The 53231-nt window shown below is 34.2% G+C and overlaps 1 protein-coding gene across 1 annotated transcript; it reads left to right on the forward strand.

The window, feature by feature from the left end:
* The first annotated feature begins 17041 nt into the window (after positions 1–17041).
* LOC143251581 (uncharacterized) lies at positions 17042–52442 on the forward strand. The gene is made up of 6 exons (XM_076502853.1): positions 17042–17359; positions 18278–18412; positions 20375–20457; positions 32878–32950; positions 36688–36763; positions 51653–52442. The coding sequence occupies exons 2-6, from the start codon at positions 18283–18285 to the stop codon at positions 52440–52442; spliced, it is 1152 nt and encodes a 383-aa protein (XP_076358968.1). The 5' UTR covers positions 17042–17359; positions 18278–18282.
* The last annotated feature ends 789 nt before the right edge of the window (positions 52443–53231 follow it).

The raw sequence follows: 53231 nt of genomic DNA on the forward strand, positions 1-53231 counted from the left end.
TATTATGTCTTAATTAATAAATAATTTTATTGTTAATTTTCAACTAATATTACCAAGCTTTCAAAATGTTTCAAATTTGCTCTACTGTCATTTTTTCCGGCCTCAGCATGGCTAGGTGGTTGACGCACTCGACTTCTAATCTGAGCAATAATTTGTACATACTATTATATTACATTACAGATCAAGACACTAATAAACTAAACAATTTTACATATCCCACAATTGTTACTGCAGGGAAAAGATTTCTTGAAAAATTAATAGAATGTAATTTGTACAAAATTTCTTGTTAAAATAGGTTCCATTAATATTAAGTACAAGAGAAATATAAATAGTAATAAAAATATATAGAAATTTCTTTGTAATAAAAGCTTTTAATAATAGAAAATAATCAAGTATGTATATTTTGTATATTGAGTAGCTCTATCTGTCTAATTTAATTTTTCAAGTAAGTTAACTCCGCAAAAAAACTTTGAATGTGTATATGTATTTTTAGCATCATTTAAGTACATATAATATTCCTTACACTTTTTAGGTCAGATACAATACATTTACAATGAAATTCATATTTTAAGCATCTAAAAAAACTGCAATTTGCACCAAAATCTTATTCCATTTGACTGGAATTCCATAACTTTTTCTCAGACATATTTAAATTCATATTTTATAAAAGTGTCTAATAAACCTGACAAGGCCTATAAATTATTGAATACTTTCTTAAGTTAGCAGAATAACTGTAGTTGTAAAGAATTTCCTAAGAGCTGAGCTAATGAGATTTGATTTAGTTACAAAAAAAAAAAGTTTACCTAGCTGGACATTACATGGATTATTTTGCTTAACATTTAAAACATTCATTATTCCTTACTTGAATGTCATTGCATGAACAAAAACATTACTGTAGATACAATAAACTTATAATTTGTCAACTAAATAGGAAATACTAAAATAAACTTCGATCTCTAGACACTCAGTGGTGATGATTTGGTTTAACAGTACATGATGTTAAAATGCCTCTGTAATCATAAGTAAAATGTCACAAAAACATTCTGTAAATTACATAACTCATTGAAAATATGACACTTAATTACAAAAACATTCTGTAAATTAAATAGCTCATTGAAAATATAAATGTTTATGATACTTAATTAGTACATTGAACTTGGTCAATCTTCAAATCATAGAATGATTTATTGTCAATAATAATACAAAGATTTCTGGTAACTCAACCTAACAGATTAATACTGTCTGAGGATTATCAGTTGGGCTTCTTTAGCCAGTTACTCTTTTTCACTTGATATCATAATTGCTGGATGCACTCTAAAATATTAACATGATTCCATATTTCCAAAAATATTTTTAATAAACTGAAATTTTTGTAAGAAGAGAAAAACTCTACAAACATTATTGAATGTAGTGATAAATTCAAAGCATATGGTCACTTGCTATTGATAATTATAAAAGCACATGCTATGTTCTGGACATTTATGTATCTTGTCTATCCACTAAAAGCAGAAAAAAAGCCCTCATACAAACTTTGTCAAAACAAACTGTAAATTTAACTGCACACAATCAGTTTGACTTGCCCTATAATCATGATTTGGAACTTCCAAATTGGCTTCTAAACCATTAATGGTTATAAATCATTCATTACACTCAAACCGTAAACCTATCCCACTAAATATGTTTATCCTATCAGCCATGGGGGCATTTTATGTTACAGTCAATCCCACTATTTATTGGTATAAGAGTAGTCCAAGAGCTGATGGTGGGTGGTGATGACTAGCTGTTTTCCCTCTATAGTCTTTCACTACTAAATCAAGGATGTCTAGAGCAGATAGCCCTCATGTAGCTTTGTGCAAAATTCAAAACAAACCAAATTAACTGTAAATTTCATTCTGAGCATAAAATTACAAGTTGTAGATATTTACATAAATAATTACCTTCTTATCAAACTATTAACTTACACTAGTTTCTGATTAAGATTACCTATAATAATAATACATTCGTATGGACTTCATAATTTAAACGTTTTTCATCGATATTATTTAAAAGCTATGAAAAAGCTCCAAGGCAGTTTGCTCACTTTTCATGTACACATTAAAAGCATGTTGTATTAGATGTCTCTTCTGTCACCTTCACTAATACACATTTATAAACATTCTCAGCAAATACTTTTTAAACTTAAAATTAATACAACGACTATCAAATCTAAAAGAAATCTTAGAATGTAATTTTTACAACACAAATTGAATATCTACATGAAGTAAAATAATTGTGAATGAGCTTTGCAACAAGAAATTATAATATTACAGTTCATACTAAATTTAGAAGGTCCTATTCAGCATGTCAAAATAATGAGTTTCATTTCCAGCACGCAATTACAGCAATTAATTTAAAATGCCCCTTTTATATCTAACTCATCCTGGAATTCTAGTTTGAAAGTAACAAACACTGACTTTAATATTTAATCAATTTTAGTTGTTTGTTTACTTAATATTACAAAAAATTCTCATTTTATAAAGTTTATAATTTTTTAATTTACAGACATTAATAAAAATTTAATACGGATATTCATGCAAAGCTACACAAATGTTATATGAACTATCTACACATAACTTTGAACTGATAGACTAGAGATAAAGCAGCTTGTTAACAGCACCTACTTGACTACAGTAATCAGTCATCATAGTATCAAAGTGTTGATTCATTATCTGGTATGCCCAACCCTGAATACTTGGTGAAAGCAAAAATAATTCTAATAGAATCTGAGCATAGAGGTAGTCACTGAAAGTTCTGATTTTAGACTTATTGTGGCATTTTTTCATGAAAGTGTTTATAAATTTAGTTATTTCTTAGTAGAAAAAACTATACAATAACTCTATACAACTCTATATTCTATATATAACTCTATATTCTAATAGAATCTGAGCATAGAGGTAGTCACTGAAAGTTCTGATTTTAGACTTATTGTGACATTTTTTCATGAAAGTGTTTATAAATTTAGTTATTTCTTAGTAGAAAAAACTATACAATAACTCTATACAGAAAATTTCTTCTTGTCTGCTATGTTTGATAACAGAGAAAAAACAAAGGTTACTCATAGATATTGGGGTCACACATTTAACAGGTATGATCAACCCTTACCTAAGGTAAAACCAATGGGCAGCAGCTTTGTTAGACAGTGTCGTGAAATGTACAATAACAGTGACATTTGCTCAAGTTATTAAATCAATGCACTCTGATGATTTGTTTTGTGGAGTGGAAAAAGCCAAGGCCCTACTACATTACTATTGCCTCTTGTAAATACTTATGATAATAAACAAACAGAACCACAATTTGGTGTTGAATGATAAGATCCTTAGGTCTGAAGATGTGACAAATGACACTAGGAAAGAACCTCATACTGACACAAGAATGAGGATTACCTGTTGAGAGAGTTTGATCAATCCTAGCTAAATATCACTAAAATTTCAGAAATGAGGTAGACAGGAAGACACCCATTTTTACACTGAAAAATGTCCACATTGTATATTATTCTCAACAAGATCAAAACAGAATGAATGGAATGGCAATAATATTATCAAAATCAAACCAAACAACATAGATTGTTAGTATAAAACACAGTCAATGACTGGATCATACTAATACACATACAAGTACAACCACAATTATAAAAGTATATGCATTCACAACAAGTGCAGATGACAATACTGTTGATGCTCTCCTTGATAGTTACAATAAAGGGCCAAGATATTGCAATTGTGATGAGTGATTTTAATGCAAAAGTTGGAATCAGAAGTATTAAACAGTAATTGTTTCGGATGGTCTTGGTTCACAAAACTAAGCTGATGAATGGCCTACTGATTTCTCTGTGGCTACTTGGACTTCACTTTAAAGAGAACTTATTACAACAGACTTTGAAAGATGGAGAACAAATGTTAGATTAACCACATCTTACCCAAACAAGAGCTATTAGTAACAACTAGTAACAATATCCAACTTAAGCTTGATATTACTAAATATCATATAGAAACAACCTATAATAAATGAAAAGCCAAAATACTTAACAAATGTCTCTCCAATAATGTTAGAAGATAGACTAGAGGGAAGCTCAAACAGACAGGAGTTAATTTTGTTGAAGAAAGAGTAAGAGAAGAAGTAAAATAATCTAAAAATAAACCAGACAAGAAGAAAGAGTAAGAGAAGAGGTAAAATAATCTAAAAATAAACCAGACAAGAAGAAAGAGTAAGAGAAGAAGTAAAATAATCTAAAAATAAACCAGACAAGAAGTAAGAGTAAGAGAAGAAGTAAAATAATCTAAAAATAAACCAGACAAGAAGAAAGAGTAAGAAGAAAAGTAGTAAAATAATCTAAAAATAAACCAGACAAGAATCTAAAATAAAAACAAGAAGAAAAGAGAAGAAGTAAAATAATCTAAAAATAAACCAGACTTTTACTAATGAAAAATACATTAAGTCCAAAGAAAATAGTGTGAACAAGAAGTTTAATGATTTATTTAGAGTTGTAAAAGATCTTATTGAAAAGGTTTCACCAAGGTGAAAATGTAATTAAAACTGGAACACTCTGAATGGAAGAAGAATACATTTAAATAGAATATTTTACAAATTTATATACAATGAATAACATGAGACGAAAAGAGCTACAGTTGAAAGAGTACCAAAGATTTTTATATTTAAGCTTGTTGATACAGTTAAAAAATCGAAATCACTAGAAGTGAATTATATACCAGCTGAACTGATGAAAGTAACCAGAGAAGAAGGCACACAAACCCTATAATCATGCTTGGAAAAGCAATGAGTGGACTATTTACTGGAAGAGAACAGTATTTTGTTGCAATTTTGAAGAAGAGCAACAGAGAGGAATGCTGAACAACAGAACTGTTTCACTCATATCACTTGCAAATAAGGTTCTGTTATACATACTGATAAAGAGGATATAAAAAACAACAAGACATAGGCAAAGATATATCAAGAGAGTTGGCAGAATTTCAGAAAGGGAGAAAAATAAGAGACCAGATTACACACATAAGATGGACATATTATCAAGAAAGTGTAGAAAGTGAATCAAGATCTGTATGTTTCACCAGTTATTCAAAAGTATTTGAATGCAAACAGTGTGACAGATTATGGTCTAAATTTGATGTTAGAAAGCTTCCAGCACATAATAGAAAAAATTGCATTTTCACCCCTTATTTACTTAATATTTATGTTGAAAATTCTATATGAAGTACATTAGCAAATTTTGAAAGAGGTGTTAATATCAGTGCAATAAAGATAAATAGTACATGTTGTGCAGAGTATAAAATATTTTTAGAAATTAAAAGTCAGGAATTCCAAACTTAATTAAAAGACGAAACGTGCCAAGAGAGAAAACAGAGCTATACCTGATTGTAAAAAAAATTAAAAAATCACAGCAATTGGAAACAATAAAAAATCAAAGATTATGATAGTAATAATTCCATAATTGTTAGATATAAATATACAAAATCCAAGAAAGCTGAATTTTTTTTACTACATTTAAAGAATAATGTTTGGATCAGTTAGCACAACATGGAAAGATCATGACATTTTAAAATTGATGGAAAGTGAGCTTGAGGTCATGCTATAACTCTATGGTTTTATGGTATAAAGGCACTAAATGAGAAAATACTGGAGATAGGTAGGTAGGTATTCAATGTTTATTGGCACAAAGCTACAAGGCTATCTGTGCCAGACAAGATATGGTACAGTATAGGTATAGTGCAATTAAGGTAAAAAGTAAAATATGTAAAATTAGGAACTGCCAGAAAGACTGAAGCAAGAAGTACACCCTTACTGACAGTCACCTGAAGTTGGGCTTTCCAGTCCTGGGTTCAGTTCAAAATAAAAATAAAAACTAAAATGTGTAAAATTAAGACTTGCCAAACAGAATGAAGCAACAAGATCGAAATTGCGGTCAGTCACCTGAAGTTGGCCTTTCCAGTCCTGGGTTCAAGTCAAAATAAAAATTGAAATGTGTGAAAGAAATCGTGTTAAAACATTAAAATGTGTAAAAGACTAATGGCTCTTAAAAATGTAAAAAATGAGTGAGATAAGCAATATCACCTATAACATGGGCCAAAGTCAAGGGTAAACCTGCCTTACAAATATCTTTAAAATGGTGTTGTTGTTCTAGGTTGTAGTGATGGCATGATAATAAAATGTGGATGATTGTGATCTGAGTGCCACATAGACCACACATTGGTGCAGCATTCCCAGATAAAAGGAAGTGGTTGGTTGAAAAACTGTGACCAATGCATAGCCTTGCCTAAACAACCTCCTCTCTTTGATCCTTACAGAAGCAAGAGGGCCAAAGACCAAGAAAAGGTTTGATTTGAAAAAGCTTGTTATTGTGTTGCTCATTCCAGGTTGCCTGCCATCTGGTGTATAGTCTGGATTTGATAACTGGACCATAGTCCATGTATGGAATGGGTACTGGGATGATAGATTCAGAACAGACAGACTTTACTGCTCTGTCGGCCAGCTCATTCCCACAAATACCAACATGACCTGGTATCCAAAAGAATTGGACAGAGACAGATGAGAGAGAAAGATGGGCCAGTTTGTTTTCGATATTAATGAGAAGAGGGTGGTGACTAACATGGAATGATTCCAGAGCCAAAAGATAGCTGAAAATACTGGAGATATTGAATGACAAACACCACACGTATGAGAACTGGAGTAAAACTGTCAGATGAATCATCAGATTGCCACAGATTGATAGTGACCTGAACACAATGATAAATCAATTTAAAAATATATTAAACTTTTTTAACATTATTCAGCACTTGACACTAGCTATGGTATGTTTTCATAACTTCTGTATATATTACCACAAGTTAGTATCTTTGATGAAGTTTGAGCACAACCATTTTAAATAATTAGTGAAATAAATTAGCAAAATGTGACATAACTTTGAAACTAATTTTAATATATGTTTTTGAGATTGATTTAATCATTCACATTTAAAAGAATACTTCCTATTCCTAGTTATGTCACTGGATTCAAAATAGTTAAGTACTCCAGAAACAAAATTTAGATCACCGGAAGAACTGTCACCCCATATTCTCCACGTGAAGAATCATCACCTGAACCCACAGTTAATATAAGAAGCACGATAATTATAGTAACGTAAATGCAAAAAATCAAGTATTTTCATCAGTTTAAAAGAATTGTGCCTCACTACTATTTTCTATGCACCACTTATCACCTCAACAAACAGCAACTTCAAAAGGCTGGAGTAGAATATTCACAATTTGCTAATACTATATTATTTAGATTTTTTTACATTTTGCAGTCTTAATGTTCATAACTTATCCTCACCTTATTAATGTTTGATTGAATCTGGTGTGCACTTAATTACTTTACATAACTATTCTGTATTCTCAATTTCGTTTTTAATGTTTGAATTATGAAAGTAATCATTCATATTGTTGAAAAACTTTAATTGTTATTACTGCAATTTTATAAAATACAATTTAGCAAGGAAATATTTAAGATATTAAAGAATAAAACAAACACACACAATTCACTATGATTCAAGGAGAATGCTATAAAATATTCTTTTAAGATGTACATGGTACTTCATGTATAAAAACACATTCAGCAAATAATAATAAAACTGAATTTTTTAAATTTATAGTGACTTTTCTAGTGAAATTTGTTTCTTCATTTTTATCATGTACATCTATATTTCTGTGTTAAATTAAATTAAAAATAACTCATAAAGAATGACAGATACAGGTAGTTCAAAAATACTTTTAGATAAAACAGAGTCATTTGCATGTATGAAGAAAATTTATACTGGCCAAGTATCATTCCTAACTGTACAGTTGGTCAAAGAGAAGTAAATAAGCTACTCTATGATTTAGTGCAAAGGTGATTTTCCTTTGAGGAAATTTCCTCTTTTGTCAGATTTACTGCAATAAATACACTGTTGAAAAGGAAAAGAAACAGGAAACGGTATTTGAGGAAATACCAATATCAGATCAAAGCTAAACAAACGACACTTGATGCTGGTTTTTTATATGAATTCATAGGTATTTCATACTAATTGTTTCTGATTTGTTTATTAAATTTAACAACAGTAAACAAAGGTATTTCTCTAGATTATAATTTAATGATGAATATGTCATGATAATTGGTTTGAAGCTTGGATGTAATTACATTTCTACAAATGCCAAACTCTGAAGCCATTAATACAGTGATAAATGTCTTCTTCTTTTTTAATTAACCAAAGGCTACTTCAAAAATTATTCAGCAATAAAGTTAGGGAAATCTAACAATTATACTTTCACAAGTAAAAGAAAAATGAAAGTCATAGATTTTCCAGGCTTGTAAAACAACCAAATCATACACAATAAATATAAAAGCAAATTCTATTTATGATTTACATTTCTGTTAATTTGAAGAGAAAAAAAAACAACTTTTTTTAAATCTGTAGTGTGTCAGTCAAAAACACAGAGGAAACAATAAATAATGTACATTAAAAATTATTCACTAAACAAACAAGACTTGCTGACTAGTACAAAATATACAAAGAAATTAAGCCAGAAAGCTAGTGTATCCTGGCCAAATAAAACAAGTAAAGAAAAATCTTATATTTTAAAAATGTCAATACCCTTTCTTTTAGTTGAATCAATAACTAAAAAAGCAGAGAAAATTTGAAGATGACAACTTAACTATAGTATATAGTGTAGTCAATGATTAGTTCATCCGCTAGTCACAACTTATTGTACTTGTTTGCAATATCTTGAAATTAATAGGGTGAACAGTCTATCATTTGATTCACCGCTTATCAATGCTTTATGCAAGTTACAGGAAATTCTAACACCTTTCACAGTAACTCTGGACTCATTGGTAAGTGGTAAATCAAATGGTAGATTGAGATTTATGTTAATTTTTATTATCTCAACATCTTCTCTGTTGAATAATTCAGATGAATCAACTATACTATAAATGTTAGATACTCTTCAAATATTATACAAATATAGTTCACTGTGATGAGTAAACAATAATTAAAAACACCATATATACAATATCTTAAACTATTTTTCTGGCCAGTTCATGCTATTTATTTTCATTTGTTTAGCTCTTCTATCAATTCTATCCTCATTTTATCTTCTTAAACAGATGAATATCAAGATGATGTGAATTTAACAGTGATAATAACAGAAACATCAAACAATAATGTACAGCTAAAGTGAATTTTTTAACCTTTATTTTACACAAATAATTCCATTATTGTTTATAATTCTGCATCTTTAAGCTTTCTATGAACTATAATTACATCATTATAGCATTTAAATAGATTTTTACAGATTACAAACAGACTTCTGGTAAAGTATACATTGGTTTCACAGCATAGATAACAGCATTTGTTGCATTTTGATAAAAGAAACACTGGCAGATTAAAAGCAATGTAGATGGCACTGTTGCTCATGGACTCCATGACAAATGAGAGTCATAAACATTTTAAACTATGGTACAGCATGTAAAGAGTTTTGTCTAAAAAGGAAGAATTATTACAATGGAAATGTGTTTTTAAAAAGAATGTCTCCTCTGAATTGGGTGTGCTTTTTAAAATTTTATTATAGTTATAAATAAACAATTTTTTCAAACAGGATTTATATTTTTAAAATGTATATAAATACACAATTAATTAAATTAAAATATAAATACATATACATTTGTAAACCAAGCTGTAAATTTAACAATAAAGTTACAATTTGTCTTGTACAAGAAAAGTAATATGCATGAGGAGGGTCCTATTATGTTCACTGCCTCAAGAACTTGAGGTGCTTTAATACATATCTGGCTAGAAGATAAATGGCGAGTTTCAATTTTTACTTCTCTCTGGATTTATTAACATAGTCTTGAAGGACCAAATGGTTTATTGTCATTGTTTGTATGATACCAGCATGTAATTGTATATAAATATATAATACTAGATTCCTTTTCCTATGAAAGAACAAAGTTCACTGAAAACAATTCCAAATTGATCCCTGTTTGAGCTTGAAAAACGCATTCCTAATTCTACTATATTGAATTAAAGATATATCAGAAGATTAAGGCAGCCTAGGTGAAAATAGAAAATCTCTGTTAAATAAATCAAATGTTGTGACATGCATTAATATTAATCAGGTTTTGGTAACTGTAGTTTTAGAGACAGTACAACAAAAGTTCAAGTGGAAATAATAAGAACAAACAAAGATTCTAATGAAATCAGTATTTTACACATTCTTATCATATCTAAATGTGTTTAGCTTGAAAACAGAAAGTCAAAATTTTAAATAACTTACACTATAGCTCCATCTACCAATTAAATTGATTTCTGGTTGTTCATGTACTACTGTCAAGATACAATACATGGCCAAAAGTATGTGGACACCTCTTCTAACTAGCAGGTTTGGCTATTTCAGCCACATTCATTGCTAACAAGTGCACAAACTCAAACATACAGCCATGCAATCTCTATAGACAAAAACTGGCAGTAGAATGGGTCATATTGAAGAGCTCAGTGACTTTCAATGTGGCACTGTCATAGGATGCCACCTTTTTAACAAGCCAGTTCGTCAGATTTCTGCTTTGCTAGAGCTGCCCCAGTCAATTGTAAGTGCTGTTAATGTGAAGTGGAAACGTCTAGGAGCAACAACAGCACAAGAACTGTTTGTCAGGAACTTCATGAAATGGGTTTCCATGGCTGAGCAGCTGAACACAAGCCTAAGATCACTTTGCACAATGCCAAGCATCAGCTGGAGTGGTGTAAAGCACACCGCCATTGGACTCTGGAGCAGTGGAAATGCGTTTTCTGAAGTGATGAATCATACTTCACTATCTAGCAGTCTAATGGACAAATCTGGTTTTAACATATGCCAGGAGAATGCTACCTGCCTGAATGCATAGTGCCAACTGTAAAGTTTTGTGGAGGAAAAATAATGGTCTGAGGCTGCTTTTCATGGTTTGAGATAGACTCTTTAGTTCCACTGAAGGGAAATCTTAATGCTACAGTATACAATGACATTCTAGAGAATTGTGTGCTTCCAACTTTGTGGCAACAGTTTGGGGAAGGCCCTTTTTTGTTTCAGCACAAAGTGAGGTCAATAAAGACATGGTTTGCCAAGGTTGGTGTGGAAGAACTTGACTGGCCTGCCCTCAACCCCATCAAACACCTTTGGGATGAATTGGAATGCCAACTGCGAGCTAGACCTACTTGCTCAACCTCATTAAATCACTTGTGGCTAAATAGGAGTGAATCCCTGCAGCCATGTTTCAAAATCTAGTGAAAAGCCTTCCCAGAAGAGTGGAGGCTGTTATAGCAGCAAAGAGGGGCCCAACTCCATATTAATCACCATAGTTTGGAATGAGATGTTCAACATGCACATACAGGTGTGATGGTCAGGAGTCCACATACTTTTGGCCACGTTGTGTATCATTCATCTATAAACTGAATAGTAAGAAAGGGTTTTAATACCAACTAGTTTATAATTATAGAGAATTATTCTAAAAATATTTATATTAATTATATCATAAAAAGCATCTAAACTATTGTTCCACAAAAACTACATTCCATCTGATGTACAATGAGCACTGTAAGTTTTATTCAGGGCAGTTTGGACAAGTACAGAATGATTGAAAAATGGTTTCAGAAGATTCCAACCTTCAATCCATCAATTTCAATCAACAAGTCAAACTAATCAAATATTATCTGCTCAGAACAGCAGTGATGGGCATTAGAAGGGCTCTTTTTCAAGCATCTTAAGGAAAATTATTTTGTGTGTGTGGAGGAAAGTGTTAGGGAAAACTATGAAGAACTGTTGGCTGTCTCTGGTACACATCAGGTAAAACATTCATAATAGGCAAATAGATCCTGTTTTACTCCTCTTCAATTGGTCATATAAACACGTTTATGACTTGACACTAAACAGTGATTATTTGTGCACCAACGCTTAATAACATATAACTTTTTTCATTATAAAGTCTTACAAGATCACGTTCTATTTATTTTAAAGCTAAACTCCTTTTATATTTTCTAACAACTCACAGTAGAAAAATTGTAAAGTCAGGTGTATCTGCAAAATTTATTCTAAAGCTTTACAACCAAACACAAAAAATGTATTTTTAAGGAACTGTACATTTGTTCATAATTTCCATTTTTCAGGTTCTCTAACATTCTTAGTGAAGAAATCAAAAGGGACAAAAACTCCAAAGTTCATAAAAATAATAAGTGTTTACAGGTACAAAGAGAAATTAACCAATTTTTAAATCCTTACGTTTGCAGTAACACACTCTCTTTATTATATATTAACTGACATTTTACGTTTATCCCGTAGTTGAACAAGATGGAAGAACATCAACCATCTATATACCAAGATAGATAATATAATTGAGACGATTAAGATATGCGCAGCTATTCAACCACATGCGCACTTGCTTAGGCAATTCATATAAATTAATTAAAATCACTTCATCGATTCTCAAGGGATTGTTTGTTTGTTTTTGGAATTTCGCACAAAGCTACTCGAGGGCTATCTGTGCTAGCCGTCCCTAATTTAGCAGTGTAAGACTAGAGGGAAGGCAGCTAGTCATCACCACCCACCGCCAACTCTTGGGCTACTCTTTTACCAACGAAAAGTGGGATTGACCGTCACATTATAACGCCCCCACGGCTGGGAGGGCGAGCATGTTTAGCGCGACGCGGGCGCGAACCCGCGACCCTCGGATTACGAGTCGCGCGCCTTACGCGCTTGGCCATGCCGGGCCTTCTCAAGGGAAAAGGTCTCTTAACACTGTAGACACTGACAAAATAAATCTTAATAAAGCATACAGAACCATGAAGAGAGCTTTGAAGAAAATGTAAGTAATTTGTTTCTGAAATCCGCGCACAGTTACACGAGGGCTACCTGTGCTAACTGTCCCTAATTTAACAGTGTAAGACTAGAGGGATGGCAGTTAGTCATTGGCACCCAGTGACAACGGTTGGGCTAATTTTTTACCAACGAATAATAGGACTGACCATAACATTATAACGCCCCCAGAGCTATGTTTTGTTTCACAGGGATTTGAACCCGCGACCCTCAAATTACGAATTGAGCGTCTTAACCATTTGGCCATGCCGGGCAGTAATACGTAAAAACTGCATCTTAACACATTACAAAATATCAGCTTTAGACCCAACTACAACCCAGGAAAAGAAATATCTAAAATATGAGTAAAATCAGCGAACCAGAAAACCAAGAAATGCAAATGTTATTATAATTATAAATAGCATCCTATCAGAATAACAGTGTCAGTAATTTGAAGAAAAGACAATACTCTAACAGTTCTTCCAACGGAGATGGTGAATATCACTATAATTATGAACAAGTAGGAATACTACGTCAATATTCAGTGGAAGACAGCTGCAACAAGTACAAGAATATTAGCCTAACCCAATTGCTAACACAAAAAAAGAAAATTAACTAATTCCTCAATAACATCAGAAAAAACTTGGAACATAAACAAAGGCACACAAAGGCTATCATCACTATAGCTGCTCTTAATTTTAAAGTAACGTCCTAGAATGAAGCTAGTCAACACTGCCCACCGCCTGCTCTTGGACAAATCTTGCTAGATCGAAGAGTGGGATTCGACCATCATCTATATTACCTGCTTACATTCCGAAGGCCTGGGTTAGCCAGATGGTTACAGCACTCAACTTTTAATCTGAAGGTCGCGGGTTCGACTCTCCGTCACACCAAACATGCTCGCTTTTTCAGCAGTGGGGACGTTATAAATATTGATTAATCACACTATTTGTTGGTAAAAGAGTAGCCTACGAGTTGGAGGGACGTTATAAATATTGGCCAATCCCACTATTTTTTGGTAAAAGAGTAGCCTAAGAGTTGGAAGTGGGTGTTGATGGCTAACTCCCTTTCCTCTAGTGTTACGCTGCTAAATTAGGGACGGCTGGCGCAGATAACCCTCGTGCAGCTTTGTGCAAAAATAAAAAAGCAAGCAAATACATCCCGAATGTGCGGAGTATAATTTACTTTTGGCAGTAACGGGACACAAGCCCAGAACATCAGTTCCACAGTCCAGCACGCTAACAGGGTCTCACTTGGTTAATATGTTAGGAAGTCAGTCTGCTTTGGAAATATTATAAAAGCAGACACTGAGTAACATAACTAAGTTAATACTCATAACAGCCACTATATATAAGTCCTAAGATTTGGTTCGTACATTATATCATGTCTGATATCCGTTAGCCGACGAATAACGCACACTGAATCATTTCTAGTATTCGCTACTATACATGAATGATGCAGATTGTATCGTTTTCGTCGCTCACTATTATAGATGAAAAGTGCACATTGGATACTTTTAAACATCCGTCACTATATATAAATGATGCATTGAAACGTTTTTGGCATCCATGACTCTAGATGAATTGTGTACATTGCATCATTTCTTACATCTGTTACAGTTAATATAAAATCCTGTTCACATATTTTTATGTTTCAGGTTGCAGGAAATTTTTTCCCATCTGTAATATCGTACAAGATAATTTAAATTTTAAAAAATCTAAATAATTAACATAATTATTATATGACATTCGTTTCTCTTCACAATACGCTGATTTTCAGCAACAACCTTATGTTAAAATTTAATGGTTCCACAAAAACAATCATAATTGCTCTAAGCCATTTTATCAGTTGGTTCAAATGATAAAAGGCCCGTTACAGCCAGGTAATTATGGAGTTCCACTCGTAACCTGAGGATCGCACGTTCGAATCCCTGTCCCACCATACATACTCGCTCTTTCAGCCATGAAGGCGCTGTAATTTTACAGTCAATCCCACTATTCGTTGGTAAAAGACTAGCCCAAGAGTTGGTGGTGGATGGTGATGACTAGCTGCCTTCCCTCTAGTCTTAGGCCCGGCATGGCCCAGCGTGTTAATGTGTGCGTCTCGTAATACGAGGGTAGCGGGTTCGCATCCAGTCGCACCAAACACGCTCGCCCTTTCAGCCCTGCGGGCGTTATAATGTGACGGTCAATCCCACTATTCGTTGGTAAAAGAGTAGCCTAAGAGTTTACGGTGGGTGGTGATGACTAGCTGCCTTCCCTCTAGTCTCACACTGCTAAATTAGGGACGGCTAGCGCAGATAGCCCTCGAGTAACTTTGCGCGAAAAAACAACAACAAAACAAACCCTCTAGTCTTACACTGTTAAATTAGAGACGGCTAGCGCAGAGAGCCTTCGAATAGCTTTGCGTGAAATTGAAAAACAAACAATGATAAGAGCATATTTTAAAAAATAATCTAAAATCCAAGCTTTAAAAAGTCTTATTGATGATGATAGAATTCGAACCTCAATACTCTTTAGATATTAGTAATACACTTTAAATCAAATGGCCATTGCGTTTTGCCCTTTACAAAAAACCAGTGTAAAAACACTGACTGAACGCATTGGGATAAGTTAATAATTTTGTACGTAAAATGCGCATAGGGCCCAGCAGTATGATGGGTTTTGTTTGTTTACAATTTTTTTATGTGACTCATATGTTATCAGAGACTCTGCAATCAACAAAATCATGTGCCCAAAAGCAATTTGGTGTATATAGTATTTGAGAAAAATGTGTTTGAGAGACTAACGGTCTCCATTGGTAATTTTAAGGTCGAATTGTTCTACTTCGTAATCTTACATTTACCTAAAGCAAACTGTTATATTTTTTATGTTGTAATTTTAATGATTAGAAATATAATTTTAAAAACTTGAAAGAATAACCGTTTGCTTATTTTTCTATCAAGTCACCAAAAAGAAATAAACAATGAGAGCACAAATATTCAATGTAGGCCCTAACCACAAATAACACAAGCGTTTTAAGTTTCTCCGGTGGATACCTATCAGTCGAATATGTGATCTGATTATCTTGCTGCATGGAACTTTACGTTTGAATAAGTCCGAAATTAACAATATTGGGAATCTGATTTCTCCAAATACAGTAGTTTCTTTTCTGTTAGTCAGGTACTAGACTCTAAAATAAAGTTACATAATGGACACTTAGGATTGTAAATTGTACTGAAGTGGTGTCAGTAAAACATGCGCATGCCATGAATCAGGAGAAGAAGTATGCACTCTGTAGGTTTCAACAAGACATAACATATGAACTTGAAAAGCAAGAAATAATTTTGTTTTTATACACTCTTGAAAAAGAACACGTTTAGAAACCCTGCCGAAGAACATCTAGTATACATATAGAACAATACCGCGTGTGCGGTTTCAAAGTTTTTTGTTTTTTTTGCTCTTACTTGTTATCTTGTCCAAATAAATAAAATTATTTAGCTTTGTCTGTTTGGTATTGTTAGGTATTGGTCTGTTGGGTATTGTTGCGTATTGCTACACAACGGGCTGTCTGTATTCTATCTATCACGGGCAATCGAGCCCCAGATCCTAGTGTTGTATTTGTTTGTTTTGGAATTTTGCGCGACGCGAATGCGAACCCACGACCCTCAGATTACGAGTCGCACGCCTTAACGCCTTTGGCCATGCCGGGCCTTTAGCGTTGAAAGTCCAAAAACTAAAATGACTTGGTTATATCCGTAACATAAAATATATTACACTGAAACTTGTCTCCCAGTAGAACGACGGCAAGTCTTCAGACATACAGTGCTAAAATTAGAGGTTTGATTCCTCGTGGTGGACACAGCAGATAGCTATGACTTTGCTCAAAAACAAACTAACACTTAACACTTTCCTGCTTAAGGAAAAAATGATAAAGACGAGAGGTCAATCACCTGCACTCGTCCTGAAACTAACTTAACTTCTCGACTGTGACGAGGTTTATTACGTCACTACTTTTATGCAGGTGACGTTGATTTCAAGGTTACTTTATGCGGATTTCCTTATTCGATTTCCTTCCTGATAAAGTGATAAAAAGCTGAGGTTTTGTATCTTAAATTATAACAAGAATAAAAGGATTATGCTGTTACATGCATGATTTGTAACAATTGTATTGAAAATCACTCAATCTAAACCTTTCATACATTTAAAAAATATATAGCTTAATTTCATCAAAAAGAAACACAGATCCATAGACATATGTTAGATAAAGTTTATCACACGTAATAAACGATAAAATAACTGAAGATGAACTAATATTGCCAATAAATATGGAAACATGTAAAGTTTCTACACGTTTTTACTCTAGGCCATAAGGTCAACCTTCAGCCACTAGGGTATCTACTGTATAGAACTAGGTCACCAGGAGGTACTTGGTGAAGAGATGTCTTCACGGTGAGACACAGTTCGTCAGCTCTTCGTATCAAACAGAGAGAATATAAGGTAAGAAAAATCTTTCAGGATTTTAAAGTAACCTTAACTGCATTTCTGTTCTAGAATGTTCCGAACTAACAATAAAAACACGTACTTTTTCCAAATAATTTATTTCGTTTTTAGTTCATATTTTAATGGTTTTGAAATTAATATAATTAATGAAACTTCTAAACGAATCAATTTTTGACCAAAGTCAAATAAAAATCTTCGAATTTTGAGGATATTTGACTCGTATGTAAAATTAATTTAAAACTGTATTAAAACAACAATAAAGGTAATTAATTATGACATTTAAGATGATCAAATAAAGGATTTGTAAACGAAATAGTAAAGTTAAATAAAATTGTGACACGTTTAATATAAAAGATAAAGTGTTTTACTAAAACTAATTATATTTAGTAGTACTAATAAAAACTGTTATTTTTTATACTGTGCTCTTTAGAACGTAAGATATTTTAAACATATTTTAGTTCTGTAAGAACTTGTGCAGTTTCGTTAGGTTTTACACGTTTTCAATCAGATAATACAAAGTTTATTAACGACTGAGTTTTAAGAAGCATGGAACCACAAGTTTTAGTGTTCTCAACACAATCACATCTCCTATTATCCTCTTACAATCTGCAAGCCATGTTAAGCATTCTATAATGCAAGTGTAAGTACTAAAAGCACCCAAAACCAATTAGAATAGGAAAGTGCTAATAACGTTTGTATTTTAATAAAAGAAGCACAAGGATTGGATCAATTTTATCTAGCTTGACTACCATTTAAAGCTGAAACATTAGTTTTAAACCCATATTTGATATATATATGTACATGTTGAACTTTGTTTTATTAGTTACACATATAAGGGCAATGAAAGAAGAATAAGTTAGAGCTTACAAATATGTATATATATATATATATATATATATACCTTTTGTATTTCAGCAAACATGAAGACTTTTATTGCTTTTCTTGTGGTGGCACTGGCTTCGAGAGTACACGCGAAAGTCTATGGTCTCTGTGAGTTAACACGAGAATTACGACAACAGTTCAACTTTTCAGAGGCTGACTTACCTTTGTGTAAGAACCGTTGATTATTCAATGCTTTTTATGCGTGTTATAATAGTACTAGTTTAGGCTCAGTTACAACATCCACGAATTTTACAGAAAATCGTATCAGTAGATTTAAACTAATAGTAATGTATTATAAGTTGCAACTGTAATTACGTTATTAATAAGAGGATATGCATGATGATTAGCTCCATATTTTATACATAAACGTAAATAAAATTACACTTTTGTCATTCGAAACATTTAAGATTTCAACCTCTAACCATTATATTTAAGACATGCTATGCTTGAACGTTACTGTAAGCTACACCACCTGTAAGTAATATAAATAAATACACATACATCAGTTAAATTTGTGTAACACTCGCGTGAATACTGCGAGATTACAAATGTCTGAAGTGGAAAGTTTGTAGAGTTTAATCCATTGGTTTAAAATGTATATATGTTAAGTAAATTCTAAAACTTCTTCAATAATAATGAATAAGGCACAACATTAAACTTTCTCATCGTACAGTGATATTAAATGTTTAACACATTGTAATAATCTTTCCTCATTTATAAAAAGGTATGCTGTCAATATTCTTGAAGATTGTACTATTATAGATTACAATAATTAATTGTAATTATTTAAATTTAATTGATATAGTATGTGAACTAGTTATCTGTTTAAAATTTTACTGTTAAGAGTTTTTGACATAAAACAAACTATAAATTAGAATAAAGAAACATGTGAATCACAGTGGAATTTTTTAAATTTGGGTTTCTCTCATGGCCTGGCATGGTCAGGTGGGTTAAGGCGTTCGACTCGTAATCGGAGGGTCGCGAGTTCGAATCCCGGTCACACCAAACACGCTCACCCTTTCAGCCGTGGGGGTGTTATAAAGTAACGGTCAATCCCACTATTCGTTGGTAAGAGTAGCCCAAGAGTTGGCGGTGGGTGGTGATGACTAGCTGTATTCCCTCTAGTCTTACAGTGCTAAATTAGGGACGGCTAGCGAAGATAGCCCTCAAGTAGCTTTGCGCGAAATTAAAAACCAAAACATCGGTTTTCTCAATGCCATTCACGTGATAACCGGAACTGAAACTTAATCTTTGTCATATATTCAGAATTGATCATTGAAACTTACTGAAACATTAAGTTCTTTCACATTTATTTCCATGATTTGTTTTCACTGTGATTATTCTGTCTCTTTGAATGTTATACATATTTATGATATTTTCTTAAACATGCACAGTTAGTCTTTGCCCGATTTTCAGAATTATTATGTATATACGGGGTGAAATTGTGCCGGTCCTCACCAATACCGTGAATAACTTATTTTTTAAGGAGGTATTAGTACCGGAACGTTATTGAGCTGTATTGTCGGTTTTTTGTCAACAGTTTTTTTTCCGAAAACAATTCCATTTCACCCACTGAAATACTTCCATGTTTAAATACTTTCTCTTCTGTGTATATACAAAAAAACTCAAATAATACTATACTATTTCAGTTGTTGATCAGTTTGTTTTTTGTTGTTTTTCAGTACTATACAAGTTCATAAACTTACCGCCAAACCACTGGGAAACAATTTGCGAATTATTTTGTTTGAGTTAATGTCTGTATATTATCTATAAATAAAGCGATTGATCGTTTTTCATGTACGCCATTAGTAACCAACTTTTGTTAGTTTATTATTATCATTCACGTGAAACTATCTAAAGGTTATCTGCGTTAGTTGTACTCAAGTTTTCACTGATACACCGCCAACTCTTGGGCTACTCTAATCGAATAGTGAGACTTCACTATATCTGTTATAATGTGCCCGCGGCAACAAAGTGCGGCGCGCGATTTTGAAACAAATGACACAAATCGTGAACCTTTGCGTTAAAAGTCCGCCTCGCTACCACTATACTGGTCGCGATAATAATTTGTACCAATAAAAGTATCGGTCTGTAAAAGTTCTAATCTACCAGTATATTTATTTTGTGTAGGGCTATGCCTCATCAATTTGGAAAGTGATTTTGATACAGCTGCTCATTATGATGAAAATGATACAAGACATGGACTGTTTCAGGTAAGGATTGTTCCTGTTTATTTAAATGTGTTTTCTGGACAATAAGTAATCTTAAATAATGATAGTGTTTCAGTAGCATACTATCCCTTAATTCTGTCGGTAAATCTGGTTTAATTAAAAGTTAGTTGGCATAAAAAGAAAAGAAAACTCCTGAAAAAAACAAACTATAAAATTCTGCAGTTAAAAAAAATGTTACTGGTTTTTATTCCAATTGTGCAGAATACTATTTCATGAACATTGAACTCAAGAACAACAATAGCTTTCAACAATTGTATAAGAAAATATTATTGTACTACAATTTTCTTTTGTTATAGTGACATTTAAATCAAGTTTTTCTTTTTGTTTCCAAATTCCTTCGCCCGGCATGGCCTGGTGGTTAAGGCACTCGACTCGTTATCCGAATCCCTGTCGCACCAAACATGCTCGTCATTTCAGCCGTGGGGGCGTTATAATGTGACGGTCAGTCTCACTATTCGTTGGGAAAAGAGTAGCCCAAGATTTGGCGGTGGGAGATGATGACTAGCTGCCTTCCTTCTTGTCTTATACTGCTAAATTAGGGACGGCTAACGCAGATAGCCTTCGTGTAGCTTTGCGCGAAATTTAAAACAAACCAAATACCTTACGTTATCGTCCTACCAAGGCGTCCAAAAACTTAAAGTGGTTTGGTTTTTTAACTTGATTTTTGGTCAGTAAAATCGGCAAGACAAACTCGGACATGGCAATATACAGATGTTTATACCACAAACTGACAAACAAATTTATCTTAAGTGAAGCTGTTTTACTCCCTTTAGACCAGGGGTTCCCAACCGATGGTTCGCGACCCCCAGGGGATCGCAGGGAGTCGCGTAGCCTTGTTAGAAGTAGCTTGGGATAACATTAATTTTATTTCATTAATTACATTTTCATGCTCTTACATTTTTTTTGTATCGGTGCAAAGCAAAACGTGTGCTACGTTAGTTCAGTGTCATTAGGTGATATTATGGGTGTATGTATGCGTGCCTGTGAGTGAATGTGCCTCTGTGAATGTGTATGTGTCTGCAATTGTATGTATGTGTGTACTAGTGAGTAGCGAGTATGTGAGTGTACGCGCATGTACGTATGCTTGTGTGTCTGTTTAGCTGTGATGAAGTGTGTGTGTGCTCGCTGTCGACACGTGAGTCACATGTCCGTTGCTGATTGGTGGATGACGAATCGCACGACTGGTCACGCTCCCTTCCCTCCCAATACTTACCCCATCATTACTCTACCTGCACCCCCCCCCCCACAAGTAGTCAGTGTAAGATCTGCAGTTGCCAAAGCGTTCATTTTCAACATTTTAATTTTATTTTAACAAGGAGGTAAGTAAGCAGTAGAGGTGAGTTGTGTCCATGGCTAAACGGCGCAGATACTCAAAATGCTACCTCAACATTGGCTTTACCACTGTGTTCGCCAACGACGGCATCGAGAAACCACAGTGTGTTTTGTGCCATGCTGTCCTGAGTGCAGAGTCAATGAAACCATCAAAACTCAAGCGTCATCTCGAGATGAAACATCCAGTAACACGCAAATAAGGGTTTGGATTTCTTCAAACGGCATGAACGGTGTCTTAAAAGCCAAAGAATCGATAGAAGTGGGTCGTTTCAGCAGCAGAGTGCAGCCGTAGTGGAAGCTTCATATGAGATTACATTCGAAATTGCTAAACTAAAAAAGCCTCAAACGATTGGAGAAACACTTCTTAAACCCTGCATGATGAAAGCAGTAAATCTTATTCTTGGAGAAGCCAGTGAAAAAAAGATGCAGCAAGTATCCCTGTCAAATAATACTATACAGAGGCGCATTTCTAAAATGTCTATGGATGTGAAGGAACAGGTTTTGACTGAAATCAAGGGTTCCCCTCTGTTCTCCTTTCAGCTCGACGAGTCAACAGATGTAAGTTCATGTTCTCAGTTGCTTGTCTTCGTGAGATACATTAATTCAGGTGACATCAAAGACGAATTCTTATTCTGCAGTGCACTTGAAACCACAACAAAAGCTGATGATGTCATGGAAAAAGTTTCAACTTTTTTTCAAGACGAAGATCTTCAATGGGAAAACGTGTGTGTGGTTTGTACGGATGGGGCACCGGCTATGCTGGGATCGAAATCAGGATTCCAGTCGAGAGTGAAGAAGCTAGCACCTCAAGCAAAGGGCATCCACTGCATGATTCACCGATATGCTCTCGCCAGTAAGACTCACCCTGCCTCTCTGCAGGAAGTGCTTGAATCCGTAATCAAAATTGTAAATTATGTGAAGATTCAAGCACTCAACACTCGCCTATTCAAAGAACTATGCAAAGATATGAATGCTGACCACGAAGTCCTTCTCTTCTACACAGCAGTACGTTGGTTGTCGAAAGGAAACGTTATTAATCGTGTCTTTGAAATGAAAGATGAAATAAAGCTATTTCTGGAGACTCAAGAAAGGAAAGATCTTGTAGCTCACTTCGAAGATGAAGCATGGAATAAAAGGGTTGCGTACCTAGCTGACATTTTTGACCAGCTGAACAAGCTCAATTTGAAGCTTCAAGGAAGAGAAACACATGTTCTCCTTTTTCAAGATAATCTTCGGGCCTTTGTTTCCAAACTGCAGAACTGGCGTTGGAAAACCAATCTTGGAAACATCGCTATGTTTGAAAAACTTTGTGGAGTGACGGATGAGTCTCAGATCAAACTGGATCAGTTCCTCAAGGATGAGATTACCGAACATCTTCAGTCTCTAGAAAAGGAAGTCGAGCGTTACTTCCCTGAGCTATCACAGGAACAGGAGGCCCTGGTAAGGAACCCATTTTGTACTGAACTTGATGTATCCAGCATCCCAGATGATATCCAAGATGAATTTCTGGATCTAAGGAACGACTCTTCAGCTCGTGATCTCTTCAAGATGAAATCCGTGACTCAGTTCTGGTGCGCTATGTATCAGTCATACTCCAAAGTCAGCATGATAGCTTTACGTGTTCTTGTTCCATTTGCTTCTACCTACTTGTGTGAGGCAGGATTTTCCACTCTTGTCAATATAAAAACAAAGAATAGGAACAGATTGGATGTTGGAGATGACATGAGACTGGCTCTAACAAACGCTCGGCCACGAATTTCAAAGCTTGCTGCTGAAATGCATCATCAGGCATCTCACTAGCTGGGTTGGATAGCTGTTCAAACCTATGTTAATATTATTTTAAGAAATATATGTTCTTTTTGTGAATTCAGGTTGGACCAATGTGATATAATTTGCTAATAAATAATTACAGAATTTTTAAATATTTTTTTAGATGTTTCTTTCCCTCTCCTTCACAGAAAATAAAAGAAAAAATTAAGCTGCTGATAGTAAGCCATAAGTAGGGGGTCATATGGGTTTCAAACTTTTAGGTAAGGGGTTGGGAACCCCTGCTCTAGACCAGTGGTTCTCAACCTTTTCTGACTTGCGGCTGACTACGACAATCTGAAAATTTTCGCGGCACACCTGGAAAGCCTTAACGATTTTTTTTAGGTACACGTTATACGGCAAGTGTTAAAAGCCTTAGAACAAAAATCACGGCCAGAGCAAGCGATAATAATGTCATTGTGTATCACGTTTAGATACACGTAACACAGAAGAGTTAACTTAAAAAACCATAGAACGAAAATCACGGCCAGAGCAAGTGATATTAATGTCATTGTGTATCACGTTTAGATACACGTAACACAGAAGAGTTAACTTAAAAAACCTTAGAACGAAAATCACGGCCAGAGCAAGCGATAATAGTGTCATTGTGTATCACGTTTAGATACACGTAACACAGAAGAGTTAACTTAAAAAACCTTAGAACGAAAATCACGGCCAGAGCAAGCGATAATAGTGTCATTGTGTATCACGTTTAGATACACGTAACACAGAAGAGTTAACTTAAAAAACCTTAGAACGAAAATCACGGCCAGAGCAAGCGATAATAGTGTCATTGTGTATCACGTTTAGATACACGTAACACAAAGAGTTAACTTAAAAAGCCTTAGAACGAAAATCACGGCCAAAGCAGGTGATATTAATGTCATCTGCATATTGACAATACTGTTGCTTGCTTTGGTCGTGAGTGTCGTTCTAAGGCTTTTTAACGATTTTGTGGTATAGCAGAAAAATCAAAACGTTTTATTTTTACATATGTTTTCAATGTGACGCTTGTGCCTGCTTCCGAAAGCAAATCAAATTGAAGTGAGGCTCTTACGTAGACAAACAAGCTCGCATTTCATCATCGACTGTAAAACGCCTCTCTCTCGTTCTGGTTTTAATTTCAGTCAATGCTGAAAATCCAATTTCGCAAAACCACGAAGATGCAAATGAAAGCAGAACTTCAACTGCTTTTGAACTGATATCAGGATATGAATTTTTAATGGAGATCCAAACTCATCCAAGCTCTTTTCGGGAAACAATGACTGATAAAATTTGTCGTTTCGTAAGTCACTGAGCTGTTCTTCCTCCTCAGTTGTAAGATTTGTTGTCTCGTTAATTCCGAATGGATAGGTCATCCAGTTATATTTGTTGACAGCAAGTGACTGGAAGTATTGTTTTAGTGCGGACTGTGGGTCGCTTAATGTGTTCAAAATTTGAGGGACAATTTTCTTCTTTGACGGACATTCGTTAACAGAAGGTAAACAATCAAGGACTCCTTTTGAGATCTTATTCTTCCACAGCGTCACCTTTTCATCGAAGGCCTTCAGTTTGCACGTTGCAGTAATAATGTTTTCAGATGGTCCTTGGAGACTTAAATTCAGATAATTTGTCAAACAAGTCTGATAGAAATTGAACCTTCAGCCACCAGGTCTCATCATGAAGAGAAAATTCAAAACCTGCTTCTCCAGCCTCCAAGTAAGAAATTACTTCAATTTTTAGTTGGACAAGACGCTTTAACACCTTTTCTTTCGAAAGCCATCGAACTTCAGTGTGATACAGTAGCTTTTTGTAGTCTAAAACCATCGCCTCACAGAGAAGAGAGAAAAGTCGAGATTGAAGTGGCCGAGACTTGATGAAATTCATTACTTGAATAACTTGATTCGTAACAGATTGCAAATATTTCGGCAAAGATTTGGAGGCGAGCGCCTGTGAATCATGCAGTAAACAATCCTAATGTTTGGATTTTGTTGGCGCACAAGAGCGACGAATCCCTTCTTTTTTCCTTGCATTGAAGGACAACCATCGGTACAAACGCTGACACAGTTATTCCAATGTAATTTGAAGAGCAAAATGTTTTCATTCACCAACTCGAAAATGTCTTGGCCTTTCGCTGTACTTTTTAAATCTTTACAAAATAAGTATTCGTTTACGATTTTTTTCATCTTTTATGAATCGAACAAAAGCCAGAACTTAAGCTTTTCCACTAACGTCAGTAGATTCATCAACTTGAAAAGACCATAGCAGAGACAATTCATCTTCAGGCGCTTCGAAGTGTTGGTACACTTGATCCTTCAAATCCGACGACAAGTCTACAATTCTGCGTGAAATTGTGTCATTGGACAGTGGAACTTGCTTAACCTTTATGCCAGCATCCGTTCCAAGCATAGTTTCAACGATGATTGTTATCGCTGGCGCAATGACTGACTCGGTCTCCGTATGCGCTTTCTTACGTTTTGCCAACAATTGAGCAACCTTATAATTTGCTTTGTTTGGAAATTTCGCACAAAGCTACTCGAGGGCTATCTGTGCTAGCCGTCCCTAATTTAGCAGTGTAAGACTAGAGGGAAGGCAGCTAGTCATCACCACCCACCGCCAACTCTTGGGCTACTCTTTACCAACGAATAGTGGGATTGACCGTCACTTTATACACCCCCACGGCTGGGAGGGCGAGCATGTTTAGCGCGACGCGGGCGCGAACCCGCGACCCACGGATTACGAGTCGCACGCCTTACGCGCTAGGCCATGCCGGGCCATCTATAATTTGCAATCAATCCTTTTTCGGGCAGCTTCATGTAATTCACAAGCGTCCTTGATTGTTCATGTTGTTGAGCCGCGAGATTCTCGAAGTATTCTTTTGGTTTATTCTTCACAGCTGAATGTTTTGTTTCCAAGTGTCTCTTCAGTTTGCTAGGAACAAGCGCCTCGTTCGATAAAACTGCACTGCAGAGTAGGCAGAATGGTAATTGAGAATGTTCCGATTCTAAAGCGATAAAACTGTATTCGATGTATTCGTTTTTGTACTTTCGTTTGATTCCTTGCTTTTGATTCAACACATTCTCCTTTGCAGCACCAGGCGTACTTAAATATTTTTCTATGGATAAATGATAAAGCTAATTCATACACGATAAGCACGAAGTTCTGCAGTTGATATGAAATTCCTACCTACAGCGTAGTAGCTATAGCTTACCGCAGAATGAGAACGTGTTCCAAAAAGCAGTTTGATTGTTTGATGCATCATTGTTGCATCACAACTAAACTAACAGTCGAACCGTTGCAGTCGAGAATGAAATTTAAGTATGAACTTTTCAATGCTCGAGTTCAATGAAAACCATCAAATGTTTCGGAAGGTTTCAGAGTGTTTTTATAGTAGCTTTTATTGACTGATGTATACGACTTGCTTGTAAAATCCCAAGAAAGTTGAATGTGTTTCAGAAACACCGCGGCAGACCTGCCAATCTCTCGCGGCACACAGGTTGAGAATCACCGCTCTAGACACTAGAGAAACATTTTACTGTCAGTTTTTTCTTCCTTTTTCAACACAAAATAATGTATATAGTCAGTTTACCCATTACACTTGAGCAATATGCTATTTTAAATTACTAAAATCTTAAGTTTTTAGCTTAGATCTAAACAACCAGCAACAATATACTTTACCAGTTTGATTAATGCACGCAAGTTAGTTTATACCTTCTAGAGAAAGATAAACGAAGATTCTAACAAATCATGTGTCAGTGAAATAAAAAAAATAGAAAAAGTTGAAAACACCATGAGTATTGAATAGATCCAAGATGATGACATTAAATTAAACAAAAAGACGATTGACAGTCAAATGTGGAGAGAAGAGATGGACACTGCTTAGAGCAACGGATGGCTCAATCACGAAAGACATATTACACAGATAAATCGTGTGGAAAAATATATAATTACTGTTTGATTGGTCAGTACCAAAAACTGGCAATTCGATTATTCAGAGCAGAATATTAGCATACGAGAATCCATTTTATTGGTTGGCCAGTAACAGTGAATATCATGACAGGGTTACGCATAACGTTCCCTAAACTTCATTATAAAGTTGGAGACAGATTTTATAAAGAGAATACGCATAACATCTTTAAGCAACCAAAAAGGCTCATCAGATAACGATCTAAATTTCAGGCCACAGTAACCTATCATTCAATAAGTAAGTGACCGTTGATTTGGTGAGGTGCAGCCGAATTAGTCGTAAATGAAATAGCATGCAGAGTGAGGAAGCGTGAGAAGGTGGAACTAAAATAACACTGGTTAACAGGAAGGCTGGAGATGAAAGTGGAGCGAACGCAAAAGTATGTGGAAAGGGCAGATGTTTTTAAATCAAATCGAATTGTGCGTCATTATTAAAATTACTTTAATTCTATTGGAGGAAGGAAAGCCTGCGCTTGATTCCTCAAGCGTAAAATCAAAGTAAAATTATTCTTATCAAAATAATCTTATTTATACTGGATATCTGGTGCTTACCAGGATACCATCGCTGCCTTTTTGTGATTGGTGGTTGGAATTGAGGACAGCTCAATGCTACCTTGACTACGTTCTGATAGTTGTGTACGACGGATTCCTCAAATAATTATTTGAGGAGAGCTTGTGTTTGGCATGATAAATTAAAAGAATAACAACAAATATGCAGATAATGACAGAGAGACCTCACTAGTATGAAGCCTTGAATGAAGGAGTTTCGAATAAGGAAAAAACAGTTTTTAGTGACAATTTTGTGTTAAAATTGTGATACATTTAAGAATTCTGTATGTTAATAGGTAGCCTCAAGTATTATGTTGGTGATATCTGCCAGATTCATCGCGATTGGTAAAATGTAGCAAAATATATTAACCAATCAAAAACACACACACACAAAAAATTACCACTCCTCTGTGACATAGTGGCAAGTATACGGACCAAAAAGGCTAGAAAACTGGTTACGATATCCGTGGTGAGCACAGCACAAGTAGTCCATTGTGTAGTTTTGCGCTTAACTACTAACAATATTATTATCATAAAGTCAGACATCAGAAAAGAAGGAGGAATGTCATGTTTTTCTGTGTGGTTTAACCACATTACATCTAAAAGGTTTCCAGAGCTTTGGTAAAATTTATAGTCTAAATGAGTAGTAGAGTATTGGAAACTTGCACGACAAAAGGATGGACAAAAATTAAAAATGAGTTTTTCTGTCTTTTTTTCTCATTTCGTAGCAAGCTGCCAATCAAGCGCTTATCTATACATAATAGGAAAACTGAAAAGAATCTATGGATCGCTTTACAGACTGTTACTACAACTACAAACATTGTGTCTCCTGGTATGTCAGCGGTAAGCTTACGGACTTACATTGCTAAACTTCAGGGTTCGATACCGCATTTTACAGGAAGCACAAATAATTCATTATGCGGCTTTGGGACTGTTACGTTTCTTTTATTAAGAAACATTAAAAATGGCACACAAATATTCTAGTCTCATGATATACCTTAAATGAGACGACAAAATGTCGCTATTAGCTTTATCCACTCTTTCCATTACTAGCGACAAGGGCTTCTCTCCTATGCAGCAAACAAATTATAAACAGAAAAAAATACATATAGCTACTAGCAGCTAACATTTGCAGGATAGAATTTATGTTCGAGTCTGTTTTGAATCAAACCTATTTATTAATAAGCATTTTTTTGATGCTTTACATTGTTTGAAATTAAGCAAAAAGCTATCTGTGCTCTGCCCATACACAAGTTACACTTAGTGTTAATTTATCTTTATCGAATATAGGCCCTACTCAATAAAGGCTTAACTAATATTAGTCCTAAGACAAGTGGATTCATAGATTTCGGTACCCGATATTAGTTATTGAAGACAAACTTCATGTTCAACAATCACAACTATATACAAATAAATGGCCTAAGCATCGGCAATCCAGTATCACCAGTTCTAGCCAATATTTTTAAGACACAAGTTGAAACACAAGCAATTAACACAGCATTACATCCATCACTACACTGGTTCAGATATGTAGATGACACGGTTGCGGGATTCACATCTACAGAACACACACTTAATTTTTTCAATCACATAAACGGTATACATCCCAACACAAACTTCACATGTGAACAAGAAGAAAGCAATCAAATACTATTTCTTAACCACAAAATTATGAGAATCGATACACAATTTAAAACAGAAATCCACCGAAAAATCACCCATACTGGAATATACATTCCTTGGGACTCAGCACATGAAACAAAACAAAAATTCAACATACTAAGAAACCAAATAAACACAGCCATAAAACTATGCTCACCAGATAAAATTAACGACGAATTAAACAAAATAAAACAATACTTCATCAACATCAACAAGTTTCCTCCACAAACCGTAGAAAAAATTATACGCACACACCTAGACAGAAAGCATGTTTTTTTTTCTTATAGCAAAGCCACATCGGACTATCTGCTGAGCCCACCGAGGGGAATCGAACCCCTGATTTTCTCCGTTGTAAATCCGGAGACATACCGCTGTATTAGCGGGGGATCACAGAAAGCAAAATCAACCAACAAAAGTAAATATATCTCACGAATAAAAAAATCACGAAACCATATACTGCTGCATGCCATATATTCTCGACATCAACAAAAAAATAACCTACTTTGGCAAAAACTAGTAACAAAATATGACATTCCATTTAATACCAAATTTATTCAAAAACCAGGCACAAAAGTGAGGTCTATACTATGTAAAAACTACACTGACAAACACCACACCAACATTATTTATAAAATACAATGTGATAACTCCCACGACTTCTATATTGGAGAAACAAGTAGAAAAATGGAAACTATATTCAAAGAACACAAAAAGGTCACCTTCACACGTTTTCGAACACTGCAAGTTAAATAAACACAACATTACCATAGAAAACACTCAAATACTAAATAAAGAAACAAACATAAACAAATGCAAAATTAAAGAAGCCTTATTTATATAACAACTCAAGCCTAAAATAAATCAATACAAATGAACATCTTTATACCTATATTAAAAATAATATAATAAATAATAATAATAAAATAAATATAAAATTATATATCAAACATCTAGCACGCCCTCTATATTCTGACACTCAGTTACACAATCTATATCAAACATATGGTCAGCTTACGGTGAGTTACATCTTCCTTTCGTTGTGAACCTGACGATGACCGAAGAAGGTCGAAACGTTGTTCGCTCCTCTACGTAAAAAAAAAAAAAAAAAAATTAAAAAAATTCTCAACCCAAACAAGCCGTTTTTACATATATATGTTTTATACATTGTTTCTTCGACGTTTATAGCATTGGGCACTCAAACCCACTACTACCTGTAGCATGAATTACTTTGAGTGAAATCTAGGACTGACAAATTTATCAATTAATTACAAAATATTAAGCTGCATGTAATTAATATTTGTTCTGATTGTTTGTTTTTATAGTTATGACAATAAATTAGAAAAAAAACCCTAAAACCTTTATTCTTTGGATAATAATAATGAACTTTTTACTTTAGCCTACGTTTCGCCATTGCGCCTTTATCAGGGTTAGTATTACAAAAAAACATTGTAAAAATATACGTTACATATTGAAAAGGATTTTAGAGAAGCATGAATGTGAACGAGCGCTAAACTCTCAAGATATTTCAGATGGCATTTTACTTATTATTGTTTAAATGTAGTTTTTTCTAATATTTTATTTAAAGTAAACATAAATAAGTATGTTAAGGTGATGAAAAGTTTCAACGTATAGATATAATTGTTGCATTACATATTATTGTAGTAACTGTTAAATACTGATGTATAAGTCTGAATAAATAATCATATAAAAATCGTTATTATATTATTGTGATACATAATTCACAGATGGCAGCATTGACCTTAAACGCGAAAAATGACGTGTATCTACGCATCAAATGTGGTCAAAACATATTGCTGTTTTAAATATTTCATTTTATATAGCAACTTAAAAGATGTATTTTGGTAGAATAAAATATTTAGTTAATTTGGAATAAAGCTCATGAACATACCATCTGTTTAATAGCAAATTCCTTTTTAAGCCTTCTCTTAAATATACAAGATTCATTGACATGTAGACGGAAAGTACACCTTGTAAAGGTAGGCTTGACTAAAGTATATTCTAACTCTGAAAAGGCGATAACTAATGTTGAATTTTAGAATAAACATGTTTCGCACGCTATACTCTATAAAATGCGCCTAGTTTAATCTAATACAACAGATATTATTAGAATGTCTGTTTGAATATTTTGCTATATGTTCTCTTTTTCACCGTAAATTCTCAAATCAAGAATTTTAGTTTGACGATTTTTTTATGCATTTACCATTTGATTTCCTTTTGAGGGCCATAAGCATCAATGAAACATTAACCAAATGAGTTTATTTTTAACCTGTCAAACCTTTTACGTTTGGACTAAAAACTGACTGTTATTTGCTGAATAAGCTTTTAGGGGCGATTTCTTAAAATATTTCAGTTGGTTTCATCTCATAGATAAAGAAATGCTTAGTATTAGATTTAACAGGAAATTATGGAAGGTGAATCAATTGTACTGAAAATTGAATTTAAGCAACGCTACGAAGCTCTTAATATTTTTTTCAGGTCGAAAGATGTTTAACCACAAAGTTAATGGAAGATGTTGCTCAATATGTAATAATAATAATAATAATAACAGCCTTTGCTGGAGCTCCAATATATGTTCCTTACAGAAGTAAACTTAGATCTTATAAATAGATTCTTTTTGAGAGTTTGTTTATGAATTTTGCCCAAAGCTGTACGAGAGCTATCTGCGCTAGCCGTCTCTAATTTTGAAGTGTAAGACTAGAGAGAAAGCAGCTAGTCATTACCACCTACCGCCAACTCTTGGGCTCTTCTTTTATGGACGAATAGTGGGACTGATCGCACTTTATAACGTCCCCACGTCTGAAAGGACGAGCATGTTTGGTATGACGGGGATTCGAACTTGTAACCCTCGGATTACGACTCGAGGGTCTTAACCATCCTGGCCATGCTGGGCCACCTTTTTGAAAGTGTTAATAATTTTGCCTATGTTATTTGAACTCCATTTTTTGTACATTTTCCAAATAACTACTACAAATTAACAAAGTGTGTCTTAGTTACTTTAATTTTGTACTTTATTAGGCTATTTTGTTATTAATGTATTACATACGTTTTTTTCTTTTTCAAAAATTCTGTTTGGTTTTTATTTTGAAGATAAATAATACGTATTGTCACGAGTCATTGGACGGAGAAGTCGGTGATAGCCTGTGTAACATCCCATGTCAAAGTAAGTTCTTAAAGAATTTCATAAATTATGCTTAAATTATTTGAGCCATTGGGCCCTGTAGAACATCTTAATATACAAAATGTTTGGTAAATTGTATTAACACGATTTTGAATATGCAAATCGCCAAATCACATAATAAGTACAGTCGATATAAAATTTCAGCGAAATCAAATGCATGAGAACAACATTTTGATGATGTTCTTGCAGATTGTAGGTAGTTTGATGTCGCCGAAAACTAGAGGTTTTAGAAAGAATATCTAACAACTATTTACGATGTGAAATATGTATTGACTCGGATCATAAAAAATGTATTAAAATTGAGGATTTAGAATTTCCAATACGGTGAGGGGGGGGAGTATTCTTTGTGTGTAACAGCGTTTGACTTGGTACATCAAGACCATATAGAAATACAACCTTCAACCATCGTACCCATACTGTGGTAAGCAAAGTGCGGCATCATTAATACAGATGAAAATCCACGAACATAAATATAAATGGCAAAAAACCGATCACGTACTCCAGGCAACAATACGCAATATAATCAGGAAGAAATTCTGTGTGGAATGGTCTCGTAAGTTACATGTATGAAATATTCTTCCAAGAAATATCTTCAACCATCTTTTAACGTGAGACTGAGACACGTATTATAATTATTGTATATAAAGATGCATAGGTGAAGTCGCTGGAAGCAGCTCCTATGGACTTTTATGCGATCGAACTGTTTAACCGATGCTAGAAAAACCACCGTCCTGTATTCTAGATAGCTTATGGATAGCAAACAGAAAGGAGAAGCCTTCTTTGAACATGAAGGCTTTATGAATGAGCTTTTTTTTTTTTTTCATGAGAAATTGTAGTGAAAGGCATTTGGGAAATTTCGTGATAATCAGATAGAGCATGACCAGATATTGTAATATGGACTCTACAGACATAGTGAAGCCCAAAAATCGTTTTAATATAATGTAATCAACCTTTGTATACATACACGCACATAAACATAGAAACAAAATTTGATATGCAACACTTTTCACTAAGTTTTGCTTAGAAGTGTTAAGTATTTTCGGTATCTAAGTCAGAGACTACCTGAAGCTCAATCCCAGCAACTCCAAGTTTAAAAATGCTGACCTGAGGAAGTAATGATCGGTGATGACGAGAAAACCCACTTGTAGAGAAAATTATGTATGTAAAAATGGCTGGTATGGATTGAGAAAAACGCTATGTAGAGGAGCGAACAACGTTTCGATCTTTTTCAGTCACCGTCAGGTTCACAAAGAAAGAAAGATTTAATTGATCGATAGTTGACCGTATGTTTGAAGGCATTTGTGTAATTGAGTGTAGGAATGTAGAGGGCGTGCTTAGATGTTGGATATATTTATTAATATAGGTATAAAGGTGTTCTTTGTATTGGTTTATTTTGGGCTTGAGTTATTGTATAAGTAAGGCTTCTTTAATTTTGCGTTTGCTTATTTAGTATTTGGGTGTTTTCTATGGTTATGTTGTGTTTATTTGATTTGCAGTGTTTGAAAACGTGTGAAGGTGACTTTAAATATATGGTCAACTATCGGGTAGTAATCCTTTCTTTCTTTGTGAACCTGACAATGACCGAAGAAGGTCGAAACGTTATTCGCTCCTCTACATAGTGCCTTCTCTATCCATATCAGTCGTTTTTACATATATAATTACCTGAGGAATAACACTCAGCCAGTAGTACTTACGGGCTTTGTTCATAAATAAACATTTACAATAAAATAGTTTTTCACTTAATCCTCGGGAATAATGGTTGTAATAACAGTCTAGCACTGTTACTGATCTCGGACAACCAGATAAGAAGTTTCGAACAAATTTTGTTTGAGCAAACTGTTAAGTTTTTACTCAAATTGCGAAAGTTGGAAACAATATTTTCATTTGCTTATCTTGTAAAACACTAAATTAGTTTTATTAAAATCTATCTATTACTTTATTGAGAGCAGAGAGCGAACATTGGTTAATTGATTGAAATGTACGACGCTTTGTATCAGTAGAAAGTATCTTTGAAATGCTATCTTTGTTTTCCCGATTTATGGTTGTTTAGAGATGTGTAACTAACTTATGAGTTTTGAAAGTCTACAAAGAAGACTAGAAAGATGAAATCGTTTTTGTTGGAGTTAATTACACTCTATAAAAATATGGTGTCTTTTCAGTTTTCTCCATTGTCGCTTCAATAGAAAGATGAAATCGTTTATATTGGAGTTAATTACACTCTATAAAAATATGGTGTCTTTTCAGTTTTCCCCATTGTCGCTTCATCTGATGACCTATGCAACAATTATAAGAAACTGTGACGAAAGGCCTCACATCATCAGATGCACAGTAGTCAATGGCTGTGCAGTCATATAACTTCACATTATGTCAGAGGGTGAGGGGCTGTTAGCATGAACACCTCTTCTGTTACGTGATTCGTGTTCTTCTACCTGGTTCATTGAAATGGTATTGTGAAGGAAATAGCGTGACCACAGGTTCCCTATAATAGTAATTAGAAATCGTATTTGGTTTACTATGACAAGTTTAAATTTCCCATAACATGCGAATTCTGTGGCAAGTTACTTTACGTCCTGTTTCCAACGTCGGGAAGTCTCTAACACTTTGTGTATAGCTGTTGCGACAAACTTCCCTTTCCTCAGTTTTTCTTCCTCTCGATATTGTGTTTGGCTAATAGCTTGCTTTCTCGTGGTTTACGCTTCTTTACAAGGATGACTAGGTAGATTAAGGCGTTTGACTCGTAGTCTGAGGGTAGCGGGCTCGAATTCCCGTCGCACCAAACATGCTCGCCCATTCAGCCGTGGGGGCGTTATAATGTACGGTCAATCCCACTATTCGTTGGTAAAAAAGTAGCCCAAGAGTGATGACTAGCTGCCTTCCCTCTAGTCTTACACTGCTAAATTAGGGAAGACTAGCACAGATAGCCCTCGTGTAGCTTTGCGCGAAATTCTAAACAAACAAACATTTTATTTTATTTTCTCCTATATTGAGTTATTGATATAAAATTATCAACTGTTGGAGCCCTTTAATTTTCAGAAACCATTTTCGTACTTACATTTACAGGTGAATAAAGACAAGTCTAAAGCAAATGGAGGTTCCTGAAAAATGGCCTAACTAAAGCAAATAATATGGATAAGATAATCTAGTTTGCAAACTTTTGTAAATGTTAAAGGTTGAGGGTACTGTCGACGATTTTTATCAGTTTTAGAATTTATCATTTATGCATTGTTATCGGGACATTTATAATTGCAGGTCATCGATAGTTCGATGTGTCTTTACACTCCAAACAGAACCACGTGTTCTATACGTTTATTTTACTATAAAAAACTATGATTTTCTTATTTTCAACATGTTTCTATTGTCTATTATCGAACAAGTGTATGTTTCACAACTTGTCAGTGCCCACTATATAACTAATTCCAACTGACTCTTGTAAGAAATAAAAAATGGAGAAAGCGGTAAATATGTGGACTTTACATCATCCTATCCTTGGATCAATAAGGCCTGTGATTTCCTGTTAGATAAGGAAAATATTACCCACTTCTTTGCTCAAGAAGCCATGGAAAACTTATCTTTCTTCTACACAAGAGGAAAATTAAAAAATGAAGAACAAGATAGAGGACATCACCTTTGTTCTAATGATAAATTAAACGTATATACCAAATATTCGTGGAAGGATAATTATATTTTTACACTGTAATATAATTTTCTTTTTGGTTTAGATCTCAGAGACAGTGACATCACTGATGACGTGAAATGTGCGGAGAAAATTTTCAGCGTTTACCGGTTTAAACCTTGGTAAGTAAATCTACACTAAAACTGATAAATAAACTTTCTTCAGGGTCAGAGCAAAGCGTAACTCTAGGCCTTTGGTTACGTCAGAATGGGGTTTCAATGAGATCATTGTTTCACGATCTTTGGTCTGACTATTTGTGTCAAAGCAATAGGTAAGACAGCTTAGCAAGTACAGTTAAAAAATTCGTTAAAGTAACATAATAAATATTTATCTTTATGACAAAATTAAATTATGCGCATAAATGTGACACCATCCATAGAAAAGCACATTGAATATTTTACTGGCAATAAATGTATTCAATAACATCATACGATTGAAGATCGGTTCAACAAGCCAAGTTCACAATCATTAATATGATTCACTACGTTACCGTTTCGATATTCTGATTTATATAAATATGTGTTTACAGACCTGTGTAAGGAATACAACACAAGTGTGTTCAGGTATAGAATCCTGTATGAAGTTTAGATAAATGTAAATACGTGTAGCCATACAAATACTTGGTTGGGAGGGAAACAAAGGAAACTTTTGTATGTTAAAGATGTAACAAAAACATAACACGTGTTGCATATGAGGGCTATTACGAAATTAATCTCGGATACTTGTATTAGACCCCCCCATCACCAACAAATAAGATGTGGTTCTTTGGTGTCTTTTCGTCAGCGGAATAGCGGTTCATAGAATGGTTCTTAGAGGTTGTTTTTTTTTCCAAGTACAAATTTTTAGCTCATAGTTTCGTCATCTCTTGACCGATTTGAGATCTAATTAGTTTGCACTTTCGATCGATCAAGGTCTCATGTATTAGTTAACTCTAGTTTTGCATAAAAGAACTTCAAGTTCCGCGGCTATTGAGTATTCCCTCTTGTTTAGATATAATGATTTTACGTCTTTGCACTTTTACTTTTTCCAAAACACTTTGTGGTGTCTTTAAAAATAAATTAAATGCTCAAGAGTTTCTACGTACCTCAATAGAGGGGACTGTAAATCTAAAAAATAGAAGCATGCATTATATAACAAACAACAATACCACAGCCAGTTGATTAGCCGTAACTCTGGACAGCATCAGCTCAACTAGTTCGATCAGAGAAATTGGATCATTATATAGCTTCAGGTATAACGAAAGACCTGATTTAGGTTTAAATTAAATACTTCTTTATGCTTTCATATTCCGAAAGCAGCTTTTGAGATTTGAGCTAAATTTACCACTCAGGTTGTCTTCACACGACGCAGCACAATCTGCAGTTTATTATATATTGAGCATTTTTTATAGAATGATATGCAATTCTAAATTACTTAATACTCAATTTAGAAATGGTAAATGGTGAACTCTACTTTTTTGATGAAAAACGAAGTGTGTGGAATTATGGTTGCTTAGAAGAAAAATATATTTACAGGATATCTTCTTTACTTTTAATGAAGTTTCGCGATTGAAACACTGCTCGCCAGATTTTTCGAATCAATTACGAAACATGATATAAATAATTTAAGGAACAAAAATATGTTAGCGTAGTTCAAGTTGAATTTAGCTCATAATATGTAACTCTATAGCGTACGTCTCGAAATCAAAATTGGCTGATTGCGCAGTTCTGAAAAAAAATCTTAATATAGGTTTTGCTGTGGAGCGAATTGTGAAAAATTGTTTTATATACTTTAGGAATTTAAAACAAAATCATATGACCAAAATTATGCTGAACTGAAACTGAAGACGAGTTTTCTCTTTTTTGTATATAAAGCTTGTCAGTGTAAAAAGAGTGGATTTTTACTTCATATTGAAAAGCACATAGATGCTTTAGGCACTTGTTTAAGCATAGTTATAATGAAATGAAAATAAAAAAGTTCTACTCCAACATTTAATTTTCTATCCGTGATTTTGGAAACATTGCTTAGCCTTTTGTGTAACTGAGGTGAAAATTGGTATACATGCGAGTTACACCTACACAAAACTTAAAGTAAAAACATTATTTAATTTCCCGAATGTTTTGATAAATATTTGACATACGAAGTTATAAAAACAGTTAGTCATAAAACCGTCAATAGAATAATTTAAAATCTGGCTCTACATGGTCAAATGGTTAGGGCGTCCACTTCGTAATCCGAATGTCGGGGGTTCGAATCCCTCTCTCATAAAAGATTTTTGCTATTTCAGCCGTGGGAGCGGTATAAAGTTACGGTAAATCACACTATTCGTGGGTAAAAGAGTAAACCAAGAGGTGGCAGTGGATGATGGTGACTAACTGCCTTCCTTCTACTCTTATGCTACTAAATTAGGGACGGCTAACGCAGTTAATCTTCGTGTAGCTTTGCGCGAAATTCAAAGAATCAGTTTTAAATCCCAACAGCATACGATTTGTATCTGTTAATTTTAGAAAATTTTGCATTTTGTTTTTCTAATTAGTCGCCCTAGCTATAAAAGAACATTGGATTATGACACTAATTATGAATATTATTTTCCAACATTGTTACTGAACATGTCTTGTTTATTAAAATCAAGCAAATTAATGATACACACTTCACGGTGAGTACAAATTATGTAGAATAATCGCAAATAAAGTTTAAGTGTTAATAAAACACCTTCAGATATATATTAAAATTTTGGTAACTTCTATTGTAAGCATCACTCTTCAGATAGGTATCATTATGGTATATTGTAGGCAACACCATCCAGATAGGTATCAATATGGTATATTGTAGGTAACACCATCCAGATAGGTATCATTATGGTATATTGTAGGTAACACCATCTGGATAAGTAGCATTATGGTGTATTGTAGGTAACACCATCCAGATAGGTATCATTATGGTATATTGTAGGTAACACCCTCCAGATAGGTATCATTATGATATATTGTAGGTAACACCATCTGGATAAGTAGCATTATGGTGTATTGTAGGTAACACCATCTGGATAAATAGCATCATGGTGTATTGTTGGTAACACCATCCAGATAGGTATCATTATGGTATATTGTAGGTAACACCATCGAGATGGGTATCATTATGGTATATTGTAGGTAACACCATCCAGATAAGTAACATTATGTTATATTGTAGGTAACACCATCCAGATAGGTATCATTATGGTATATTGTAGGTAACACCATCCAGATAAGTTCGCTCTTCTTTGATAAATATTTTCTGAACCCAAACGAGCCGTTTTTGCATATAAATTTCTCAACAAGTGGGTTTCTCGACATCACTGACCATCCAGATAAGTAGCATGATGGTATATTGTAGGTAACACCATCCAGATAGGTATCATCATGGTATATTATAGGTAACACCATCCAGATAGGTAGAATTATGGTATATTGTAGGTAACACCATCCAGAGAGGTATCATTATGGTCTATTGTAGGTAACACCATCCAGATAGGTATCATTATGGTATATTGTAGGTAACACCATCCAGATAGGTATCAATATGGTATATTGTAGGTAACACCATCCAGATAGTAATCATTATGGTATATTGTAGGTAACACCATCTGGATAAGTAGCATTATGGTGTATTGTAGGTAACACCATCTGGATAAATAGCATCATGGTGTATTGTTGGTAACACCATCCAGATAGGTATCATTATGGTATATTGTAGGTAACACCATCGAGATGGGTATCATTATGGTATATTGTAGGTAACACCATCCAGATAAGTAACATTATGTTATATTGTAGGTAACACCATCCAGATAGGTATCATTATGGTATATTGTAGGTAACACCATCCAGATAGGAATCATTATGGTATATTGTAGGTAACACCATCTGGATAAGTAGCATCATGGTGTATTGTAGGTAACACCATCTGGATAAGTAGCATCATGGTGTATTGTTGGTAACACCATCCAGATAGGTATCATTATGGTATATTGTAGGTAACACTATCCAGATAGGTATCATTATGGTATATTGTAGGTAACACCATACAGATAGGTATCATTATGGTATATTGTAGGTAACACCATCCACATAGGTATCATCATGGTATATTGTATGTAACACCATCCAGATAGGTATCATTATGGTATATTGTAGGTAACACCATCCAGATAAGTAGCATTATCCCCTATTGTAGGTAACACCATCCAGATAAGTAGCATGATGGTATATTGTAGGTAACACCATCCAGATAGGTAGCATTATGGTATATTGTAGGTAACACCATCCGGATAAGTAGCATGATGGTATATTATAGGTAACACCATCCAGATAGGTATCATTATGTTATATTGTAGGTAACACCATCCAGATAGGTATCATTATGGTATATTGTAGGTAACACCATCTGGATAAGTAGCATCATGGTATATTGTAGGTAACACCATCCAGATAGGTATCATTATGGTATATTGTATGTAACACCATCCAGATAGGTATCATTATGGTATATTGTAGGTAACACCATCCATATAATTAGCATTATCCCCTATTGTAGGTAACACCATCCATAGAAGTAGCATCATGGTATATTGTAGGTAACACCATCCAGATAGGTATCATTATGGTATATTGTACCTAACACCATCCAGATAGGTATCATTATGGTATATTGTAGGTAACACCATCCAGATAGGTATCATTATGGTCTATTGTAAGTAACACCATCCAGATAGGTATGATTATGGTATATTGTAGGTAACACCATCCAGATAAGTAGCATTATCCCCTATTGTAGGTAACACCATTCAGATAAGTTAAATTATGGTATATTGTAGGTAACACCATCCAGATAAGTAACATTATGGTATATTGTAAGTAACACCATCCAGATAAGTAACATTATGGTATATTGTAGGTAACACCATCCAGATAAGTAACATTATGGTATATTGTAGGTAACACCATCCAGATAGGTATCATTATGGTATATTGTAGGTAACACCATCTACATAAGTATCATTATGGTATATTGAAGGTAACACCATCCAGATAGGTATCATTATGGTATATTGTAGGTAACACCATTTAGATAGGTATCATCATGGTATATTGTAGGTAACACCATCCAGATAAGTAACATTATGGTATATTTTAGGTAACACCATCCATATAGGTATCATCATGGTATATTGTATGTAACACCATCCAGATAGGTATCATTATGGTATATTGTAGGTAACGCCATCCAGGAAATTAGCATTATCCCCTATTGTAGGTAACACCATCCAGAGAAGTAACATTATGGTATATTGTAGGTAACACCATCCAGATAAGTAACATTATGGTATATTGTAGTAACACCATCCAGATAAGTAACATTATGGTATATTGTAGGTAACACCATCCAGATAAGTAACATTATGGTATATTGTACGTAACACCATCCAGATAAGTAACATTATGGTATATTGTACATAACACCCTCCAGATAGGTATCATTATGGTATATTGTAGGTAACACCATCTACATAGGTATCTTTATGGTATATTGAAGGTAACGCCATCCAGATAAGTATCATCATGGTATATTGTAGGTAACACCATCGAGATAGGTATCATTATGGTATATTGTAGGTAATACCATCCAGATAGGTATCATTATGGTATATTGTAGGTAGCACCATCCAGATAGGTATCATTATGGTATATTGTAGGTAACACCATCCAGATAGGTATCAATATGGTATATTGTAGGTAACACCATCCAGATAGGTATCAATATGGTATATTGTAGGTAACACCATCCAGATAGGTATCATTATGGTATATTGTAGGTAACACCATCTGGATAAGTAGCATCATGGTATATTGTAGGTAACACCATCCAGATAGGTATCATTATGGTATATTGCAGGTAACACCATCCATATAGATTTCATTATGGTATATTGTATGTAACACCATCCAGATAGGTTATTATTATGGTATATTGTAGGTAACACCATCCAGATAATTAGCATTATCCCCTATTGTAGGTAACACCATCCAGAGAAGTAGCATCATGGTATATTGTAGGTAACACCATCCAGATAGGTATCATTATGGTATATTGTAGGTAACACCATCCAGATAGGTATCATTATGGTCTATTGTAGGTAACACCATCCAGATAGGTATCAATATGGTATATTGTAGGTAACACCATCCAGATAGGTATCATTATGGTATATTGTAGGTAACACCATCTGGATAAGTAGCATCATGGTATATTGTAGGTAACACCATCCAGATAGGTATCATTATGGTATATTGCAGGTAACACCATCCATATAGATTTCATTATGGTATATTGTATGTAACACCATCCAGATAGGTTATTATTATGGTATATTGTAGGTAACACCATCCAGATAATTAGCATTATCCCCTATTGTAGGTAACACCATCCAGAGAAGTAGCATCATGGTATATTGTAGGTAACACCATCCAGATAGGTATCATTATGGTATATTGTAGGTAACACCATCCAGATAGGTATCATTATGGTCTATTGTAAGTAACACCATCCAGATAGGTATGATTATGGTATATTGTAGGTAACACCATCCAGATAAGTAGCATTATCCCCTATTGTAGGTAACACCATTCAGATAAGTTAAATTATGGTATATTGTAGGTAACACCATCCAGATAAGTAACATTATGGTATATTGTAAGTAACACCATCCAGATAAGTAACATTATGGTATATTGTAGGTAACACCATCCAGATAAGTAACATTATGGTATATTGTAGGTAACACCATCCAGATAAGTAACATTATGGTATATTGTAGGTAACACCATCCAGATAGGTATCATTATGGTATATTGTAGGTAACACCATCTACATAAGTATCATTATGGTATATTGAAGGTAGCACCATCCAGATAGGTATCATTATGGTATATTGTAGGTAACACCATTTTGATAGGTATCATCATGGTATATTGTAGGTAACACCATCCAGATTAGTAACATTATGGTATATTTTAGGTAACACCATCCATATAGGTATCATCATGGTATATTGTATGTAACACCATCCAGATAGGTATCATTATGGTATATTGTAGGTAACACCATCCAGATAATTAGCATTATCCCCTATTGTAGGTAACACCATCCAGAGAAGTAACATTATGGTATATTGTAGGTAACACCATCCAGATAAGTAACATTATGGTATATTGTAGTAACATTATCCAGATAAGTAACATTATGGTATATTGTAGGTAACACCATCCAGATAAGTAACATTATGGTATATTGTACGTAACACCATCCAGATAAGTAACATTATGGTATATTGTACATAACACCATCCAGATAGATATCATTATGGTATATTGTAGGTAACACCATCTACATAGGTATCTTTATGGTATATTAAAGGTAACGCCATCCAGATAAGTATCATCATGGTATATTGTAGGTAACACCATCGAGATAGGTATCATTATGGTATATTGTAGGTAATACCATCCAGATAGGTATCATTATGGTATATTGTAGGTAGCACCATCCAGATAGGTATCTTTATGGTATATTGTAGGTAACACCATCCAGATAGGTATCAATATGGTATATTGTAGGTAACACCATCCAGATAGGTATCAATATGGTATATTGTAGGTAACACCATCCAGATAGGAATCATTATGGTATATTGTAGGTAACACCATCTGGATAAGTAGCATCATGGTATATTGTAGGTAACACCATCCAGATAGGTATCATTATGGTATATTGTAGGTAACACCATCCATATAGATATCATTATGGTATATTGTATGTAACACCATCCAGATAGGTTATTATTATGGTATATTGTAGGTAACACCATCCAGATAATTAGCATTATCCCCCATTGTAGGTAACACCATCCAGAGAAGTAGCATCATGGTATATTGTAGGTAACTCCATCCAGATAAGTAACATTATGGTATATTGTAAGTAACACCATCCAGATAAGTAACATTATGGTATATTGTAGTTAACACCATCCAGATAAGTAACATTATGGTATATTGTAGGTAACACCATCCAGATAAGTAACATTATGGTATATTGTAGGTAACACCATCCAGATAGGTATCATTATGGTATATTGTAGGTAACACCATCTACATAGGTATCATTATGGTATATTGAAGGTAACACCATCCAGATAGGTATCATTATGGTATATTGTAGGTAACACCATTTAGATAGGTATCATCATGGTATATTGTAGGTAACACCATCCAGATAGGTATCATTATGGTATATTGTAGGTAACACCATCCAGATAATTAGCATTATCCCCTATTGTAGGTAACACCATCCAGATAATTAGCATTATCCCTATTGTAGGTAACACCATCCAGATAAGTAACATTATGGTATATTGTAGGTAACACCATCCAGATAAGTAACATTATGGTATATTGTAGGTAACACCATCCAGATAAGTAACATTATGGTATATTGTAGGTAACACCATCCAGATAAGTAACATTATGGTGTATTGTAGGTAACACCATCCAGATAAGTAACATTATGGTATATTGTAGGTAACACCATCCAGATAAGTAACATTATGGTATATTGTAGGTAACACCATCCAGATAAGTAACATTATGGTATATTGTAGGTAACACCATCCAGATAGGTATCATTATGGTATATTGTAGGTAACACCATCTACATAGGTATCATTATGGTATATTGAAGGTAACACCATCCAGATAAGTATCATCATGGTATATTGTAGGTAACACCATCCAGATAGGTATCATTATGGTATATTGTAGGTAACACCATCCAGATAGGTATCATTATGGTATATTGTAGGTAACACCATCCAGATAGGTATCAATATGGTATATTGTAGGTAACACCATTCAGATAGGTATCAATATGGTATATTGTAGGTAACACCATCCAGATAGGTATCATTATGGTATATTGTAGGTAACACCATCCAGATAGGTATCATTATGGTATATTGTAGGTAACACCATCTGGATAAGTAGCATCATGGTATATTGTAGGTAACACCATCCAGATAGGTATCATTATGGTATATTGTATGTAACACCATCCAGATAGGTATCATTATGGTATATTGTAGGTAACACCATCCATATAATTAGCATTATCCCCTATTGTAGGTAACACCATCCATAGAAGTAGCATCATGGTATATTGTAGGTAACACCATCCAGATAGGTATCATTATGGTATATTGTAGGTAACACCATCCAGATAGGTATCATTATGGTATATTGTAGGTAACACCATCTGTATAAGTAGCATCATGTTATATTGTAGGTAACACCATCCAGATAGGTATCATTATGGTATATTGTAGGTAACACCATCCAGATAGGTATCATTATGGTATATTGTAGGTAACACCATCCAGATAGGTATCATTATGGTATATTGTAGGTAACACCATCCAGATAGGTATCATTATGGTATATTGTAGGTAACACCATCCATATAATTAGCATTATCTCCTATTGTAGGTAAGAGCATCCAGATAGGTATCATTATGGTATATTGTAGGTAACACCATTCATATAATTAGCATTATCCCTATTGTAGGTAACACCATCCATAGAAGTAGCATCATGGTATATTGTAGGTAACACCATCCAGATAGGTATCATTATGGTATATTGTAGGTAACACCATCTGGATAAGTAGCATCATGGTATATTGTAGGTAACACCATCCAGATAGGTATCATTATGGTATATTGTAGGTAACACCATCTAGATAAGTAGCATCATGGTATATTGTAGGTAACACCATCCAGATAGGTATCATTATGGTATATTGTAGGTAATACCATCCAGATAGGTATCATTATGGTCTATCGTAGGTAACACCATCCAGATAGGTATCATTATGGTATATTGTAGGTAACACCATTCAGATAAGTAACATTATGGTATATTGTAGGTAACACCATCCAGATAAGTAACATTATGGTATATTGTAAGTAACACCATCCAGATAAGTAACATTATGGTATATTGTAGGTAACACCATCCAGATAAGTAACATTATGGTATATTGTAGGTAACACCATCCAGATAAGTAACATTATGGTATATTGTAGGTAACACCATCCAGATATGTATCATTATGGTATATTGTAGGTAACACCATCCAGATAAGTATCATTATGGTATATTGTAGGTAACACCATCCAGATAGGTATCATTATGGTATATTGTAGGTAACACCATTTAGATAGGTATCATCATGGTATATTGTAGGTAACACCATCCAGAAGGGTAGAATTATGGTATATTGTAGGTAACACCATCCAGATAGGTATCATTATGGTCTATTGTAGGTAACACCATCCAGATAGGTATGATTATGGTATATTGTTGGTAACACCATCCAGATAGGTATCATTATGGTATATTGTAGGTTACACCATCTGGATAAGTAGCACCATGGTATATTGTAGGTAACACCATCCAGATAGGTATCATTATGGTATATTGTAGGTAACACCATCCAGATAGGTATCATTATGGTATATTGTAGGTAACACCATCCAGATAGGTATCATTATGGTATATTGTAGGTAACACCATCCAGATAAGTAACATTATGGTATATTGTAGGTAACACCATCCAGATAAGTAACATTATGGTATATTTTAGGTAACACCATCCATATAGGTATCATCATGGTATATTGTATGTAACACCATCCAGATAGGTATCATTATGGTATATTGTAGGTAACACCATCCAGATAATTAGCATTATCCCCTATTGTAGGTAACACCATCCAGAGAAGTAACATTATGGTATATTGTAGGTAACACCATCCAGATAAGTAACATTATGGTATATTGTAGGTAACACCATCCAGATAAGTAACATTATGGTATATTGTAGGTAACACCATCCAGATAAGTAACATTATGGTATATTGTACGTAACACCATCCAGATAAGTAACATTATGATATATTGTAGGTAACACCATCCAGATAGGTATCATTATGGTATATTGTAGGTAACACCATCTACATAGGTATCATTATGGTATATTGAAGGTATCGCCATCCAGATAAGTATCATCATGGTATATTGTAGGTAACACCATCGAGATAGGTATCATTATGGTATATTGTAGGTAACACCATCCAGATAGGTATCATTATGGTATATTGTAGGTAACACCATCCAGATAGGTATCAATATGGTATATTGTAGGTAACACCATCCAGATAGGTATCAATATGGTATATTGTAGGTAACACCATCCAGATAGGTATCATTATGGTATATTGTAGGTAACACCATCCAGATAGGTATCATTATGGTATATTGTAGGTAACACCATCTGGATAAGTAGCATCATGGTATATTGTAGGTAACACCATCCAGATAGGTATCATTATGGTATATTGTATGTAACACCATCCAGATAGGTATCATTATGGTATATTGTAGGTAACACCATCCATATAATTAGCATTATCCCCTATTGTAGGTAACACCATCCATAGAAGTAGCATCATGGTATATTGTAGGTAACACCATCCAGATAGGTATCATTATGGTATATTGTAGGTAACACCATCTGGATAAGTAGCATCATGTTATATTGTAGGTAACACCATCCAGATAGGTATCATTATGGTATATTGTAGGTAACACCATCCAGATAGGTATCATTATAGTATATTGTAGGTAACACCATCCAGATAGGTATCATTATGGTATATTGTAGGTAAGAGCATCCAGATAGGTATCATTATGGTATATTGTAGGTAACACCATCCATATAATTAGCATTATCTCCTATTGTAGGTAAGAGCATCCAGATAGGTATCATTATGGTATATTGTAGGTAACACCATTCATATAATTAGCATTATCCCCTATTGTAGGTAACACCATCCATAGAAGTAGCATCATGGTATATTGTAGGTAACACCATCCAGATAAGTATCATTATGGTATATTGTAGGTAACACCATCTGGATAAGTAGCATCATGGTCTATCGTAGGTAACACCATCCAGATAGGTATCATTATGGTATATTGTAGGTAACACCATTCAGATAAGTAACATTATGGTATATTGTAGGTAACACCATCCAGATAAGTAACATTATGGTATATTGTAGGTAACACCATCCAGATAAGTAACATTATGGTATATTGTAGGTAACACCATCCAGATAAGTAACATTATGGTATATTGTAGGTAACACCATCCAGATAAGTAACATTATGGTATATTGTAGGTAACACCATCCAGATATGTATCATTATGGTATATTGTAGGTAACACCATCTACATAAGTATCATTATGGTATATTGAAGGTAACACAATCCAGATAGGTATCATTATGGTATATTGTAGGTAACACCATTTAGATAGGTATCATCATGGTATATTGTAGGTAACACCATCCAGAAGGGTAGAATTATGGTATATTGTAGGTAACACCATCCAGATAGGTATCATTATGGTCTATTGTAGGTAACACCATCCAGATAGGTATGATTATGGTATATTGTTGGTAACACCATCCAGATAGGTATCATTATGGTATATTGTAGGTTACACCATCTGGATAAGTAGCACCATGGTATATTGTAGGTAACACCATCCAGATAGGTATCATTATGGTATATTGTAGGTAACACCATCCAGATCGGTATCATTGTGGTATATTGTAGGTAACACCATCCAGATAGGTATCATTATGGTATATTGTAGGTAACACCATCCAGATAAGTAAGATTATGGTATATTGTAGGTAACACCATCCAGATAAGTAACATTATGGTATATTTTAGGTAACACCATCCATATAGGTATCATCATGGTATATTGTATGTAACACCATCCAGATAGGTATCATTATGGTATATTGTAGGTAACACCATCCAGATAATTAGCATTATCCCCTATTGTAGGTAACACCATCCAGAGAAGTAACATTATGGTATATTGTAGGTAACACCATCCAGATAAGTAACATTATGGTATATTGTAGGTAACACCATCCAGATAAGTAACATTATGGTATATTGTAGGTAACACCATCCAGATAAGTAATGTTATGGTATATTGTACGTAACACCATCCAGATAAGTAACATTATGGTATATTGAAGGTAACGCCATCCAGATAAGTATCATCATGGTATGTTGTAGGTAACACCATCGAGATAGGTATTATTATGGTATATTGTAGGTAACACCATCCAGATAGGTATCATTATGGTATAGTGTAGGTAACACCATCCAGATAGGTATCATTATGGTATATTGTAGGTAACACCATCCAGATAGGTATCAATATGGTATATTGTAGGTAACACCATCCAGATAGGTATCATTATGGTATATTGTAGGTAACACCATCTGGATAAGTAGCATCATGGTATATTGTAGGTAACACCATCCAGATAGGTATCATTATGGTATATTGTAGGTAACACCATCCATATAGGTATCATTATGGTATATTGTAGGTAACACCATCCAGATAGGTATCATTATGGTATATTGTAGGTAACACCATCCAGATAATTAGTATTATGGTATATTGTAGGTAACACCATCCAGATAAGTAACATTATGGTATATTGTAGGTAACACCATCCAGATAAGTAACATTATGGTATATTGTAGGTAACACCATCCAGATAAGTAACATTATGGTATATTGTAGGTAACACCATCCAGATAAGTAACATTATGGTATATTGTAGGTAACACCATCCAGATAAGTAACATTATGGTATATTGTAGGTAACACCATCCACATAGGTATCATTATGGTATATTGTAGGTAACACCATCTACATAGGTATCATTATGGTATATTGTAGGTAACACCATCCATATAGGTATCATTATGGTATATTGTATGTAACACCATCCAGATAGGTATCATTATGGTATATTGTAGGTAACACCATCCAGATAATTAGTATTATCCCTATTGTAGGTAACCCCATCCAGAGAAGTAACATTATGGTATATTGTAGGTAACACCATCCAGATAAGTAACATTATGGTATATTGTAGGTAACACCATCCAGATAAGTAACATTATGGTATATTGTAGGTAACACCATCCAGATAAGTAACATTATGGTATATTGTAGGTAACACCATCTACATAGGTATCATTATGGTATATTGTAGGTAACGCCATCCAGATAAGTAGCATCATGGTATATTGTAGGTAACACCATCCAGATAGGTATCATTATGGTATATTGTAGGTAACACCATCCAGATAGGTATCATTATGGTATATTGTAGGTAACACCATCCAGAAAGGTATCATTATGGTATATTGTAGGTAACACCATCCAGATAGGTATCGTTATGGTATGTTGTAGGTAACACCGTCCAGATAGGTATCATTATGGTATATTGTAGGTAACACCATCCAGATAGGTATCAATATGGTATATTGTAGGTAACACCAACCATACAGGTATCAATATGGTATATTGTAGGTAACCTTATCTAGATAGGTATCAATATGGTCTATTGTAGGTAACACCATCCAGATAAGTAACATTATGGTCTATTGTAGGTAAAACCATCCAGATAAGTAACATTATGGTCTATTGTAGGTAACACCATCCAGATAAGTAACATTATGGTATATTGTAGGTAACACCATCCAGTTAGGTATCACCATCCAGATATGTATCATTATGGTATATTGTAGGTAACATCTTCCAAATAGGTATCATTATGGTCTATTGTAGGTAACACCATTTAGATAAGTAGCATTATGGTATGTTGGAGGTAACACCATTGAGATAAGCATTGTTATGGTATATTTTTAGTATATTATTTCTGGTAAACAGATCTTTTGGCTTATGATTTTAATATGGTCATATTTTATAATAATCTTGATGCTATTACACTGAAGAGTCACTCAGTTCCTTACTTTTTCTAACTTTCAGGATTTCCTCTGTTCAGAAATGTGAAGGGAAACAAGATGAGTTTTCCGGCCCTTGTGCAGTAGCTGAGAATCGTATGGGTTACATGCTACACGATCAAGGTTACTCTATTGAGAATCGAGGACAAAATTCGAACACCGCACTTGCAGAGTTTGAGGACTTTTATCAGCTACTCACGGGCTCCAGTTTAAATCCTAATAAAATGAGCGAAAATAGAAACTCAAATCAAAATATTCGACTTAATAATGGAATTTCAAATAATAGATATAAGCCGCAGATTAATGGATATAACTCGAGGAGTAGCTTAAACTATCCACAGATAAATGGATTTAATGCACAACTTAATAGGCTTAAACCTCAATTTAATAATTTCAATTCAGATATTAACGCGAATTTCCCTTTTGCAACAGGATTTACATCACAGTCTAATATATATCCACAACCGATTAATAGGCTTAATTCGGGATTCAATATGTATTATCCACAGTTAAATGGGTTTAATTCTCATATTAGTAGGTATATACCTCAAATTAATAGGTTTAATCCGTTCAATAATAACTTACGCTCGCAATTGAATATAAACCGTTTTCCCAATGCACTCAGACGACAAATTTTCCCTAACAGTCTTTTAACTCAGCAAAATGTCGGCTACCCACAATACACTGGGATAATCAAATCGGCCAAATTTCTTCCCATTGATTACTTCAATGTAAGAAAACCTGCCTATCGAGGTGGTTATGGTTTTCAGAGTAGTGGGATAAACGTGACCCTAAAGGACTCCAAGTCAACCTGAACTCTAATCCTCTGAATGCATTATTTGGAAGTGATTCTACTCTCACAGGCAAGCTTCGAATTAAACCCTTCTTCCAAGTATTTAAAACTATAACATTTAATCACTGAAAAGTGAAAACGATAAAAAGTTACGTAGAGAAGCATGTTTTGTATCCTAGAATTACGTATAACGAAAACTTTGTGTATCAGAGTTATCATTTAAATTATTTTATATATTTATGTAAAATAGCACCTTATATGTTGTATTCTATATGTTTCATGATCAGTTACTAGTTTTTGGGTTGCCATTAACATTATACCATCTCACTACTGCGATTTTCATAGAAATTTTCATTAAAAACACACGTGAAACCGAAAATACTTTTAAAAAATGCGTACAGTAAAGTTTGGGTCAAAATCGCCAAATCGTTTTTTTTCAGTATGATTTTGTTTCTTTAACTGATATTTCAGTTGGTTTTGGTCTATTCTGAACCTTGTTCAAATATAATAGTTGCAAATAGCTGTTTGCTTACTTGGCCTAGTAAGAAAACAAACAATGGCCCTCTGACGAGAAAATGAAAACATTAAATGAATGACCTATTTACAAAGCGAGTAATTAGCAGAGTAAAATTTAATTTAATTTTGTTTGTAAGCTTTACAACACATTCAAATTCAACAGATAATAATCGCTGTTTCTGTTTACACATATTGTATGATAATTGAAATTAATTTCAAGTTTGTTACTTGTGACATGTTTCAACAGTGAATTTAAATTTTTACTGCAATGTACGTTACCAAAGACTTGAGAAGT

The sequence above is a fragment of the Tachypleus tridentatus genome, chromosome 6 (genome assembly GCF_004210375.1).
Source record: "Tachypleus tridentatus isolate NWPU-2018 chromosome 6, ASM421037v1, whole genome shotgun sequence".
In the NCBI taxonomy this organism is placed as follows: Eukaryota; Metazoa; Arthropoda; class Merostomata; order Xiphosura; family Limulidae; genus Tachypleus; species Tachypleus tridentatus.

Bases quoted from the DNA above. Each gene is read 5' to 3' on its own strand.
- LOC143251581 (XM_076502853.1), top strand. From the start codon at position 18,283: ATGAAGACTTTTATTGCTTTTCTTGTGGTGGCACTGGCTTCGAGAGTA. The intron at 18,413-20,374 runs GTAAGAACCGTT...TATTTTGTGTAG, and splicing joins AGAGGCTGACTTACCTTTGT to GGCTATGCCTCATCAATTTG. The intron at 36,764-51,652 runs GTAAGTAAATCT...TCTAACTTTCAG, and splicing joins GTTTACCGGTTTAAACCTTG to GATTTCCTCTGTTCAGAAAT.